The 62982-nt window shown below is 39.4% G+C and overlaps 1 protein-coding gene across 1 annotated transcript; it reads left to right on the forward strand.

Annotated features, from left to right (window-relative positions):
* The first annotated feature begins 25270 nt into the window (after positions 1-25270).
* On the forward strand, positions 25271-60551 carry LOC137273612 (uncharacterized). The gene is made up of 10 exons (XM_067806371.1): positions 25271-25439; positions 42967-43242; positions 43576-43730; positions 44260-45950; positions 46556-46684; positions 46908-47059; positions 48023-48140; positions 48299-48770; positions 51866-59963; positions 60256-60551. Exons 2-10 carry the CDS (start codon positions 43007-43009, stop codon positions 60467-60469), a joined length of 11265 nt encoding a protein of 3754 aa, XP_067662472.1. The 5' UTR covers positions 25271-25439; positions 42967-43006; the 3' UTR covers positions 60470-60551.
* The last annotated feature ends 2431 nt before the right edge of the window (positions 60552-62982 follow it).

Consider the following 62982-nt stretch of genomic DNA (forward strand, 5'->3'; position numbering starts at 1 on the left):
TTTTCATGTGTAAATGTGTATCTCTCCGTCTCAGTTCAACTTCATTCTCCCCATCCTGCACCATTAGTTGGCCATGACAGCTACAACAACGTAATAAGCTTTGTGCATATATCAGAATGAAGGATTATACCATACACATTTTTCACTGACATACCGAGGATCCGAATATCTTCACACAGTCACTCCATCACTATCACTATCACTATCATTAAACCTGTATCATTGGTGAACCTTTTTCCTGTTATCTACCTATCGATCATTGTCCTAACTAATGCAGGTTACATAGTGCACAACCCTCATCAACTGTATTCGGATCAGCAATCCTGACCAAGTGATACTGACATACTTATCTCCCTTGTACCACAGGTTTTAAAGGCGACTGATGTGTTCGATAAGGAGATTACAAGGGAGGACACAGCAGATGAAATGCCCGATCGTTGTGTAAGTTGAGTGTAGAACACACCACAGAATGTACCTGCCCTTGTACAGTTATAATTTTAGTTATTTCTAAATTGGGTTAAATATGTACTTATGTGTCATGGTGATGGTCATACGTGGGATGAAAATCGACATCTTTGAAAGGAAAGCGACAACATACCTCTAACAAGCAGCAAAAGGAAGGTAAAGGTCTTAAGGGTTGTAAATGAGTTAAACTTGATAGGTTCATATACACATGCAGTTATCATAGTTACACAGTTGCGATAGGTTCTTGGTATTTGTTTCAAAACTGTAGTATAGGATCTTCTTGTATACTGTACTATTTCATTGCTCAAAGTGCATCAAAATGAACATATCGTTGTTTCAGCACAAGTGTACAAAGGAGGACTGGGTCAGTCATCTGACAGAAGAACAACGGATGGCTCCTGTGACAGAGAGAGTTGTGTTGCTGGTGTCGGAATGCCTGGCTGAAGGTTGGGAGACGGTCGGACTCCGACTGGGTTTGTCCTATGCTTGTGTACAGAGGTGTAAGCTGCCTCGCTGTATGCTGGACAAGTGGAGGATGAAGGAAGGTGGGAAGGCGACAGTGGACGTGCTAGTGAATGTGCTGCAGGAGAGTGTGTATGCCTGTACGGTGGACATGTTTGCTGTCATCAAGTGTCTTCAATACACTACTTAAACATTTACACACAAATCTCACTTATGGATGCTGCAATGATGAGGAGTACATTTCTTCAAAAACATTGACTGTGTTACATTTGAACCCATAAATAACATAGAATGACCTTTACGCCTGACATTACAGTTACTGAACATCTTCTTTTGTTTATATTCCGACAGATGATAAATTCGGTTTCGTGGCAAAATCATATTTGACCACTTTACTGATTACTCTTGGTGATGTTTTGTTTCTACGATTTGATACAATTAGGAGCAAAAGTCTACAGTTAATTGTACGTTGAATGGAATAAAAAAAAAGTCATTTCGGAAATAACATTGATTATTTTAGAGTAAATACAGTGTTAACATGTACAGTGTGTGCACTTACTTTGGTTCATCACATTAACATTGTTCTGTATCACTGTCAACAAAATACATATAAAGTTTATACATATATGCATTCCCCTTTTGAGCTTTGTGCCCTGAAATAAATTTGTTGAGAAAACACATTTTATCTTTCTTTTGTGTCCAAATATCCTGGAAATGTGAGTACTGTATTGATATGAGTAATTTAAACAGTAGCATCAAACCAGTTTGTAATTGGCTTCACTGTCTGGCATAGAATGTATTACTTACACACCACTTTCATTTAACTGGCACAGTTTTCAGAGCAGAGTAAATTTTAAACAACGAAGCAAAAAGTAGCATCTGTCTTCAGTCTGATGTTTGTAGCGGATCCGACAAAATCAATGAAATATATGTGCCCGCATATATGCACGATACGTCAATTATCTTCGTAAAAGCTATGTCCTGGTTAGTGAAATGATTTATACACTAAATGGCACATGAATCATCGGAACGTTCCTGAAGAAAATGTATTTCCAAACATTTATTTTCAAGCTGAGTCAAAGCGTTTAACGTATGAATATATCCACCCAACAAAATATGAGGTCAGGTGTGTCAAAATACCTCAAACCCGGACGTAGTTTCCTTTTATTTCAGTAGATAAGAAACAGCCCACGTGAGTGCTTTTAAGGAAAGTAACATGTTTTGAACATTAACCTATTCTCTCATCACCATGAAACATTCCTGGTCGATGTGTTCAATGTCAACAAACTGACAATAAAGTGCAAAGATTCCATCAGCAGTAATGCAACATGTATACATACATGGAGATGCAAACCATATTCATGATCAGGTTAGATACAGACAGGGTTAGGAGATCGTATCCATAGATAGTAACACGTCGCAACTATTTCAAGTAAATCCGAAATTTGTGATCCGTTACGTAACCAAAACACTCATTGGCTGCACGGGGCATGTATAATGTAACGAACTGCCATTGAGTCCACATGTTCTATTTCTTGAGGGGAGGACTGACTGAACATGTTCCGTTGGAGATTTGTTAAACAAAATGTTTTTAAGAGGCGGTTTCCTTTTTTACAGCAGGGGATTTTCTGTTGCTGTAGACAGTTTTAATATCAGGTAGGACCTTTAGGACAAACATATACCTTTATGTATTTATTGTATTAAGTTATAATTGTTCTTGTGATGTTGCACGATTTATTACATAGAATCATTAAATGTCACAAACACCTTTACTACCACAGCATTTTCTACTATTATATCTGTTTGCAGTCGTTACACAGCGATGGTGGGTCGACAGTGCCTCTGCCTGCTGTTGTTCAGAGCTCCCGTGTGTCCGAGCCGCTTCTACTGCGTGTAGTCGAGGCAGATAGCTGGGACACAAGCTACGGTCAATGTTCTGTTGGATGTTCTAGTAGACTGTGTACATGTGTGTGATGTTGACGTTGGTGCTTTTGTTCGGCTCTTGAAAACGATGGAGTAACTGACATTGATTTGATTATGATATGATCCGAGCTATAACTAAAAGCTGCAGCAAACGTGTACTTGTAGACTTTCCAGGTTGGAAAGGTGAACTTAGAGTCAGAATGTGTTTTGGTAACCGATACAAGACTCGTTTGCTCTCTACATAGAGAAATAAAACATATTTCTCTTCACAGTTATATGGACCGGTCTCTGCCTATCCTGCGTTATTTCCTTGTGGGAAGTATATGAGCGTTCTGTGCTCGTACACACACGAGGAAGGATGGTTTCACACCACGTTCATTGATATTCAGAATTTATTATATATCAATGTACAGTTTGCAACTATTTTGGGATATCTTCTGTGACGAATAAAAACGTCTGTGTTGGAAATCATTGGAGAACGGTGCTAGGTCAACATGTTACGGTGAGACTCATAAGAGACAGGCAAACACTCTTCGGCTCTATAAACGTTGCTGTTCTTCGCTTAAAAGATTCCACCCAGTCGTGTTTCTGTCTAAATCTAACTCGTGAAGCAGTGCCGTGGGACTCTCCCTTCTACTGATACTGAAATGTTTCAAAATGAAGACACGCCTGAAAACTGTTGAGCTCTCGTTATTTATGACAGTTACATGAGTAGAAGCTGCAGCAAACATGTACTTGTAGACTCTCCAGGTTGGAAAGGTTTACCTACAGTCGGAATGTGTTTTGGTAACCGATACAAGACACGTTTGCTCTCTACTTAGAGAAATAAAATATATTTCTCTTCACAGTTATATGGACCGACCTCAGTCTATCCTGCGTTATTTCCTTGTGAGAAGTAGATGAGCACGGTGTGCCCGTACGCAGACGAGGAGGGATGGTTTCACACCAAGTTCATTGATATTCAGAATGTGTTATATATCAATATACAGCTTGCAACTATGGTGGGATATCTTTAGTGACGAATGAAAATCATCTGTGTGAGATATCATTGGAGAATTCTGCTAGGTCAACAGGTTACGGTGAGGGTCATAAGAAGAGACTAGTGAACAATCTTCGGCGCTCAGTCGTGTTTCTGTCTAAATCGAACTCGTGAAGCAGTGCCATGGACATCACCCTTCTACTCATACTGAAATATTACAAAATGAAGACACGCCTGAAAACTGTTGAGCTCTCGTTGTGTATGACAGTTACATAAGCACCACTGCAATGACAATCCGTACATTCTGACGAGGTTTGACTCTCGTCATCAGTCACGACTGGGGACAACAAGAATCACCTTCAGAGTGTCCGTAGTTCAAGTCATAACTGCAAAACCTTCATCACATTAGTATGTGCATAGTCTGTATGTAAGTGTTATAGTGATATATTCTGACACATATAACTATATTTCATGTCATAGGATATAAAGAAAACATCGTGTACAATGGTTGTTTTGTTCTTGAAAATAAGCAGAAGGGTATTTATGAAAAATATATTTAAGGTGTTCAAGAGTTAACATGTCGTGATTGTTATCCTATGGGTGGCATTTATCAGTTCCTTAAGTCCCTGGTGTTAAGGATTCGAGAATTTACACACGTGTCCTTCTCGAGTGATCAATGATAAAATCACACATGAACCTGATCCGAGAATTACTCCCACAAGCATTAGTGCTTCCATTTCACATACACGCATGTGGAGAAGCCCCATAACTCGAAGTCAGTTTATTGACAAAAGAAATATAAGTTTGGGGTACCGACAGATTCTGAATGAGCCATGTGGTCCCATATCAGTACACTGCTTCATATGAACCTTCAGATATGCTTCACTTCCTTTATCGGAAACACTTGCTTAATCAAACAATTATTGTAATGTGGGATATACTACGTGTCAGTAACACGTAATTAGTGGGTTAAAGGCATAAAGGAATAGAATCTGTTAATGTATGAGTTACGTAAACTATTTCTTTTTCTCAAGGATTTTATGTAAACTGACAGGGTAGATGGTATTGTAGACTTATTTGTTTAACATATAATATATATCAGAAAATGTCTTGCTTATATGCTATGGTGCCTCTAGAGAACGCTTCCATATAGCAACATTCGTAAAGGGGTGGTCATGAAGCCATAGAGATAAACTCGAGACTCCCGATACCTTGATGAATGCAAGATGATATTTTTCGGATTCATACACAAACCTCGGATTTCAGTTAAGAATCGGAGTCAGTTGGTTTGTAAACGTTTGCAGACGGCAAAGTATGGAGCAGCTTCTTGAACGGGGAAAGTCATTTTCATGAACTGATGGCTGTCTTGTCAAACAACTAATTCAGGACAAAGAATGACACGATCCGAAACTACAACAGAATAAAGTACACTTGAGTAAGTCTTAGATCCGAAGTTTGCGAATCCGAGTTTTCCACATCTCAAACTGACAGTTGTTGTAAGTCCGCCAAAGACAAGTTGCAACCAGCACATGAGCCGCCAGTTATCTGTTCCTCAGAAGAATTGGATTGGAACAAGCAATGTAGTTCCTGAAATATCTTGAGCGGATAACGATCTATGGTGATCTCGCGGCCATCTTTTACTAGTTCGGACTGATTCAACTTTTGTAGTACCGGCCTTTGTAGACACCATGCCACAATGTGACTTGGTCACACCAGTCACACACAGTTATCCAACAGGTGTTCATTAACTAAATGCCCAACGTCAGTGCAGTAGCAAGCGTGGTCATATAGCGTATTTCTACGTGTACCAGATGAGGATCGAACCACTGACCATCGACCCCCCGAGAAAATGGTTTCTCCATTACACCATGAAGGTTGACATTTATAACAAAAACATAGTTTATTGGGAATTATACTTGATATGTAGTATCATATGAACCGCAAAGTTATGAAGTGATTGTTAAATAGTGCCTAAAATCCACAAAACACATACTACAGTAACTAAACACAAAGAGATCGAGTCAATTATAAGCACGATCCGACAAAAAAGGTGGCAGAAAATTACACTATCATAAGGGACATATGCTTACAGCTGTCACCAGTAAAAACTGTGTCTATTCCCGTGGATAGATATTATCTAATTCACATGCAGTTATTGGCCGGAGCGTATGCAAATACATGAAATGCCTTTCAATGTTCCAGAAGTGTTTATAAATATACACGGAATGTATACCCGCATTTCGAAAAGCCCATTTCAAAGATATTCTTATGTATGCACCTTGACTGGTGGATCCGAAGAATGTTTCAACCAAAGAGAGCAGTCGAGTTATTCATACACATTTCAGACACTTCTCAGCGCATGCCTGCTGGGACACCAACATGGGACAGCTCCGTCGCTGTCTCAGTTGATTCATTAGTCTTACACAGGGAGCATGAACGGACGGAACAACTCTTGGTCGTTTGGTCAGCGATGTCGGATCGCTTTTCAGTGGTTAATATGCTGCAGCCAAGGAGATCACCAGGTACGTTATGCATTGTTGACATCTCTATTCATCCAATGTGTTCTTTATTTATTCAATGTGTGAAGTGTATTTTTCATGTGTAAATGAGTATCTCTCCGTCTCAGTTCAACTTCATTCTCCCCATCCTGCACCATTAGTTGGCCATGACAGCTACAACAACGTAATAAGCTTTGTGCATATATCAGAATGAAGGATTATACCATACACATTTTTCACTGACATACCGAGGATCCGAATATCTTCACACAGTCACTCCATCACTATCACTATCACTATCATTAAACCTGTATCATTGGTGAACCTTTTTCCTGTTATCTACCTATCGATCATTGTCCTAACTAATGCAGGTTACATAGTGCACAACCCTCATCAACTGTATTCGGATCAGCAATCCTGACCAAGTGATACTGACATACTTATCTCCCTTGTACCACAGGTTTTAAAGGCGACTGATGTGTTCGATGAGGAGATTACAAGGGAGGACACAGCAGATGAAATGCCCGATCGTTGTGTAAGTTGAGTGTAGAACACACCACAGAATGTACCTGCCCTTGTACAGTTATAATTTTAGTTATTTCTAAATTGGGTTAAATATGTACTTATGTGTCATGGTAATGGTCATACGTGGGATGAAAATCGACATCTTTGAAAGGAAAGCGACAACATACCTCTAACAAGCAGCAAAAGGAAGGTAAAGGTCTTAAGGGTTGTAAATGAGTTAAACTTGATAGGTTCATATACACATGCAGTTATCATAGTTACACAGTTGCGATAGGTTCTTGGTATTTGTTTCAAAACTGTAGTATAGGATCTTCTTGTATACTGTACTATTTCATTGCTCAAAGTGCATCAAAATGAACATATCGTTGTTTCAGCACAAGTGTACAAAGGAGGACTGGGTCAGTCATCTGACAGAAGAACAACGGATGGCTCCTGTGACAGAGAGAGTTGTGTTGCTGGTGTCGGAATGCCTGGCTGAAGGTTGGGAGACGGTCGGACTCCGACTGGGTTTGTCCTATGCTTGTGTACAGAGGTGTAAGCTGCCTCGCTGTATGCTGGACAAGTGGAGGATGAAGGAAGGTGGGAAGGCGACAGTGGACGTGCTAGTGAATGTGCTGCAGGAGAGTGTGTATGCCTGTACGGTGGACATGTTTGCTGTCATCAAGTGTCTTCAATACACTACTTAAACATTTACACACAAATCTCACTTATGGATGCTGCAATGATGAGGAGTACATTTCTTCAAAAGCATTGACTGTGTTACATTTGAACCCATAAATAACATAGAATGACCTTTACGCCTGACATTACAGTTACTGAACATCTTCTTTTGTTTATATTCCGACAGATGATAAATTCGGTTTCGTGGCAAAATCATATTTGACCACTTTACTGATTACTCTTGGTGATGTTTTGTTTCTACGATTTGATACAATTAGGAGCAAAAGTCTAGAGTTAATTGTACGTTGAATGGAATAAAAAAAAGTCATTTCGGAAATAACATTGATTATTTTAGAGTAAATACAGTGTTAACATGTACAGTGTGTGCACTTACTTTGGTTCATCACATTAACATTGTTCTGTATCACTGTCAACAAAATACATATAAAGTTTATACATATATGCATTCCCCTTTTGAGCTTTGTGCCCTGAAATAAATTTGTTGAGAAAACACATTTTATCTTTCTTTTGTGTCCAAATATCCTGGAAATGTGAGTACTGTATTGATGTGAGTAATTTAAACAGTAGCATCAAACCAGTTTGTAATTGGCTTCACTGTCTGGCATAGAATGTATTACTTACACACCACTTTCATTTAACTGGCACAGTTTTCAGAGCAGAGTAAATTTTAAACAACGAAGCAAAAAGTAGCATCTGTCTTCAGTCTGATGTTTGTAGCGGATCCGACAAAATCAATGAAATATATGTGCCCACATATATGCACGATACGTCAATTATCTTCGTAAAAGCTATGTCCTGGTTAGTGAAATGATTTATACACTAAATGGCACATGAATCATCGGAACGTTCCTGAAGAAAATGTATTTCCAAACATTTATTTTCAAGCTGAGTCAAAGCGTTTAACGTATGAATATATCCACCCAACAAAATATGAGGTCAGGTGTGTCAAAATACCTCAAACCCGGACGTAGTTTCCTTTTATTTCAGTAGATAAGAAACAGCCCACGTGAGTGCTTTTAAGGAAAGTAACATGTTTTGAACATTAACCTATTCTCTCATCACCATGAAACATTCCTGGTCGATGTGTTCAATGTCAACAAACTGACAATAAAGTGCAAAGATTCCATCAGCAGTAATGCAACACGTATACATACATGGAGATGCAAACCATATTCATGATCAGGTTAGATACAGACAGGGTTAGGAGATCGTATCCATAGATAGTAACACGTCGCAACTATTTCAAGTAAATCCGAAATTTGTGATCCGTTACGTAACCAAAACACTCATTGGCTGCACGGGGCATGTATAATGTAACGAACTGCCATTGAGTCCACATGTTCTATTTCTTGAGGGGAGGACTGACTGAACATGTTCCGTTGGAGATTTGTTAAACAAAATGTTTTTAAGAGGCGGTTTCCTTTTTTACAGCAGGGGATTTTCTGTTGCTGTAGACAGTTTTAATATCAGGTAGGACCTTTAGGACAAACATATACCTTTATGTATTTATTGTATTAAGTTATAATTGTTCTTGTGATATTGCACGATTTATTACATAGAATCATTAAATGTCACAAACACCTTTACTACCACAGCATTTTCTACTATTATATCTGTTTGCAGCCGTTACACAGCGATGGTGGGTCGACAGTGCCTCTGCCTGCTGTTGTTCAGAGCTCCCGTGTGTCCGAGCCGCTTCTACTGCGTGTAGTCGAGGCAGATAGCTGGGACACAAGCTACGGTCAATGTTCTGTTGGATGTTCTAGTAGACTGTGTACATGTGTGTGATGTTGACGTTGGTGCTTTTGTTCGGCTCTTGAAAACGATGGAGTAACTGACATTGATTTGATTATGATATGATCCGAGCTATAACTAAAAGCTGCAGCAAACGTGTACTTGTAGACTTTCCAGGTTGGAAAGGTGAACTTAGAGTCAGAATGTGTTTTGGTAACCGATACAAGACTCGTTTGCTCTCTACTTAGAGAAATAAAACATATTTCTCTTCACAGTTATATGGACCGGTCTCTGCCTGTCCTGCGTTATTTCCTTGTGGGAAGTATATGAGCGTTCTGTGCTCGTACACACACGAGGAAGGATGGTTTCACACCACGTTCATTGATATTCAGAATTTATTATATATCAATGTACAGTTTGCAACTATTTTGGGATATCTTCTGTGACGAATAAAAACGTCTGTGTTGGAAATCATTGGAGAACGGTGCTAGGTCAACATGTTACGGTGAGACTCATAAGAAGAGACAGGCAAACACTCTTCGGCTCTATAGACGTTGCTGTTCTTCGCTTAAAAGATTCCACCCAGTCGTGTTTCTGTCTAAATCTAACTCGTGAAGCAGTGCCGTGGGACTCTCCCTTCTACTGATACTGAAATGTTTCAAAATGAAGACACGCCTGAAAACTGTTGAGCTCTCGTTATTTATGACAGTTACATGAGTAGAAGCTGCAGCAAACATGTACTTGTAGACTCTCCAGGTTGGAAAGGTTTACCTACAGTCAGAATGTGTTTTGGTAACCGATACAAGACACGTTTGCTCTCTACTTAGAGAAATAAAATATATTTCTCTTCACAGTTATATGGACCGACCTCAGTCTATCCTGCGTTATTTCCTTGTGAGAAGTAGATGAGCACGGTGTGCCCGTACGCAGACGAGGAAGGATGGTTTCACACCAAGTTCATTGATATTCAGAATGTGTTATATATCAATATACAGCTTGCAACTATGGTGGGATATCTTTAGTGACGAATGAAAATCATCTGTGTGAGATATCATTGGAGAATTCTGCTAGGTCAACAGGTTACGGTGAGGGTCATAAGAAGAGACTAGTGAACAATCTTCGGCGCTCAGTCGTGTTTCTGTCTAAATCGAACTCGTGAAGCAGTGCCATGGACATCACCCTTCTACTCATACTGAAATATTACAAAATGAAGACACGCCTGAAAACTGTTGAGCTCTCGTTGTGTATGACAGTTACATAAGCACCACTGCAATGACAATCCGTACATTCTGACGAGGTTTGACTCTCGTCATCAGTCACGACTGGGGACAACAAGAATCACCTTCAGAGTGTCCGTAGTTCAAGTCATAACTGCAAAACCTTCATCACATTAGTATGTGCATAGTCTGTATGTAAGTGTTATAGTGATATATTCTGACACATATAACTATATTTCATGTCATAGGATATAAAGAAAACATCGTGTACAATGGTTGTTTTGTTCTTGAAAATAAGCAGAAGGGTATTTATGAAAAATATATTTAAGGTGTTCAAGAGTTAACATGTCGTGATTGTTATCCTATGGGTGGCATTTATCAGTTCCTTAAGTCCCTGGTGTTAAGGATTCGAGAATTTACACACGTGTCCTTCTCGAGTGATCAATGATAAAATCACACATGAACCTGATCCGAGAATTACTCCCACAAGCATTAGTGCTTCCATTTCACATACACGCATGTGGAGAAGCCCCATAACTCGAAGTCAGTTTATTGACAAAAGAAATATAAGTTTGGGGTACCGACAGATTCTGAATGAGCCATGAACTGATGGCTGTCTTGTCAAACAACTAATTCAGGACAAAGAATGACACGATCCGAAACTACAACAGAATAAAGTACACTTGAGTAAGTCTTAGATCCGAAGTTTGCGAATCCGAGTTTTCCACATCTCAAACTGACAGTTGTTGTAAGTCCGCCAAAGACAAGTTGCAACCAGCACATGAGCCGCCAGTTATCTGTTCCTCAGAAGAATTGGATTGGAACAAGCAATGTAGTTCCTGAAATATCTTGAGCGGATAACGATCTATGGTGATCTCGCGGCCATCTTTTACTAGTTCGGACTGATTCAACTTTTGTAGTACCGGCCTTTGTAGACACCATGCCACAATGTGACTTGGTCACACCAGTCACACACAGTTATCCAACAGGTGTTCATTAACTAAATGCCCAACGTCAGTGCAGTAGCAAGCGTGGTCATATAGCGTATTTCTACGTGTACCAGATGAGGATCGAACCACTGACCATCGACCCCCCGAGAAAATGGTTTCTCCATTACACCATGAAGGTTGACATTTATAACAAAAACATAGTTTATTGGGAATTATACTTGATATGTAGTATCATATGAACCGCAAAGTTATGAAGTGATTGTTAAATAGTGCCTAAAATCCACAAAACACATACTACAGTAACTAAACACAAAGAGATCGAGTCAATTATAAGCACGATCCGACAAAAAAGGTGGCAGAAAATTACACTATCATAAGGGACATATGCTTACAGCTGTCACCAGTAAAAACTGTGTCTATTCCCGTGGATAGATATTATCTAATTCACATGCAGTTATTGGCCGGAGCGTATGCAAATACATGAAATGCCTTTCAATGTTCCAGAAGTGTTTATAAATATACACGGAATGTATACCCGCATTTCGAAAAGCCCATTTCAAAGATATTCTTATGTATGCACCTTGACTGGTGGATCCGAAGAATGTTTCAACCAAAGAGAGCAGTCGAGTTATTCATACACATTTCAGACACTTCTCAGCGCATGCCTGCTGGGACACCAACATGGGACAGCTCCGTCGCTGTCTCAGTTGATTCATTGGTCTTACACAGGGAGCATGAACGGACGGAACAACTCTTGGTCGTTTGGTCAGCGATGTCGGATCGCTTTTCAGTGGTTAATATGCTGCAGCCAAGGAGATCACCAGGTACGTTATGCATTGTTGACATCTCTATTCATCCAATGTGTTCTTTATTTATTCAATGTGTGAAGTGTATTTTTCATGTGTAAATGTGTATCTCTCCGTCTCAGTTCAACTTCATTCTCCCCATCCTGCACCATTAGTTGGCCATGACAGCTACAACAACGTAATAAGCTTTGTGCATATATCAGAATGAAGGATTATACCATACACATTTTTCACTGACATACCGAGGATCCGAATATCTTCACACAGTCACTCCATCACTATCACTATCACTATCATTAAACCTGTATCATTGGTGAACATTTTTCCTGTTATCTACCTATCGATCATTGTCCTAACTAATGCAGGTTACATAGTGCACAACCCTCATCAACTGTATTCGGATCAGCAATCCTGACCAAGTGATACTGACATACTTATCTCCCTTGTACCACAGGTTTTAAAGGCGACTGATGTGTTCGATGAGGAGATTACAAGGGAGGACACAGCAGATGAAATGCCCGATCGTTGTGTAAGTTGAGTGTAGAACACACCACAGAATGTACCTGCCCTTGTACAGTTATAATTTTAGTTATTTCTAAATTGGGTTAAATATGTACTTATGTGTCATGGTAATGGTCATACGTGGGATGAAAATCGACATCTTTGAAAGGAAAGCGACAACATACCTCTAACAAGCAGCAAAAGGAAGGTAAAGGTCTTAAGGGTTGTAAATGAGTTAAACTTGATAGGTTCATATACACATGCAGTTATCATAGTTACACAGTTGCGATAGGTTCTTGGTATTTGTTTCAAAACTGTAGTATAGGATCTTCTTGTATACTGTACTATTTCATTGCTCAAAGTGCATCAAAATGAACATATCGTTGTTTCAGCACAAGTGTACAAAGGAGGACTGGGCCAGTCATCTGACAGAAGAACAACGGATGGCTCCTGTGACAGAGAGAGTTGTGTTGCTGGTGTCGGAATGCCTGGCTGAAGGTTGGGAGACGGTCGGACTCCGACTGGGTTTGTCCTATGCTTGTGTACAGAGGTGTAAGCTGCCTCGCTGTATGCTGGACAAGTGGAGGATGAAGGAAGGTGGGAAGGCGACAGTGGACGTGCTAGTGAATGTGCTGCAGGAGAGTGTGTATGCCTGTACGGTGGACATGTTTGCTGTCATCAAGTGTCTTCAATACACTACTTAAACATTTACACACAAATCTCACTTATGGATGCTGCAATGATGAGGAGTACATTTCTTCAAAAACATTGACTGTGTTACATTTGAACCCATAAATAACATAGAATGACCTTTACGCCTGACATTACAGTTACTGAACATCTTCTTTTGTTTATATTCCGATAGATGATAAATTCGGTTTCGTGGCAAAATCATATTTGACCACTTTACTGATTACTCTTGGTGATGTTTTGTTTCTACGATTTGATACAATTAGGAGCAAAAGTCTAGAGTTAATTGTACGTTGAATGGAATTAAAACAAAGTCATTTCGGAAATAACATTGATTATTTTAGAGTAAATACAGTGTTAACATGTACAGTGTGTACACTTACTTTGGTTCATCACATTAACATTGTTCTGCATCACTGTCAACAAAATACATATAAAGTTTATACATATATGCATTCCCCTTTTGAGCTTTGTGCCCTGAAATAGATTTGTTAAGAAAACACATTTTATCTTTCTTTTGTGTCCAAATATCCTGGAAATGTGAGTACTGTATTGATATGAGTACTTTAAACAGTAGCATCAAACCAGTTTATAATTGGCTTCACTGTCTGGCATAGAATGTATTCCTTACAGACCACTTTCACTTAACTGGCACAGTTTTCAGAGCAGAGTAAATTTTAAACAACGAAGCAAAAAGTAGCATCTGTCTTGAGTCAGATGTTTGTAGCGGATCCGACAAAATCAATGAAATATATGTGCCCGCATATATGCAATATACGTCAATTATCTTCGTAGAAGGCATGTCCTGGTTAGTGAAATGATTCATACAGTAAATGGCACATGAATCATTGGAACGTTCCTGAAGAAAATGTATTTCCAGACATTTATTTTCAAGCTGAGTCAAAGCGTTTAACGTATGAATATATCCACACAACAAAATATGAGGTCAGGTGTGTCAAAATACCTCAAACCCAGAAGTATTTTTCTTTTTATTTCAGTAGATAAGAAACAGCCCTCGTGAGTGCTTGTAAGGTTGGAACATGTTTTGAGCATTAACCTATTCTCTCATCACCATGAAACATTCCTGGCCGATGTGTTTAATGTTAACAGAATGACAATAAAGTGCAAAGATTCTATCAGCAGTAATGCAACACGTATACATACATGGAGGTGCAAACCATATTCATGATCAGGTTGGATACAGACAGGGTTAGGATATCGTATCCATAGATAGTAACACGTCGCAACTATTTCAAGTAAATCCGAAATTTGTGATCCGTTACGTAACCAAAACACTCATTGGCTGCATGGGGCATGTATAATGTAACGAACTGCCATTGAGTCCAGATGTTCTATTTCTTGAGGGGAGGACTGACTGAACATGTTCCGTTGGAGATTTTTTAAACAGAGGGCTTTTAAGAGGCGGTTTCCATTTTTACAGCAGGGGATTTTCTGTTGCTGTGGACAATTTCAATATCAGGTAGGCCCTTTAGGACAAACATATACCTTTATGTATTTATTGTATTAAGTTATAATTGTTCTTGTGATATCGCTCGATTTATTATATAGAATCATTAAATGTCACAAACACCTTTACTACCACAGCATTTTCTACTATTATATCTGTTTGCAGTCGTTACACAGCGATGGTGGGTCGACAGTGCCTCTGCCTGCTGTTGTTCAGAGCTCCCGTGTCTCCGAGCCGCTTCTACTGCGTGTAGCCGAACATATTGGGGAGGGATTTGAATCAGTGGGCCTCCGACTGGGCCTCCCCAAGGTGTTCATAGACAGATGTAAGATATCTCAATCCTCACACCACATACAGGTGTTCCACATGATGTACACCTGGAGGCAGATAGCTGGGACACAAGCTACGGTCAATGTTCTGTTGGATGTTCTAATAGATTCTGTGCATGTATGTGATGTTGACGTTGGTGCTATTGTTCGGCTGTTGAAGACAATGGAGTAACTGACATTGATTTGATTATGATGTGATTCACAGAAAACGTTATAACCCAAGGCTGCAGCAAACATATTCTTGTAGACAATAAGGTTTGGAACAAGGTGTAGTTGGAGACAGAATGTGTTTTGGTCACTGATATAAGACGGTTTTTTTTGTCTAAAAATAGAAATAATACATATTTCTCCTCACAGTTACATGAGCCGATGTCTGCCCAATGGCCTCTCTTCTTTGTTGGAAGTTTTCTGAGCTCGTACACAGACAATGAAGGATGGCTTCACATCACGTTCTTTGATATTCGGCACTATCATACTGAGAAACATCATGCATCAATTTACACTTTATAACCATGGTGCGATTTCCGTTGTGACGAATACAAACATTTGTGTCAGATATTATTAGAGAATGGTGCTAGGTCAACATGTTACGATAAGGGTCACAAGAAGAGACCAGTAGACAGTCAATATGAATAATAGGAATACTGTTGTTCCTTCATCAAGAGATTCCTTTGTGATTCTATCATAATCTAACTAGCAGTGTCATGGACATCTCCCTACTGCCGATACTGAAACATTACACAATGAAGATACACCTCCTAAGTATTGAGTTCTTGTTGTGTATAACAGTGATATAAACGTTCTGACAATATGTCAGTGACAGATTTAAATAAGTGTCATGATCACGACTGGGAACAACAAAAATTGCCTTCATATAATGACCCTAGTTGAAATTGCTGCAAAAACTTCTTCATGTAAATGTGCACATAACCTGTATATAAGTGTTAGGTTGATGTGTTACTTACATATATAATTATACATTTTTATAAGATATAAATAAAACATCATGTCCAGTGAACAAAAATGTCGTAATTGTTATCTGATCGTTAGCTTTTATCATTTGGGGACAAAAAGAATTATCCCTAGTTGAGGTCATAGCTGGAAAAGCTTAATATTTATATAAATGTGTACATAGCCTGTAAATACGTGTTATACTTATATATGCTTTGTATATATATTGATAACAAAGTTGCTATCTTACTTAGACCTTTTACCACTTCGTCCTTAGTATGGGATCCGACATTTTACACACATGCCTTCCCAAATGATCGATAATATGAAAAAAAAACATACATGAACCTGATCCGAAAATTAATTTCAAAAACATTAGTGGTTCCATTACATGTACACGTACAAGCATGTGGAGAAGCCTCATTTACTGACAAAGGAAATATAACTTTGGAGTACTGACAGATTCAGTGTGAGCTCGATCGTCTCATATATATTGGTACACGGCTTCACATGAACCTTCAGATAGACTGGACAGTTTCTTCTTTTTTCTGAAAATCTTACTTAATCAAACAATTGTAATGTGGGAATTACTGTGCATCAGTGAAACGTAATTAGAGTAGGTAAAGCCATAATAGAAGCGAATCTGTTAATGCATGGCAGCCAGTTACGTAAACTATTTCTTTTTCTGATGGATATTATGTAAACTGACGAGGCGGAGGGTATTAGAACCATGTCTGTTTACCATACAGTAGATATAAGCAAATGTTTTATTCCAGATATGCTCCAAATGGTTTCCATACTGCATTATTTGTAATGGGGTGGTCACGAGGCCAATGATATGAACCCATGATTCTCGATGCCTTGATGAATTTCGGATTAATTCACAAATCTCGGATTACTTTTAAGAATTGCAGTCGTCGTTTGTTTTGTAAACGTTTGCAATCTGTGAAGTATAGAGTAGCTTCGAGAACGGCGAAGGAAGCATTTTCATGAACTGTTGTCTGGCTTGCCAAACAACTCATCGATTTACCACGATCCGATCATACAACAGAGCAAATGACACGTTGATTCAGTCTTAGATCCGAGGTTTGCGAATCCGTGTTTTCCACATCTCAAACTGACAGTTGTTACAAGTCCGGCAAATGCAACCTGCAACCAGCCCATGAGCCGCCAGTTATCTGTACCTCAGAAGAATTTGACTGGATCAAGCAAAGTAGTTGCTAAAATATCTCGAGCTCTCCTTTACTAGTTTGCACTGATTCTACTGGCCCACTCACTACACCATGCCACAGTGTAATAAGGTCACACCATACAGTCACACACACTAAACCAGCAGGTTCTCATTAACTAAATGTTGAGCGTCAGCGGAGTAAGACGTCTCGTCCTTTAACGTATTTCTATGTGTAACAGATGAGGATGACATTACCATAAACCATACGTGTTAAAACAACAGATATTTACAGACGCACTTCCGATCTCACATTCTCGCATGAAGGCAGACATGTACGTGAGAGAAAATATAGGTTATAGGGAACTATAGTGAGTGAGTGAGATTAGCTTACGCCGCCCTCAGCGATATTCCAGCCATATGGCGGCGGTCTGTAAATAATCGAGTTTGGTCCAGACAATCCACTGATCAACAGCATGAAATACCAACATATGCATTTGAAACACAATGACTTGTCTCAACGAAGTCAGCGAGTCCGACCACCAATCTCAATAGTCTTCCCTTACGACAAGCATGGGCTACTGAAGACAAATTGTAATCCAGATCTTCACGGGTATAGAGAAATATACTTCATGTGTTTGGTCATATGGTATGACATAGCTAAATATGTAATAGTGCATTCAAAACACTGAACAAATGCCACAAGATACAGACGCAAAGCAGACAACTCATTTATAAGCACGATCCGACAAATAGCTGACAGGAAATTACATTATCACAAGGGACATGGAACTCTCCAGCTTATAGCTGTCAGTAACAGGTATTGTTGATCTTTCGTTTTCGTTGTCTTTTTTCATTTTGTTCTTTTTATTATCTATTTGTGTGGGGTTTTTTGTTTCTTTGTGTGTGTGTGTGTGTGTGTGTGTGTGTGTGTGTGCGTGTGTCTTGCTGTTGTTTTGGGGTTTTCTTGTTGTTTGTCATGACACTATATGTTATATGTAAGTATATGTAAGTACTTTTTATAGGAAAGTAAAAAATCAACTGTAACAACAAGTCCATGTACTTCACGGCCTAAATATGATGCTGGGATGACATAACATCCTGCTGATCCTAGTTCACATCACTACCATGAACCAAATGTGTTAAAACAACAGATATTTACAAATTAGTTATGATTAGCTGGCGGATCCCAAAGAATATTTCAGTTATATGCGGTTATATATATGCAGGTCAAAGACCCGTCGAAGTACAATCAGTCACTTGGGAAATCCGATAAATGTGGTGTTTGGTTTTACATGCAGTTATTGACCTGAGCGTATATCAGTGTCAAACATCTTTCCAATACATTATTACCTGAAAAGTCTTTATGAATGTTTATGAATGTTTATGAATGTACATCGAATTTACATCCGTATAGTTAAAACACTTGAATTTTCAAAGATATTGTTTATTCACCTTGACTGTTGGATGCGAAGAATGTTTCAACCAATGAGAGCAGTCAAGTTATTCATACGCATTTCAGACACTTGTCAGAGCATGCCTACGAGGACACCAACACGGGACAGCTACGTCGCTGTCTCAGTTGATTCATACAGGAAGCATGAAGGGACGATACAACTCTTGGTCATTTGGTCGGCGATGGAGGACGGGTTTTAAGTGGTTAATATGCTGTAGCCAGGAATATCACCAGGTACGTTATGTATTGTTGACATCTTTATTTAGTCAATAACTGCATGAAGTATAATTTGTATCTAGGTAAATGTTTGAAAACGTCCCACTGCCTCTGTTGAGTTTATCTTTCTATCCAACATAAACTATAAATAGATCGTTACACTTAACAACAATAATATAGTAAGCTTTATGAATACATCAGAATGTAGGATTATCTCAAAGAGCCATCATTGTTTTTCCTCGGATCCGAATATCTTCACACCGTCACGTCACCGGAACGCATATACACAAAGAACTTAATTAATTTTATAAGCATCCCATGTATTTTTGCAATGATAAATTTTCAACTCGTACATAAAACTTCCCGTGCTGAAAGAGATTGAGAAACGTCAGACGTTTAACGTTGAATTCACTAGTGAATGTGAACATTCAAAATGACACTTTGTGTGTCTTACACAATACAAGGTCACTACCGAGTGTAACCTTCATATGACTGTATGAAAACGAGCACTCACTGAAGTCTTGGTGTATAATTTAGCCCCGTTCTACAAAAACAAATACTGTATTTTGCTTAAGTGCAAATATGTCTCTACCCGAAAACCTAAATATGTCTGAACACACCACTTTCTCTGTCTCAGTTCAACTTGTCCGTCTGTCCACACTGAACTATTAACTGACAGTTACATTTAAATGCGTTAACATGAAAAGCTTTATGTATACGCAGAACATTGTCCTAACTAATGCTGGTCTGCTGCACATCTCGCATTATTTGAATTTTGATCCGCAATCATGACCAAGTTACATGGACATACTTGCCTCCCTTGTGCCACAGGTTTTAGTGGAGGCTGAGGGGTTCGAAGAGGAGAATACAAGGAAGGACCTTACAGATACAATACAGTTGTGTAAGTTGAATATAAACACAAAATGTTCCTGCAACAATCTTTTAAAGGAATAATACAGCTTTACTCGAACAAACAGCAAAGGCAGCCCTGAGAGTTGTGAATGGGTTAAACATAACATGTTCATATCTGCATGCATATATCATAATTACACAGTATCCTTGATTGACTGCTCGTATTTGTTTCAAGACTGCATCCTAAGAACTTCCTGTGTTCTGTAGTGAATTTTCCATTAACCTTACTTTTACTTCAATGTACATTTACTTGCATTATCAAAATGAAAATATCTCTGTTTCGTGAAGTGAGTGACCGAGTTTAGCTGCGTGCCGCTTTTAGCAATATTCCAGCAATATCACACAGGGGACAACAGAAATGGGCTTCACATATGGTACCCATCTGTGGAGTCGAACCAGACTGTTCAGTTTGATGAGCAAACGCTTTCACCACTAGGTCCTTTTGTTTCAGAACAAATGTTCAAGAGAGGACTGGGCCAGTCATCGGACAGAAGAACAACGGATGGCTCCTGTGACAGAGAGAGTTGTTTTGCTGGTGTCAGAGTGCATGGGTGAAGATAGGGAGACGGTCGGACTCCGACTGGGACTGTCCTATCCTTGTGTACAGAGGTGTAAGTTGCCTCGCTGTATGCTGGACAAGTGGAGGATGAAGAAAGGTGGGAAGGCTACAGTGGACGTGCTGGTGAATAAGCTACAGGAAAATATGTATGCCTGTACAATGGACATGTTTGCTGTCGTCAAGTGTTTTTAACACACTGTTTGATGTTCATAACATAGATCACCGGTTGGCGTGGCAAAGATTATGAACAGAATTGATCACCACCATTAACTGTGTCGCATGTGGATGTGTGAAAAAAATAAATGGGTAGAGATTATTATTATTGATCATCCTCTGTGTTAAGTTGTGTTTTAAGTTCTGGAGTTACTAACGTGGTACAAAATACCAGCTAAATGGATATTCGCTTTGGTTGTTTCCTTTCCATGAAGTAATTCATTCCATTTTGGGTTTAGGGCAAAATCATATTTCATCAGTTAATGATCATGGATGTGAACGTTTATTAATAAAATTTGATATGTTTACGGAAACCTTCACTCGAATCAAAGACGTCTCTGAATTGTAAAACACGAAAGTGACAAGAGTTCAAAATGAGTCAATTTACAGACATTTCGAGAAATGAATGCATTTCAGACAAAGATATTGAGTATATTGAGTATATTGAGTATATTGAGTATAAAGTATGCAGTTGTAAGTTTTGAGTTATTTCCTCAGTATCAGTGTCAATGGTTTTCAGAGTTGATGTAAGTGATTTAGATACGGGACAACAGCAACCAAAGCTTGTCGCAAGACGGCCAAGTTCTCTGACTTGTTTGACAAAAAGTCTGTGTATCCCAAAGTGTAGATGACTCGATTATTTACAAGCCCTTGTCATAGAACTCGGGCATATCTGAGCATGACGATAAACAACAGAGTGGCTTTGGCTTAGATCCGATTACTAAGCCTGATCCGAAAAATCAGTGTAATGTAGGTGCACTCATGCATATCATCTAACGCCGGCGAAGACACAACTTGAAACAATGCTTTAATACGACAGCGTGATGATAAACACCCGGCCAAGATCTTCTACATTGTACAAGATCTTTTTCATTGTACAAGAGCTACATTGTACAATAAGTGCCTTCACTCAGATGACAGGCGGTACATGATGCCACCCAAACGGTAAATATACTTCATGGATGCATGCACGTCATTTAGAATACATCCATTATTCGTTGTTTTCTTTTTGTCAAAACTGATAAAAACTAAACATTCTAATAAGCATAATTCACAGTTTGTAATCAAATGTTAATCACGGCTGCTACAGACAAAAAAAGTAAATGTAGTCAAATACATTTAATCTGACAAATCCTGTATTGTCAGACAAAATTATTCATGCTCAAACAGATGTGAAACTATAGGGCCTGATCCATGTTAATAGGCAGTGTGAAAAACATCTGTTACAAGACATCAGACTATGCAACATGAACCGATAAAATGGTGCAGGAAATGGTGTCAGTCAACATATTTACACAGAAGCTGTTAACAAGATCAAACGCTGAGTAACCGATGAAGATCCGGGTTAGAATTGATCTTCAATAACCCATGCGTGTCGTAAGAGGAGACTAAAGAGATCGGGTGGTCAAACTCGCTGACTTCGTTGACACATCTCATGGTTCCTAATTGCGAATATCTATGCTCATGCTTTTGATCACTGGAGATTCTGGTCCAAACTCGATTATTTACAGACATCCGCCATATAGAACGAATATTGCAAACTGTTACGCAAAACTAAATTCCCTCACTCACTCACTCAATAGTTGGGTTTCTACAACATGTCGGAGTTATCATAAACAAACCATCATAAAATAGGAAACAAATGATGCCTAGACATTATTTTTATTTCTAAACAATGATTGACTGAATTTGATCAAGACATCATGTGCTGTATATGATCTTAGGTAATAGTTACAAAAGCAGTTCTGAATCCGACTCTTCTAGAAAACAGTACGCAAATATTACGAACTATCGTGATCATTACAGTATCTAAGAAAACATTCAAATTCTTTAGAGCAAATTATGAAGTTCAAATTTTCATATCCAGCAGCAACAAAACCCTTTCCCCATACATAAAAAAATCTCAGCTAAAAGCAAAGTTGAGTCTATAATTCTGATAAAATCATCTGTATGCAAAGTTTCAGAAGTATTCTACATGTACGAAGTTGACAATGAACTGATTGTCACTATGCTATACGATGACAAAGCTTGAGTTTATGAATCTCTACAGACTGGCGATGATACTGGTGCCCAGCTCCAGAGGTAGAATGTAGTCAAAATAGTTGCTTGCATCAGACCTCATTTTTGTCACTGTTGGGTTGAGCTGTGATGTGAGTTAGATCATCGGTGTTCCTTCAACACGTCAACGACACCCCACATGTCTATATTGCACACCTGTAGACTCTGTTGAAGAATCATCATCAGATTCCCCGCTGTAGCCTCGGGACCTTCCTTCCTCCTCCACGTGTTCAACATGGCGAAGATCTGCATCACACAGGTAGAGTGAGACATCTTGCACCTCTGTACGCCCACATAAGTCAGCCCTAGACGGACGCCCACCGCCTCCCAACCTTCACCTAGGTTCTCCGACACAAGCAGCAGTGTCTTCTCTGTAAGGTGTACGTTCTTCTCTTGCTCTGACAGCTGATTTTCCCAGTTTGTATTTGAAGGGACGGGCTAGAACATACGGTAAAGGCTCTGATAAAGTATGAACAACTCATTATTTCATGTAATTCAGCAGTAATACAGACGAATTGTTTATACCGGGTTAGATCCAGGACCCCCTTTCACAAAACTCTCGTAAGCCTAAGGTCTCGTAACTTTTGTCGTAGCATTCGTACCTCCTATGTTACAATATAGGCGGTACGAATGCTACAAGAAAAGTTACGAGATTTTAGGCTTACGAGAGCTTAATGACAAGCTCTACCATGGCAAGTACTACCATTATCAAACAGTAGTGAAAAAAATCCATATACACAGTGACACTATTAATGTGTCTCATTCCATTTACGTTTGAATTTCTTTCCACACGTCTTCTTATCTTATAACCCGTGAAGGTCTGGGGTAGAATAGGCATTCAGCAGCCCATGCTTGCAATAAACGGCGACTATGTTTGTCGTAAGAGGCGACTAACGGGATCGGGTGGTCAGGCTCACTGACTTGGTTGACATATGTCATCGGTTCCCAATTGTGCAGATCGATGTTCATGTTGTTGATCACTGGAATGTCTGGTACAGACTCGATCATTTACACACCGCCGCCATATAGCTGGAATATTGCTGAGTGTGGCGTAAAACTAAACTCACACACTCTTATCTTAAATAAGAATACATAAGAAAGCCAGTTATCCCACCTTGTAATTTCTTCTGAAACAACAGCAAATAACCTCCATCGTTTGCATGTCAGAGAACCGTCCTGTCCTTGAGATGAAATGTATTGTACGATGTCTAGCTACTGACCACCTTTTAGCGCCTGCACGTTTTCAGACACTGACCGCTAGTCAATGCAACAGAAGGAAGCACACTTTTGTATTAATAGATCCAGGTCATTGCGTCACTGTCAAATTCAAGCTTTTCAGTTAATCCGATATATGCTGTTTGACGTATGCTTGTTTGACCATTGTATCAACAACGTAATTTATGTCGGTCTATGTCAATACATTCCCATCCAACGTATAGAGAAAGTTACTAGCAGCACGACGAAACTGTCACGATCCGAAAACTCAGACACACAGATAAGCTATCTTGTGTTAACGAGGGTTAACTTGCACGGATCCGATCTTTAACCAAACGCTGTACACAACTCGCGACTTATAAATATTCGGACCTTTCATTATTGTCATATGATTTAGATACACGTTAGTGATTGGTTTGTTAAAAATCCATACAACATCATGTCACCACTCACTAGTGATATGTAAGACTTTCATCTCATTGAGATATTTTGGTCTATTCGTTCAAAGTTACGTTTCCGATGTTATAGATAACGGATCGATATTTTGTTAAATTTCATCAATCTCTATGATCTATATCGGTAGCCAGTTCTTCGCTTTAATATATACGCTTTCACTACTACAGTAAAAGCCAGATTGGATATATGCCGGTGTTCACAGCTTCCACTCTAACTTGTGGAACCTGCTAATCAGGAGCATTGATTCTCTGATTTTATGTTTATCGTCATATTAAGACCTCAATGATGTACTGATATATCACCTTTTTAACATGGCACCGTCGCCATGTCATAGTGATTCATAAACACATGCAGATGATGTAGTGGAAATTATACAACTGACTCTGCACTTGACAGAGGTTTCTGGTGGACATGGGAAGTATTTTGTCGGACAAGAAGCCGACTGGGAACATTAGTTATGAAAACTGGAGGTATCATATTTTGTCTCGCTGACAATTGTCCTGTTCACCATGGTGTAGATGACTGCTCATAATGTCAATCACTGGTTGTTGCTCGTCTGATTCAACTGTTCAAAGAACGTCATATATATACTAGAATACTGATATGTGGAATTGAATAACAAACACACCATAAAACTTCCTCCTTGTGACTCATAGATAGTTTCCCTCATCATTATTTCCAAGAATTATTCAATTCCCTTCAAAATGTAAAATTCATAAAGCTCGGATTCATATGTAACACGTGCCCGCCACAAACCAGGACACTGCTTGACTGTGATTCGATGAACATGTCACATGACCACATTCAGTTGTACATTAACTTAGCTGAGCCCCGTCTCATATCACGAGTGGTCGACGCGTAGAGGAAGGACACATTTCAGGCGGACAGTCAAAGTTCGTTACCAGGAGTTTGTTACTGAGTTCAAAACAGACAGTGAGGAGCAATTCGACTCGTGAATTCATACAATGACTGGATTAACGGATTGAACACGTTCATAATCTTGAAAGGTGAGTTTTAATTTTTCACTTGAGTATTAGGTGCAGCAAACAGTGAGCTCTCACAGACACACGTTGCAGAATGATAACTTACTTGATTATCAAATAGGGTTATTCATATTAACAAAACTATACTGCATTTGCAGCAGTAGTTACGTCAAAATTGTGCAAGCTATTTTTTCCTTGTATGCGTTGTATCTATTTTTGACCTAGGTTTTCCAGACTTATAAATACCCGGGTGGGCATTTCTTCCTGGTACAAATGAGGTCAGTGTATAACTGAGATGTCTGCTTAAGATATCAAATCAGTCTGTCGTCGCCTCCTCGCTGGACATAAATGTGAAAAGCACAGAGTACTTAACCTTATCTGCCGAAAGTCTTTAATATCACCCATTGAACAGACTGTGACAAGCGTGTCAACAGCTACATTTTGCTTCCTCGTGACATACAGCGACTGCCTTCCCTTGTGCTGTCACTGTCAGTGTCACTGTGTGGTCTCAATGCCATTTTACTTTGTCTAATGGAGCTATGGTATACAACATGGTATCTCTGTGAGGTATCACTGTAACACTGTAATTTATACATACACACACAAACAAACGCGAAGACACCATCAACAAACACACATACACAGATGGGCAGTAGAGTAGACTAGTGGTTAAAGCGTTTTCTCGAAACGCCGAAGACCCTGATTCGGTTTCCCTCATCATGAATATGTGTGAAGACCATATCTGGTGTCTCACGCTATGAATTCGAGAATTCTTCATTATATTACTGGTTATTAAATCTAAAATAGGATACAGTATGAAAACGGGCTATAGACCGCCAACAACTAAAGGTAGATCACAACACCAGGGCCCATTAGGACATACTGTACCTCTGTAGCAAGTACGGTTATTTGCTAACTAACAGAACATGGTATACTGCTTCTGTGAACATCCATCTCTGGTAAGTCAAAGTCGATTGTCCAATACCGATTATACAATAAGCATCGTCAGGTAGCATACAAGGGTTAATTTCATAAAGCTCGGATATATGAGCTTATATGAAATAGTCTCACTTTGAAACATGTAGACCTGTCTTGTAGACAAGTTCAAACTTGTCTTGAAAGAAATATAACACATGTTGCTATCACACAGCGTGCGAATTTGGGTGTAAACCGGGTATATAGTATATTGTTTCATGCGACGAAAGGATATTGGTCTCCATATAGTTTCATAGCACAAGAATACACTCTTTTGATCGTAACCTCAGATCCCCAATTCGTGTGTAGTAAATCTGGCATGATGGGGTATTCCATACACTATTACCAATGTTTATATCGACCTCATTTTATACCCATGCCAAATCGTAATATTTCCACATACATTCTATGCGAATATGATTGTATGAAATGTTTGGATAGTCATGGTGCATGCAACATGAATTTATGGGATTTTCACAAAACGGTTCTATTTCACCATTTCAATCTCATCACAGACCCATTTTATAGAATATCATTTTCACTTATATGCATAAATTCAAAATCTGCATAAAATTACCCTAGTAATGGGCATAAAGCTTTCAGATTGACTAACAGCTTATAGGAAATGCACAGGTTCACTCCACTTTGACCAAATGTGATATGTGCTGATTGATGACAACTGTATGTGCTAATTACATTGTACGAATTGACGACATCATCCATCTGAGAGAATACTAAGATGTAAATTCCTGCAGACATTCGACTGTGATTGTACCCATGACTGGGACATTTAGTTCAGTACTGAAGTGGATTCCCTTGACAGAGAGAGTCACACGACACAAGACAGAACAGAATGTTTGATTGGAATTTGTTTAAGATAAACCGGGTCCTCCTTTCCATTATTCAAGTATACAGCAATAACAGATCATTTCTAACGTTTGAACCCAAGAATTTCTCTATTTGCTTCACTTCATGAATAGACATATATGAATAACTTTAAATGAATAAATATCTGAATAGCTGTCATACGCAATATAGAACACAACTTTCCCACGACAAGTATATGTTGACGAAAACTTCTGATCACAACATCTGTTATTGTAATACTTCGTCTTCTACACAAAGACATCTTATTTGTTTTATTTGACCGCTTTCTTAAGGCATGGTCTATTCACAAAGAGAGCATTCTACTTCAGGTGGGGAAATCAGCAGAAGGGAACATGGTAAATGTTAGTTATTCAACGATTATTGATTATTCCCAAACTTCAATTAAACATCTTGTCCACATTACCTAGTTTTTATTTTGACATTATGAAATTCTGATTTAGTCTGAGCAGATATTCTGATTCAGATATAAAAATAAGCAGGTGAGCAATATCATAAAAGTTTCGAATTAGGAAAAGTAATAGTGAATCATTACGGTAACCGTTCGCTTTAATATTCCTGAATTCTCAACAATATATCAATGATTATCATTATTTTTAAGCAGTGTATTCAAAACATCTGAACAGTAATGCGGAGAATGATGAAAAAGACATTGTTCCAAATCTTACTCAAATTTCCCCTCTAATAACATGTGGCTTCCCGTGGTTTCTAAAATCTCGGATCAGTAAAATTTGCTTTTTCAGTAGGATGTACCAACATATCAACATGTCTTTACATTTTCGAAACAATATGACGAATATACAATTAGCATTGTTAAATGGATGGAGGAAATACATTAATAGTAATCGATTCCTTTTAAGATCGAAATTCATAAAGCTCGGATACTGAAGGTAACAGGCCTACAATATGACATAATGTTTGACTGTGATTGGATGGTGCAAGTCACATGTCCGCAATCGGGTAATTATAGAAGACCCACCTAGGTACCTTGACAGACAGTATTCATTATGTCACCTTCAAGAAGTTCCTTGCTGTGTACAGTATTGGTGCCTCTTTAGTAATTAGACTCTGTGAGTTCATTAAGTGAACGGATTAGTGGTTGGACCCTTTATCCGATCTTAAAATGTGAGTAGTTGAATATGAATGTGTAACAGATTTTCCTTGATGTGTAGTACTTGTAGCAGATATTCACTGATATCAAACAAACCTGTTTAATGCATGTGGACTTTATGAGAGAACGAGAGCAATTTTGAAGCTGAAATCACTATTATTTCTACTTGAAAAAAGCTCATAGCATGATACTTTTTTCGTGGTGTAGTCTCAAAACACTCATATTATTGCCTCCTTGTATGAGTTGTGTCTATTCATAGCTTGGGGTTTCCAGGTCTATTCATGGCACTGTGCGCATTCCTCCCTTCTTAGTTGGAAACTGTCGGACCGATGGTATTATATAGTTCAGATACATGTAACTCCACGTTGGGCTCAATCCAGTCCCCTGCACACATTGTATGTTTCATTCCTTCTGTGACAATTTATCTCGCTGAATGACCTATGTAATCAATGGTCGATGTTAAAACATGAACTGCATTCAATATATCAACCGTGCATTTATGAATGGCGGTGTTTCATCTGGTCCCGCGTAAAAGTGTAAGGCCAACTAGATTATGCTTGAATACTGTATGTCAGCTGTTCGCGTCACAAGACATGGTCTAATCAAGCGATTATATACAAGATACATGTAGGTTTCAAACTGTTCACCCTTTTATGTGTTGAAGAGTTTCCCTGTTTGGCAAGATAAGATTTGAAAGATAACAAATGTATACATTCCTTCCACCGTTTCAATGTTGAGACCTCATTCATAACAAAATTCGGGCGGGTTAATAGACGCCCAATGACACCATGAGCATGCTACTGGAGATCTGTTGACTTGATCAAATCTGTACAGAGTTTCACAACTTGTTTGTGTGTACTTTAACATTTCTCGCTTTGTCGGATCTGTTAAATGGATACAGGAATATATTCATGGCAATCGATTCCTTTCAAAATAGAAATTCATAAAGATCGGATACTGAGTGTTACACGCCTTCCTTGTACACTATGACATCATGCTTGACTGTGATTGGATGATACAAGTCACATGTCCCAAGTCGTGTACACATGGGGACATTCTTCGCTTTGCTCTAAAGACAGTGTTCATAACGATATGAATAAGAAGTTCCTTACTGTGTTCAGCCTGAGTATTTGGGAGTAATTAGGTTCAGTGAGTTCCTAACGTGAATTAACGGACGTATGGGTTTTGTAACCGACCTGGTGATGTGAGTACTTCAAACTAAATGTTTAGGATTTGCAGGGAATATTCACGTCTATTATGCGACGAATCTCATTACATTTCATCTTGAAATCACTATTGTTTCCGTTCATGTGCTTCTAACATACTTGTTTGTTTTCATATCAGGGCTGTATACTGCATATCAGCTGATCTCGTTTGTTTTAAACCTTACCCTGAATAAGGTATAAATTCATCTGATTTCTAACTCAATTGGATCAGTAAAGTAGATAGAGATAGAGTATTTAATCCGAGGTCCAAATCTAAAGTTGAAGTTAAAATCATGTTGCTTTCATTTATAAACTGATTACCTTTTCCTTCTTGTGATAGTCATAAAACAACATGCATTCTATTACTTCATTTTAGCTTTGTCTGTCCACATCTACACATATCGTTGTGCGTACTCTTTTCTTCCACAATGGAAAATTATCGGACCGATGATATCGACACACCTTCAGATAATTCCCCATTCGTTCAAACTGCACACGCACGCACGCACGCACGCACGCACGCACACACACACACACACACACACATCAAGTCCGGACTTTGGCCAAAGACACCACACGCACGTAGGCCTATCCTCAAGTATATACAAAGAATAGAGGAAATATATATTTTGATTGTATTCACTTCCTTTCAAAACAAACTTCAGAAATCTCGGATACTGAAGGTAGCACGCCTTCCTTGTACACTATGACATAATGCTTGACTGTGTTTGGATGATACAAGTCACATATCCTCAACTGGGTATATATGGAGGAATTGCTTAGGTACGCTGACAGACAGTGTTCATTATGACACTTTCAAGTAGCTTCTTACTGCTCTGTGAGTTCATAAAGCGAATGAATTAACGGATGGGTCTTGTAGCAGATCTTGAAATGTGTCTAGTTTAACATGGATGTAGCTTGATGACTTGTAGCAGATATTCACCTATATCAGAAAAATCCGTTTTAATGCATTTTGACTTTATCACTGAACGAAAGCAAACTTAATGTTGAAATCATTTTGTTTCTCTTTACAAACCCATGTCACGCTCGTTTCTGTGACAATAGTCTTAAAACTATTTATGCTATAACATATTTTTATGAGTTGTATCTGATCATAACTGAAAAAATGATAATTGGTTTTTGGCTTGGTTTCCCAGGTCTATTCATACTTAAGTTTTATATTAAATCAGAAGCCAGTTATCCCACCTTGTAATTTCTTCTGAAACAACAGCAAATGACCTCCATCGTTTGCATGTCAGAGAACCGTATTGAGATGAAATGTATTGTACGATGTCTAGCTACTGACCACCGTTTAGTGCATGCACGTTTTCAGACACTAACTGCTTGGTGTGACAATGCAACAGAAGGAAGCGAATCCAGGTCATTGCGTCAGTGTCAACTTTCAATGGATCCGATAAATATTCGGACCTTTCATTATTGTCATATAATTTAGATACACGTTAGTGATTGTTATGAATGATCTTCAGAGAATAACAACACGAGTTAATAGGGTGGATAAATGATCAATAATGAGAAATATCGATAACAGGAAAAGTATTACTAATGTAGCCTAGTGGTTAAAGCGTTCGCTTGTCACGCCGAAGACCCGGGTTCGATTCCCCACATGGGTACAATGTATGAGGCCCATTTTCTGGTGTCTCCCGCCATGATATTGCTGGAATATTGCTAAAAGCGGCGAAAAACCAAACTCACTCACTCACCCAATGATATACTGATATATGTACCTTTTCACGTGGCACCATCGCCATGTCATAGAGATTCATATTTTCTCTCGCTGACCTTTTGACAATTGTCCTCTTCACCATGGTGTAGATAACTGCTCATAATGTCAATCACTGGTTGTTGCTCGCCTGATTCAACTGTTCAAAGAACGTCATATATATAGAATGCTGATATGTGGAATTGAATAACAAACACACCATAAAACTTCCTCCTTGTGACTCATAGATAGTTTGCCTCATTATTATTTCCAAGAATTATTCAATTCTTTTCAAAATGTAAAATTCATAGAGCTCGGATTCATATGTAACACGTGCCCGCCACAAACCAGGACACTGTGCTTGACTGTGATTCGATGAACATGTCACATGACCACATTCAGTTGTACATTAACTTAGCTGAGCCCCGTCTCATATCACGAGTGGGCGACGCGTAGAGGAAGGACACATTTCAGGCGGACAGTCAAAGTTCGTTACCAGGAGTTTGTTACTGAGTTCAAAACAGACGGTGAGGAGCAATTCGACTCTTGAATTCATACAATGACTGGATTAACGGATTGGACACGTTCATAATCTTGAAAGGTGACTATTACTCTTTAACTTGAGTATTAGGTGCAGCAAACAGTGAGCTCTCACAGACACCTTTTAAGAATACACATTGCAGAATGATAACTTACTTGATTATGAAATAGGGTTATTCATATTAACAAAACCAAATATACTGCATTTGCAGCAGTAGTTACGTCAAAAATGTGCAAGCTATTTTTTCCTTGTATAGGTTGTAACTGTTTTTAACCTGAGCTTTCCAGCTTTTTAGATACCCGGGTGGGCATTTCTTCCTGGTACGAACGAGTACATTCGGATCAGTGTATAACCGTGGTATGTGCTTAAAATATCAAGGCAGATTCCCTTCGCCTAGTAGCTTTCTCCCCGCTGCTACTTAATGTTAAAAGCATAGGGTACATAACATTATCTACCCAAACTATTTAATGTCATTTTGAGATGAGCTTTTCAGCGAGCTATCACTGTATCATAAAAGGGTTATTTTCATAAAGCTCGGACCGCGTGAGATAGTCTTACTTTGCAACACGTAGACAAGTTCGAACATGTCTTGAAAGAAATATAACACATGTCGTTATGACATGGCGTGCCGAATGAGGTGTAAACAGGGTAGACAGGATATTGTCTACCATGCGACAAAATGATACTGATATCGATACAGTAAGGTTCATACCACAATTAAACACTGTAAAACTGGGATTCCTAATTCATGTGTAGGAAACTTGCCATGATGGTGTATTCAATATTTCAACATATCTGCATGCATTCTATACGAATAAGAGAATATTTTGACATATTTGCATAAATTCAAAATCATCGGCTTTAGCCTAATGTTGGACACGGTCGGGAGCTTTCAGAAAAGTTTAAAGGACATGCACAGGTTCATTCCACATTGACCAGATATGATATGTGGTTATTGATGACAGTACATTCTAATTTCATCTGAGAGAATGCACAAAGAGAGCATTCACCTTTACTGGGTAAATCAATTCATGGCAACCTGTTATTTGTTGGTGATAAAACGAGTGTTCATTTTGCTCAAACCTAAACCAAACATCTTGGCTACACAACCTTGTTTTGATTTCGACATTCTGAAATGCTGATTCAATCCGAGCAGATATTTTGATTCAAATATGAAAACAAGCAGATCCGCAAGATCACAACAGGGACGAATGAACTAAAGTATTTTGAACTCAAGTAATTGTTGTGGTAACAGTTCACATTAGTCTTCCTAAATTCTCAACCACATGTCAATGCTTATCATTTATACAAGGTATTCAAGACGTTTGAGTGAGTGAGTCTAGTTTTGCGCCGCACTCAGCAATATTCCAGCTATATGGCGGCGGTCTGTAAATAATCGAGCCTGGACCAGACAATGCAGTGATCAACAGCATGAGCATCGATCTACCTGCGCAAATGACAGGGAACCGATGACATGTGTCAACCAAGTCAGCGAGCCTGACCACCCGATCCCGTTAGTCGCACCTTACAAGTATAGTCGCTTTTTATAGCAAGCATGGGCTACTGAAGGTCTATTCTACCCCGGACCTTCACGGGTCCAGAACATCGGAACAGTAACGCAGAAAATGATAAATAGACATACACACTGATCCAAATCTTACCTAAATCTCTCCCATGGTTTTCCGTGGTGTCTAAAAACTCGGATCAGTTACGTCTCCTTATTCGATAGGTACCAAATACCCATGAGAATTGTCAGGTGAGAGTCACTTCAACTTATCCACCAAACGAATGGGCACAGTATGTTGTGATATAAAAACTCAGATCGGTTGTCATACAGATCGGTTAGCCCACGCTTTTTAGTTTGAGGCGAACAGAATGGGTGCGACTGGATATTGCAAAATCACGTGATGTCACGACTATACTGTTGCCTTCTATTTCACAGCTTGTTTCTCTGTCAACAGTTCTTCACATTTTAGAAACAGTATCGCGAATATAGTTCTCGCCATGTCAGACAAGTTAATTGGATAGAGACAATATATGAATGGTAAAAAATAACAAATTCATAAAGCTCAGATACTGATGGTTGCACGTTTTCCTTGTACACTATGACATATTGCTCGACTGTGATTGGATGATACAAGTCACGTGTCCCCAATCGGGTATATAGGGAGAACCCATTTAGGTAGCTTGACAGACATGATGACACCTTCAAGAAGTTCCTTACTGTATACCACGTTGGTGCCTTAGAGAAATTAGGCTTTGAGTGTTCATAATTTAAGAGAATGGATTAACGCATGTGTCTTTTAACCGTTCTGGAAATGTGAGTAGTTTAGCATGAATGTGTAGTACTTGTAGCAGATATTCACTGAAATCAAACGAATCTGTTTAATGCATGTTGACTTTATTCTCTGAATGAAAACAAACTTGATGTTGAAATCACATTGGTTCCACTTTCAAACCCATACCATATTCCTTTTAAGGCGATAGTGTTAAAATTATTACTTAGCGCGAGTTGCACCAAAGTATAGGTTGGTTGTCCAGGTCTATGCGCGTCATTGTGCGCATTGCTTCCTTAAGCTAGGATATTGGAAGAAACTATAACTCAATATTAATGACATATTTTTCCTAAAAATTGGAACTTGTTAGGTATGACTAGTTTGAAAGTTAAAGACAAACAAGATTATGCTTGAATATTGTATGACAGCTGTTCATGAAATAGTCCAATCAAGCCACTATACAAGAGACATATGGGTTTCTAACAGATAAATCTTTTATCTGTTGAAGAATTTGCATGGTTGGCAAGGTAAGATTTGAAAGATAACATGAATGTATAAATTTTGTCCACCGTTTCAATGTTTAGAAGTCATTCATAACATTGGGATCATGAGCATGTTACTAGGTATCTGTTGAGGTTATCAAATCTATACAGAGTTCATTTATATTTCACAACTTCTTTGAGTACATACATTACTTGTACATTACTCGCTTTGTCAGATTTGTTAAATAGATACGGGAATGAATATATGGCAATCGATTCCTTTTTCAAAACAAAATCATAAAGATCGGACACTGACTGTAGCACGTAGTCCTTGTACACTATGATATCATGTTTGACTGTGATTGGATGACACAAGTCACGTGTCCCCAGCCGGGCACGTGTAGAGTACATGGTTCACTTTGCTGTCATGGCGGTGTCCATTACATGACATGAACAAGGCGATCTATACTGTATACTTCCCTGATGCCTCAGAATTAGACTCTGTGACTTCATAAAGTGATTGGTTTTTTGGATGCAACCGTTCTTGAAATGTGAGTAGTTGAACATAAATTTGTAGCAGATTTTCACTGATATCAAACAAATGTACTTTAATGCATGTTCACTTTATAACAGGACGGGGGAAAACGTCAAGTTGAAATCACTCTTGTTTCCACTTAAAAAAATCTCACAGCATACCCTTTTTTCGTGGCGATTGTACCAAAAGCACTCATGCTATTACTTCCTTGTATGTGTTGTATCTAATCATAGCTTGGGTTGTCGAGGTCTAGTCATAGCGCATTCCTTCCTCCTCATGGAAACTATCGGACCCATGGCATTACACAGTTCAGATAACTCCTCGTTGGCGTGACCAGTTTTGATGTTTAAGGCAAACTAGAAACACAGAGGTTTCAAACTGATAATTCTTTTATGTGTTAATATTTTGCTTGGTTGGCAAGATAAGATTTGAAAGATAACACAAATATATAAAAATTTTCCACTGGTTCAATGTTTCGAATCAATTCATAACATTCGGATCGGTTAAGACAAGTCCATTTGGATCATTAGAATGTGACTGGATATCTGTTGAGTTTATCACATCTATATAGAGATCCCTTCTATTTCACAACTTGTTTGTGTGTACACATTTCTTGCAATTTCCTACTTTGTCAGATTTGTTATTATTGATACGGGAATGAAGATATGGTAATCGATTCCTTTTCCAAACACAAAACATAAAGATCGGACACTGAAAGTAGCACGTAGTCCTTGTACACTATGACATCATGATTGACTGTGATTGGATGACACAAGTCACATGTCCCCAATCGGGTATATATGGAGGACACACTTCACTTTGCTGTAATGACAGTGTTCATAATGATATGAACAAGAAGTTAGTTACTGTGTTCAGCCGGGGTACTTGAGAGTAATTAGGGTCAGTGAGGTCCTAATAAGAATGGACTAGCGGATGGGTTTTGTAACCGACCTGGAGATGTGAGTACTTGAACCTAAATGTTAGCATATGCAGGGAATATTCACTGTTATCGGACGGATCTCATTACATTGCATCTTGACCTTATGAGAGAGAAAACGAGAGGAAACTCCATGTTGAAATCGCTACTCCTATTTGTGAGTATACATGGTTGGACTTTTCTTTCATGATGTGTATCCTTTCATAACTTAGCTTTTATTTCATATCTAGGTTGTATATTGCATGTCAGGTGATCTCAGTTTTAAACCTTACCCTGAATAAAGTAAAGTTCGTCTGATTTCTACAGCAATTGGATCAGAGCTGATAGAGATAGATTAATTCCTCTGAAGTTGAAATCACATTGTTTTCATTTACAAACTGATTACTCACTCTTCTCGTGATAGTCATAAAACAACATGCACGACATTGTTCTTGATCTTGCACAGAGACAGTGTTCATTATGACACCTTCACGCGTTGGTGCCTCGGAGTAAATAGGCTCTCTGAGTTCATAAAGTGAATGGATTATTAATGGATAGGCCCTTTAATCGATCTTGAAATGTGAGCAGTAGCAAAGAAATTTGTTTTAAATCATGTTGACTGTGTGACAGGACGAGAGTTAACTTGAAGTAGATATCATATTGCTCCTATTTACAAACCCATGCCATGCTCCTTAGTGATGATGGTCTAAACAGTATTCATGCTGTTACTTATTAGTGTTAGTTGGGACTAATTATAGCATGATTTTCCAGGTCTATTCATATCACAGTGCGCGTTGCTTCCTTAACCCATGTTTGTTGGAAAGTGTCGGATCGATGATATTACACAGCTCCCCTTTGGGGTCAATCGAGTCCCCTACACACCTTGTATATTTAATCTTTTAGCGACAGTTTTTCAGGCTGCACGCCCTATGTATTCAATAATCAATTTTAGGTGTTTGTTTAATGTAACTACACATCCTGTAAACGACCTACCAAACCTTAAAGGAGAATAATAGAGAATTTCTGTAATATTCTGGGTGAAAGATAAATTCACATTTAGCTCAGGAGAAACAAGGTGGTGAAATGGATTTGCACGTGATCATATTATCATTCTGTTGTGGTCGAGCATATGTCTACAAGGTTCGCTTCCATTTTCCGAACTTATGCAGGAGTGAACATTTCCTGTACATTTCATGTTCAAATGAACTTTGTTATGAAATGCTATTAAGGCTATATTTAAGAAATGTAATACATAGCAAGGTATATAGTTGATGGGTGCTTTGACGCAAATGTCCGTTTATGGTACTTTCAAGATATGTGATACAGTTTTGGAATCGATAAAGATTACTTTAAGCCCGTATTATCAGGAGCGTTCAGCCATTCTATATGCCTGTGGCCTGTGACTTTCCTGTGGCCAGGTCCAAACTATAATCTCTATTATGTTTATACTTCTTCCCTTTAACACCCTCAAGCAAACTAACACATGTATACAGATGTATTGTCCCCTCATCTAACACCGTTCCTTTAGATATGTTTGTAACAATTTATTCCTTTCAAAATAAGGGAATTCATAAAGCCTCGATACCAAGGTCACTACGACTTTGTTGTAAACCATGGCTTAGGGCCAGAAAATGGTTCCCAAACCTCGGATCTGTTAAGCCAGTATGACGTACCAGCCACATAGCCGTACTTTGATGTAATATTTAGTTTCCTGAATACATCTTTCGAATAGATACACGATGGTCCCTAGTATGGCGATCTAACTTCAATTGTTGGCCAGGAATAGCCCGTTTTTATGCTGTTTTGTCCTCTATAGTTGAACTGTTTCAGATTTAATTGCTAGTTTTAAAATCGATATCTGTCATACACTATTGGTTTTACTGTTCTTCGTCAACAAGGTTTTCGTTATTAATTCTCTTGATATACAATGTAATTATTAATTGTTCTCGTCACGATATTGCTGCAATATTGCCGATAAATATTTACTCACTCACTCGCTGAAACAAATGCAACTTGCATGCTAGCCGATGAAAATAAATAACGCCAGATTTGTGGAGAAAGTGAGTATGACAGCAAACTGCATATCTCGTGATAATACCTTATCAGTTATTGAACTCGGATCAGTAAAGTGGACAGAGATTATTTTATAGCATGAACCAGCATATATTGTAAATATAAATTTCCTCGACATACATATCAAACAAATAAGGAGCGTGTGTTATCAAAAGAAAAACGCATAACATTAGGACCTGTTAAAATAAGCGTATTGTCCTACAATACCGGGTGTGTGTGGTTGAACATTGCATATCACGTGATCTCATAATTCTGTCAGGGTAAATCAAATTAATATAGGGGTCTCTTCTGTTTCACAAATTGTTTGTGTGTCCACGTGTCTTTTACATTTTCGAAATGATGTCACGAATATATTTTCCATATTGCCAGATATGGTAATCGACTCCTTTCGAATTCAAAATATCAATTCATAAAACACGGATACTGAACACGCCTATGACATAATGCTTGACGGTGATTGGATGATCACATGACCCAAGTTAGACATATATGGATATCCTTATGACATTGGGCACCTGCACAGACAGTGTTCCTTATGATAGCACCATGAAGTTCCTTACTGCCAACGCTTCGAAATAACAGAGGTTATATGAGTTCATAAATGAATGGATTAACCGATGGGAGTCGCGCTCGATATGTGAGTAAATGCACAGAACTTGTCGCGAACATTCTTTATTATCATACGGATCATTTTTCTTTGTATGTTGACTTTTAAGACATAATAGCATCAAACGTGAAGTTGAAATTACCGGTGATTCTATTAACAAACTTGTACCATACTGCTTGATTCTCCAGATAGTTTTACAGTTATGCTTGCTATTGTTTCAAAGTGTAGGTTTTCCACATCAGTGCATGTACATGTGTAGTCCTTTAGACAACTCCCAGCTGGTTTCAATCCAGTCTTCATTCATAGCTGTTTTTTGCATGTTGTGTCAATGATACCTAGGTCAACTACACACTAAAATGAGCTGAGTACTCAAAATATCACATTCACATATATAAATGACGATATTCCGTCAGCTCCATTTTGCAGATGCACGTTCAGTTTTGATATCCATCGCATAAAGAGTTTAACAAAAATGCATATTTGGCAAATCATATCAACAAATTAAATAATAAATCAAATATGCAGTCAGATCATGTTGGATATGATATCAGTGATTTCTATACGACACGGTTATAGATGTTATTGCTACAGATATTCTCACATCTCTATAACAAAATCTATTTCAGCAAAACCAGTGATCATTTTTAAAGTATAAACTTCAATACAGCTTGTTAACTAAATGTACCACAACATTGCCATAAACAATGCTTTACAGGAATGGATTGTCACATTAAGGTGTAACTGAGGACACACCACAATTAATAGGGAAATCCAAGAACAATTATTACTTTCAGTGTTCAAAACAAACAAAAACCATACTGTACCAAAATCAGTCCTTGCCTGATTCCCAGTACAAAGAGGAACAAATCAACTGTACCTTGGCAGTCGAGTCAAATTTGATTGGGAATGCGTATTGCGAAGTGTCTTGTAGTGTGGATTGCAATCCGCCCCTTCAAACAAGATCTCAGTCGGAACCTACTTTGGTGAGTGACCTGGATAATAATGACAATCTTACCTACAAATACCTTCTCACATATATGAGAATTTTCTGCAGAAAACAGAGTGGAATGTTCAGTTAGGAGCAGGTATCTGTCAAAATGTGATGATTCCAGGGATTCACGAAAAGGCAAGCGTACCCTGCCTCACTGATCTCACTCGTTATAAACACATGCCAAGGCTGGTCAGTTTTTCACATGTAGAAAAATGTAGAACACCTGACACAGGTCTAAATAAGCAAATGAATTGCCTTTTCTTCACTTATGATTCAACTATTCATTTCTTGTCCACAATAAACGTTTTGAAAACCTTACTGAGTCCTTGAATGCTATAACTTTGACCACACAAGCAACAGTGTAAATCTCAAAGACTTGAGCTGTTGGAATATTCCTCGACATGAAAGGAAAATCTCCTTTTTATGCAGCCTTTTGATCTGAGTGCATTCAGCACTCGATATACAGTAAAGTTTAACATGTGTTTGTAATTCACATGTTGCAACTGAATAGTCATAGATCAGCAATGTCAAACACGTGTTGTTGGTGTTACAGACAAAACTGAATTGCTAAACACATATTGCCAGTAAACCAGTTCATCCGCCCTGGATACTACCTGTAACATATGGCATGCTAGGATCGGGTCAGCCTGCCCCGGTTTTATATGAATTTGCAAATTACGCCGTCTCCGTCAAGTGTTACAAACACTTAGAGGGTAGGGGGCACGAGAAGAAGTTTATTTCAGTTTGTAGGCCACTGACCCATGTACAAAAACAATGTGTATGATACTTTGCATAATGACAATAGGCAGACATTTGTGTTGTCATTATAAAGCAGATCAACATTTAAGTGCTGATTTGATAAATTTAGCACAATTCAATAAAAGTGACTTGTCATTAGAAACTATTATCTTTATGAGTTTACAAGAATTATCCCATTGAAGTAAATATGATTTTTGTAGCGTTGCTTACGTATCACATTCAAATAGGAAGTGGAACCCATCTTCGTTTCTATTACTATTACACATCCTACAAATGACATCAGAGTTCATAGTTTCCTCCCACTTAATATTACATCGCAATGGTAATGCATTGAATCTTAACAAACATAAACATTTTCTTAAGTCTCTTACAGTAATTCTTAAAATATGATTGTTAAACGTCAATGATGATAGAGTGAGTGAGTGAGTGAGTGAGTTTAGCTTTACCCCGCACTCAGCAATATTCCAGCTATATGGCGGCGGTCTGTAAATAATCGAGTCTGGACCAGACTATCCAGTGACCAACAACATGAGCATCGATCTTCCCAATTCGGAACCGATGACATGTGTCACCCAAGTCAGCAAGCCTGACCACTCTATCCCGTCACTCGCCTCTTACGACAAGCACAGTCGCCTTTTTATGGCAAGTATTGTAATTCAACAAACAAATGGGTTCATTTTTTATTTCGTGTACTCGACAATTACTTCCATCTCATCATCATTACATACACCACAGTGTTCATCAATCCTTGTGTTCCTCCTCCTCCTCCTCCTCCTCATCATCATCATCATCATCGCCGTCGTCATCGCGGCAGTCGGTTCAAGCTAAAACATGAGGTTTTATGCTTTATAGTACATAATACCTACTGACAAATGTTCCCCCCAATTACATAATCATGGTAAACAATGTATCCTCGGATGATGTTTTGTAGATGAAATACACTTACTCTAGTAGCCAGAAACAAACATTACAAACACTGGCTGGTGTAATGCAACGCATTAAACATGGAACATTATGATTCACAAATTCATGACAGAGTGTGAAATTATTTCTGCAAGAACAACTGTAATTCCTACATGGCCAAAGACCCTAAAAATGAGGATACTATTCACGTGTAGCAGTCAAAAAAAACATAAACTCGTGAAAAACATGACGCTAAGTTTGGCTCACCCACGTGTTCCTAAAATGAAATAACTGCACATTTGTGACTAAATGAAGCAGGTTTATGCATATAACTGTAATAGATACAAACTGCGTATTACATTGCTTGTAATTAAAAAATTATTCTTACAAAATTTGTAAACACACAAAGTTTCATCTTCGCCGCAGCGAAGCACATGGTCTACTATCATTCAAGTTACCTCCCTTGCCCCTTGGGCATACAAAATATGGATCTCAATCCGAAACGATCAAATTTTTCAGTTACAAAATATGTATCACAATCCGAAACGATTAAATGTTTCAGCTACAGCAAGCATGGGTTGCTGTAGGCCTATTCTACCCCGGGACCTTCACGGGTCCAATGATGATAGAATATATTTAAAATATACAAGACTGGATGATTCCAAGACATAGCTACTGATATGTTCCTTTGAACAATCAATTAATCTCTGTTTAAATAATGTTAAAAATAATGGCACATTTCCGATATCTTAGGAAAGCCAAACATTACCAAATCCATACTCATTTAAGAGCTTTCGTTTTTGAGAAACCCACGTAATCCTACCAACAGAATCCAGTCTAAGTGTATAACTATAGCATTGTTTGGGATAATGATCATTAGACATTCGTAATAGTTTACACCAACATGTAACACATCTAAGACGATAATCTACATTCATACTACATCTTCCATATTCAGCTAATGCAGCATTATTTGATATATGTTTACCTACCCCTAAAATAAATTTACAACCGTTGTTATGAAATTTTGAACAACACTTCTCTCCTAAAATCCCCCACACCTCTGCCCCGTACAGCAGTATCGGTTGTATTTTACAGTCACACAATTTAAATAACACATGGATGGGAATACACAGTAGTTCTAAAATTATGTTGTAATTGTTTTATAAGTAATAAGGCTTTACTGGCTTTTACCCCAAGCGTCTTAGTGCAAACAATCCAACACAGCCTAGTAGAAAACATGATACCGAGATAACTATAATATGTAGCCGTTTTCAGTTGTATGCCATCAAAAACATTTTTCATAATTACGAAGGTATCCCCTATTTCGAAACGCTGTATATGTAAAGTAGCTTGGACCAGTATTTTTGCATTATGGCAGCCTACATCCGAAGTTTAAAGTTCATATTAAAATTCTTCATATTTTCAATTATGTATGGTAAAGACAAGAAAAGAGACAACTGGCTTCTTTACCACTGCAGTAAAAGGAGTAAAATATGCAGCTTGAAATGTGGATACTACCGTACGCTCTAAATTTCTGAATAAAACAGACTCCATCACACTTATATACAGATCGTCACCTCTCTGAAAAAGCGTACCCCATCGGACAAGGATGGGCGTAACCATAGAAACTTGGAGAGCCCGGATTGGACTATACAGCCAACCCAACAAGAGCCATAAGACAGACACCACTCAGGTCATGGCAGCAGGAGGGGGAAGCTTCTCGTGTCGACCGCGGCACGTTCTCCTAGTCATCGCGCTTCTGTTGCTTCTCAGTGGAAACATAGAAATGAACCCAGGACCATCATCAAGACGACAGCAGGATCCGCAGCATATCATTCCCTCGAAGTATGCATGATCAATCAAATACATCAAAGCGACAGAACGCATGTCACATCCATAATAAATATCTGCAGATTCAGTTATGACAACTTTGTGAGGAACTTCATTCGGGAATAATCCACATCCCTGTTTATCAGAAATAGATGGGTTTATCGAAGAGTCACATGACCTGAATAAATGGGCAAGGTGTCGAAACATCTAGATGATCAGTTTATGTAGTATTTAGAAAATTGTAACTACAGACACATGAAACCATTTCTGATTATGTATTTAGGTTCATGATAATGATGTGTTAGGAAGATGCAATGCTTGTTTGCTTGAAACTGAGATACATTACAGCCGACCGTATACCAACAAAGACGAACCATTCACCACCACGGAAGTGCTTGGCATCCTCCAAAGTCCTGACTTCAGCAGAGTCACCACCCAACCTCCCGTAAAACCCAGGGCAGGACAGGTCTTTCTCTATCACTTCACTGATGTCAACAAACGAGGTATGATCTTTATAACCGTGTCATTTGTTTTTTCACACTGTCAATTTGAAAATGCCACACTGATTTTTAACATATGAGGGGCGGTTGGGTAGGCCAGCCACGGGTGAAAGAGAAGACCACCACACATGGGTGCAATGTGTGACGTCCATGTCTGATGTCCTTCGCCTTGATAATGCTAGACTATTGCTGAAACTGACGACGTAAACCTAAACTCACCAACTCATTTAACGTGTGATTCATTGTCTAGTTTAAAAATGGGTTTAAACACTAAATCCTCTTTTACAGATGTGATCTCTGTGACGTGGGTTTCTTGTAATACTGTGGTCATTATTTATAAACACGTTCAATTTCTAAAGGATAATTTGTTTCTAATCAAAATATGTTTACCTTCTGGAAACAATGTCCACTATTCCATTACATTCTGCAGTTTTGCATTTCTTACCTGTCCTTGTGAAAAGAAAATTAATGTAATTCTCCCTCTCACATAAATAAGAAAATTACTTAAGCTGTAAGATTAATGTTCACGCAGATGACTGGAGATGTGACCAATACCACTTCCACCACGATGCCACACGAGAACAACCCAAGGCAGATCCAAAGTTCAAGAAGTTGTTCTTTGTTATAAAGACCAGGGCAGGCAAGGACAAGAGGTTTAAGAAGCAAGCCTACATCCTTTTAGGAGAAGACAATCATCTTGTGCTATTTCAGTACATTGGAGATGAGAGAGTTGCTGAAGATCTTCCTCATGGCAACTCCAAGAATGCATCCGTTCCATACATTCGACTTTGCCCATCTGTAATCAGAGCCATCAAAGATGTTTCCAGTAATTTCACAGACACTTTAACTTCTTTGAATCGACAAGCTGCTAGTTCGGATATTCCAGAAGTATGTAAACCACGATCACGTCTTCAAGCCATGAATACCAGATACAGAGGGCAAAAAGACTGCATAAAGGAAGGTCACCCCAACAGGTTGGACAAAACTGGAGAGCCCACCCTATGCAATCTTGTAGTTGCTTCAAAGAACGACACTGAAGTGGACCACAAAATAGGCCCCGAGAAAGGGAAAAGGAAAACACCGAAAAGGCTAAAGAATCTACAACGCGTAGGCTGTAAGCCAACAGTTCGAGCATCATCTCATTCTCCTGACAATGAAGACAATCTGGGCTCAGCAGAAGACAGTCATGTTCTTCCAGTAAGAAAGATACAGACACCTTTAGACTTTGGTTTAGAATACAACACAGCATTATCTGCTGTAGGTGCTGATAAGAAACTAACTTTACAATCAGAGACGGGACAAACAGATCATCTTCATCCTTTGACGGGTGATGGAGCAAACGTACTACAGACTATACGCAGAGAAGACACAGACCAAGAAGCATCAGAGGCTGTTGATTTCCTTAAAACCATTCTCCAAGATCAACGTATTACGTCCAGCAGTTCTATCACACATGATGATCTCTTGCAGACGGTTAGGGAAAACGGTTCGGTGTGTTCCCCTTCCAGGGATGGTACCTGTCAAATCACTTGTCAAGACAAACAGCCAAATTCAGACACCGCAGTACAGACACCAGGAGATGTCAAATTGGCTGAAACTGCACCAGGTCCTCCCGCGCTTGCGAATGTCAGTTATGAAAACACACAACCTGTGTCACTCGAAGAATTCATTCACGCCACTGTCAAAGATGGCAGGCTTGTGAAGATTATTCAACTACTCCTCCAAATTCAGAGTACATGGAATGTACATCAGCAGCAATCCTATGAGCAACACAAAGCCGATGAACATCGATCATCAGCATCTACTCATGGGTCATCTGGGAACTCCTGTATCAAAGATAGTTGCTCACAGTGGTTTTCATCGTCTCTGCCTATTACAGCTTCCACACTTATCACACAAGTGAGGAATCTATGGATGGCTGATTTCAATATGACCACTGACCTCCTTCTCAAAACTGAAAATGTTTCCTCAATTTTTCAACAAAACACAAACTCATGTCACCTACTTCCTTTACTTGCATCATTAGTGTTAGGAGCATTTAAAATGCAAGCAGACGTTGTTCAAATTATGGAAACTCTCAAGGAACGACCAGGTCATTTAAATCCTAAGGGCAACGATAGCAGTGTTGAGGTATCAAAACATGTACGCCTCAAAATTGGCAGATATACAGTGACTGGACAGGACTTTATAAAGCTGAACGAATCATCATGGCTTGACGATAGCGTAAGTTCTTTCTTGACTTGAAACCATTTTCCATCAAATTCATAAAACGTTCAGATTGTGCTTAATATTAGCCAGACAGAAATAGTTTTGCCTACATTAATCTTGGGTGAAAAATGTGATGGTTAATGTAAGATTTCATGTGGATGTATTTGATATCACTGTGTGCAGAGTTAAACAACAGTACGCATTATGTTTATAATCATCACATTCGTTACCAGCTTATGCAGGTATTTCAGAATAACCTTTCCAAGGATTGCAGTCCTCGATCTATCTAATACTGGACCAACTTAATTTCATGCAAAACTACAAAACTGTCATCTTTACTATTCTTAACACCTTTCCTCTTTCTCAGTAGTGATTTCAACTGTAAATGCTATCTGATTAAACTGTTTAATATGTATATTTTGCTGCTCAGTTCTAATATCACCGTAACTGGAGTTTAATGTCACTAAGTCTTACATTACGTACGTTGCAGATTGATATCGACTCGTTGCTTCAAGAACCCCAATCAAGCAGGATTCTTCAAGGCCCTACGCTTTCGCTACCCTTAATTCACATTAATGAACAATACAAAATCCTTATACATGAAATTTAACATTTTTCAGGTGATCCATGCCTTCCTGCATGTGTTGGAAGAACGATTCTCTAAGGAGGGCACGAAAGTATTTATCTTCGAATGTTTCCTTGCTAAATTATGGGAAAAGAAGAATTATGGAGAGTGGTTGTATAAAGAGGTAGGCACAGAGCAATCACTGTTTATTGTACAGTAAGTTGCTCGCATATGGCTAACATAACCATGTCTTGAAACTGTTTTAATGTCAATTATCCGATGTACCATGGCTGCTTACACTCGTCCACTAGTCTAATGACTATGTTGTATGATAGTATATGCTGTCTGTATATTTCCTGGCTGTAGCCACCGTGACTATATATAACACATTTTGTTAATAATTTCAGGTGCCTCTGATGGAGTATACGTGGATTCTGATGCCGATATGTCGACACAGTCACTGGATACTGCTTGCTGCGAACATAAGGAATGGGAATGTGTGCGTGATTAACTCAAAACCCTCAGACAGTACACAGAGAGAAATTCTTCAACACTGGAAGTAAGAACCGCCAGATGTTTAGAACAATACTGTGTGTGCGTATATCATTAGGACATGGGTCGATATAACTTCAGCGCTTGAAACTGACATACTTTAAGAGCATGCTTGAAAAACTAATTATTTTGATATCATTTAGAGGATGGGTGGACTGAGGATGGAATGTTCTTATATTTCCAATAATTTCGGAGGGTAAGACACGTGTCTTATCATGTCATCGCAGCATATCCACATAAGCACCATGCGAGCAAATGAGTGTCAAAATGCAACTTTATTAAATTATACATCATTGATCGAAAGGTTCCGTAGGTTACTCCTCTTAATACAGATGTTGTCCTTTCTGCTTAGCATTCAAGGTTCATTTCCACTATTGAACCTTGAAGGTCCCGGAGTAGAATAGGCCTTCAGCAACCCATGCTTGACATAAAAGGCGACTCTTCTTATCGTGAGAGGCGACTAACGGGATCGGATGGTCAGTCTCGCTGACTTGGTTGACACATGTCATCGGTTCCCACTTGCGCAGATCGATGTTCACGTTGTTGGTCACTGGATTCTCTGGTTCAGACCCGATTATTTACAGACCACCACCATATAGCTGGAACATTGCCGAGTGCGGCGTAAAACTAAACTCACTCACTCATTCACTCATTTCCGCTACAGTGGGCATTACAACGTAGAGTGAATGTTACATTTTAGCCTCGTCATGTGCATAGTGACCTGGTTCAACATTAGCCAAAAGAGCAAATTCAAAAAAAGAAAGGGTCTCAGATATCAAGAAGACTGAACCTTAAGAGCTCCTTGAAGTACGAATTAAGATGAGGTTGTGATACCTTTCAGTTGTATTACAATCGTTCTTCTTGTTAACCTCATTTTCATGATCATTTCAGATTAGACTTCAGTATCAATGTATTGATCAATGTTTTCAGACAGACTTTATGCAGAAAACCTTTACGGATTTGGTTACAGGGCGTACATGGAATGTAGAACTCGAGAAACGAAAGAGAATCTTTCTGTCTGGAGGGAAGCCCATGGTCCTGTCTTCCCACAAACTGACGGCAGCAGCTGTGGTGTGTTTATTCTTATGGTAAGTGAGTGAAGCACGTATTTTTTATGAAGTAACCCCTCACATAAATGTAAAAGAATTTATTCTACTCATTTTAGTTAACTATGAGGAAGAAGCAAGAGATTCTCAGCAACATGATATGAATAAAGATGTTTCAAGGGTATTAATGTTCCTTGCAGGCTGCGGAGGCGCTGCTGTCAGGTGTCTGTCCTGCTATTATGAGGAACTGTCACGTATCTGGATATCGGGAGTATGTTAAACAACAACTTCTAGATGCAGCAGACGTAGAGACGAACGACATTGAAGAAAACAGCATCCCCTCTTCCGAGGAGGTTAAAATCGTAGAGATCCCCAGTCCCAGCAAACAAGACGTTGAAGCGCAGGATGTTCTGGAGAGGACATCGACACAAACATCTGCCATCGACTTCCACAAGCAAAGTGTCAACTGTGAAGAACTATTGAGAGATATGTCTAACGTGGAAGTGGAACCGTCGACTGATATTGCAGAAGAACGTTTAGATAAACGCGGAGGTTTGGTTGACAACACCAACATTATTGTAACAGATGGTAGTCACAACAATGAAGACAGGAGATCAGTGGAGATTATAGCAACAGGTCACATGGTGTCCTCTTATCCGGATGATACATCAGGTAAGGGAGATAAGTCCTTTCACGTTATTACAGAGTCTGTGATTGTTGATTTCGCGTCTAATTTTGTCCGCTATACAACTTAAATTAATTCCTTATGAGAATTAACAATAAGGTCATATTTAAAACTTACCGACAAATGAACATAAATACAAGTAGTTTTCACAGTTGGTTAAAGTGAAACATGAGGTCTTTCAAAGGGAACTGTGATAAATTCTTCTTAGTACGGCAACAATATCAATATATGGTCTCATTGAGAGATTTTATTATACGTCGTAAGTAGAGAAGCCAGTGGACAGCATGAATACTATCACTCAATAAACTTCGGTGTTAAGCAAATGTATTTAGTCGAGATGTCAACATTTAATACAATTATTCAATTAGACTGAATACTCTGTCATCTGACGGATGATGCTGAACCGCTGCGTTTCCTTTAGAACAAAAACTTAAGTACAGTTCTAGATTGTTTGGTAACGTCGAACCACACCCACACGCACACGCATACTCACACACACCTCACACTCACACACACACACACACACACACACACACACACACACATCTCTCTGTTTCACACACACTATACCTCATTTTCTCTCACGCTCTCTCAAACACACACCCATTCTCTCTCACACACACTAACCTCTCTCACACACACACTCACTCTCAAACGCTCCCTCGCTCTCTCTCACACACACACACTCACCCTCTCTCACACACACACACTCTCACACACTCACTCGCTCTCTCACACGCTCACTCTCCCTCATTTTCTCTCTCACACACACACACTCTCTCTCACACACACTCACTTACTCTCACCAACCCGCTCTCGCTCACACACACACACACACACTCTAACTCACACTAACTCACTACTTTCCCGCGCACGCGCACGCGCACGCTCACATACACACACACTCACTCTCTCACCCCTCCCTCTCTCTCTCTCACTCTCTCTCTCTCTCTCTCACCCACTCACAAGATAGATTAATACTCAAACTCCGTCTTCAGACCAGCAGTTAACAGCATTAAAATTAAAGATAAATTATTGCACAAACCAGAATCTCACTGCCCTCTCACTTTGTACTATGGAGTTAATACCTTCTACTCCCAGCAGCAGTAACGTTCACACCAGCATCAGCAGCCACCTTTTTTGTTTTGACAACGTTCACAGATTATTCCTACTGTCTTCTATTCACATCAGCAGATTGACTCTTCTGTTTTGACAACTCACAAGTTGTTCCAGACTGACCCTCACGTTCACACATTCTTAACGAATTGTGGTCCCTGAATGTGGTTCTTACGTAATAGACAGAGGGGATACTCTGGGAATACACCCACCCACTCAAAATCACTCACTCACTCTCTCTCTCTCACACACACACAAACACACACTCACTCACTCTCACCTTCACACACATCCTCTCTCTCTCTCTCTCTCACACACACACACACACACGCACACACACTATCACACACAAACTATCACACACACTATCACACATACAGAATCACTGACTCAAACTCACACTTAAGTGGAGTTAAACGGCGACAGTATTTATTATCTATTTTGAACCGAACGCCATCATTCTCTGTATCACACATCCATCAGGTGATCACTTATTTCATACAAATATCAGTATATGTATTTCTCACCTGCCTTTCATTCTGAGACGTGTATGGCACTTTTTATTACAGCATTTTGTTTCAAAACAAATAACGTTCACTTAGCTTACATTATCTCATTGATCTATTTCAGCTTCATAATATACGTTTATGTTTACACTCAATGTTTCAGCGTTTGCACAGACCTGCCATAATGGTCCTATATTTTCAGGATTGTGTACCTTTCATTTTAGACCTGTCTTGGCACTTTTCGTTATATCAGCATTCTTTTCAAAACATTTAACATTAATTTAGTTTCAGATATGAAGTATTTTATTGATGTATACTCTCCAAAAAAACGCATATACGAACTTCAGCTTTATTTTCATGTTTATTTTGAAATATCATGTAGGCTTTATGCGTCAATGGAATATAGCGAAATTGCACACTGAGAATGTAGATTTGTCTGTCTTTGGCACCAACTCGAGGTTAGTCAGTTTAAGTGACACATGGAGACTTGTGGTGGTATGAAGTATATACCAAGTGTGACCACGGGGGCATCCAGAACTGGACGGCATGGCCTCGGCATCAAACGAATAAGTCTGAGAATCTCATGTTGCTGAATCGCAGCCCACTCTGCCTGTAGTGCCTGAGCGAGCTGCTGAATTGTCTGGGGCTGAGGGTTACGTCGTCACACCCGTCTGTCCAGGACATCCCACATATGTTCGATCGGGGTTTAGTCCATGGGAGCACAGTGACGTTGGGCCTGGCATCGTCCTTTTGAAACAACTCCCTCTGACGATCAAGGATTTTGTCACAGTACCGTTGAGCTGTTAGGTTGCCCTGGATCATCACGAAATCACTTGTCATACGGCAGATGATTGCGTCGTTCCAATAGAAATCTTGATTCATCACTGAACCAGATTCTACGCCAATTCGGCAGGTTCCGGGCCTGAAAGTTGGTGCACCATTGAACTCGATGTCGACGATGTTGGTGTCGAAGTACAGGACCAAAATATGGTCTCCTGACACGTAAACCAGCCTCTCTCAACCTGTTCCTGGTGGTTCGCGCAGAACGTCATCAATAATATTCCAAATACAGTGAATAATGGACAGACAGCATCAAACTTTTATACCCATCATTGAGACTATCTGATCCTTACCTTTCACGTGCATTACATGTGAATTGTGTATTCTATGGCACTACACTCCGGAATTGAAAATCATGCTGTTAAATACGGGTACTTTATTGATGGTGCGTTTTGTTGTGATGTTTCAAGACATAAACACCACAGTACTCATAAACAGAGCAAACCCATCTGTAAACTGAATCACGTTTTAATGCATTGCTACATGAAATTGCAATTTTCATTATGCGTTTATTTATGAGGAGAGTATAGTCAAGCTTCATATATGTTGGTTTTTTCCGATATGTGAACCAAATGTACTCATGATTCAATATTCGTCATAATACCTTTATTTTATTTCAGGATTCTGTCCCGAGGACTTACATTCATATTGTGAAGAACTATTCCGAAATCAAAAGTCTTCCTTTGTAGCCTTGACACTTGTTTGCATCATGAACGGACGGCTATCCTTAACGGCTCTTGATGACCAAGGAAATACTTCCCCACTGAAAGAATATCTCAGTTGGGGCCGTCAGCTATGTAACTGTGAGGCAACTACAAACACTGAAATAAGGAATGCGTTCCTTGGATTAGAAAAGTTTGTCTCGATATCAGAACAGAACACACTTGTCATACTTAGGAATACAGGCATACAACGAACACTAACTACAGTGATTGCAGATCACCTTCAAGAATACATTGACATTATCGATCTGAAATTCATCTACCTTCATATCAGGGTACATGAACAAGATGGGGGGTTCTATGTGTGTCTAAAGAGGAAAATGGTTGAGGGTTTGGCAAGACGATTTGCAAAAGAAGTTTTGCAAAGTAATCTAGCGTTAGTGTTGTCTCACGATTCTTTTGGCTATTTTCACTTCAATTTGTTGTTCTTGACAGCAGTTAAAAATCAGTTAAAATCTAATGATATCCAAAACATTTTGGAAAATACAGACAGAACGTTTGGGGGAACATTCATCCATTGGATGTGCTTTGGGAGGAATGCTGAACTGTGCAAGTCACTGTCGTTCTGCTTAACAGCTAACCAAAAGGCGGCTTGTCTCACACCATGTTGTATTTCTGGTAATTCCAGCATTGTGCAGTTACTCTGCATAGAGACTGACTTAACTCACCGTCTGAAGAATCCTAAAAGTGAAATGACCCTACCGGGCATTGCACACAATATGGAAAGCTCCCTGACAATTATTGAGTCATATGACACCCATGCCTTACCTCCCCTCCACCTCTCCAGTCTTTACGGACATGCTGGCGTTGTGTCTTATCTCCTGGAGAGTGGATTTGATGTCAATGCACAGTTAGTCGAAAACTCCGGAACCAACAAACCGTTCCTACCAGGGAGTACTGCTGTTTTAGCTGCTGCATCTAAAGGGAATATAGATGTTGTGGAATGTCTGATACAGCATGGTGCAGACCTAAATCTCCCCGATGTCATGTTCAACGCACCAATACACTCTGCTTGTAGATCAGGTAACCGCGATCTCATGGCACTGATTGCAAGACAATGCTGCATCTCAGAAGGGGATGCAGAAGGAAATACGCCCCTGCATATTGCTTGTGAGCGAGGGGAATCAGATAATGTATCCATGCTGTTGGCGAGAGGAGCTGACTGCACAATGCTGAATTACAAGAATGAAATGCCACTGGATATAGTTTGTAAGGAGGGATTTCTTGAAGTCGCTAAGGTGATATTGAGTCAAAGAGGTTATCCTCTCCCTTACGATGGGTCTGATACACCCTTACATAAAGCGTGTAAAGCGGGGTTTACCGATATCATTGAGTTACTGTTACAGTATGATGCTGATAGGTCTGTGACTGTGGATGGCCATCACCCCCTTTTGATTGCTGCATATTCAAACAATGTTGATGTGGTTAGGATACTGCTAAATATAAGCTCGGCAAAAGTTGTCATGTGCGATTCCAATATTGTATCGGAATGTATAAGACATGGACATATTGGAACGGTTAAACGTCTGCTGGAGAAAGGGGCTAGTGTGACTGGTACCGATATGGATGGATATTCACCACTAGATAGAGCTTGTGAAAAAGGACATCTAGAGATAGTTAAGCTGTTGCTGGAGAAAGGGGCTAGTGTCACTGGTACCGACATGGATGGGTATTCACCACTAGATAGAGCTTGTGAAAAGGGACATCTAGAGATAGTTAAGCTGTTGCTGGAGAAAGGGGCTAGTGTCACTGGTACCGACATGGATGGGTATTCACCACTAGATAGAGCTTGTGAAAAGGGACATCTAGAGATAGTTCAGCTGTTGCTGGAGAAAGGGGCTAGTGTGACTGGTACCGACATGGATGGGGATTCACCACTGTCTAGAGCTTGTGAAAAGGGACATCCAGAGATAGTTAAGCTGTTGCTGGAGAAAGGGGCTAGTATGACTTGTACTGACATGGATGGGTATTCACCACTAGCTAGAGCTTGTGAAAAGGGACTTCTAGAGACAGTTAAACTGCTGCTGGAGAAAGGGGCTAGTGTGACTAGTACCGACATGGATGGGGATTCCCCACTAGCTTGCGCTTGTGAAAAGGGACATATAGAGATAGTTCAGCTGTTGCTGGAGAAAGGGGCTAGTGTGACTGGTACTGACATGAATGGGGATTCCCCACTAGCTTGCGCTTGTGAACAGGGACATCTAGAGATAGTTAAGCTGTTGCTGGATAAAGGGGCTAGTGTGACTGGAACCGACATGGATGGGGATTCACCACTATATAGAGCTTGTAAATATGGACATCTAGAGATAGTTAAGCTGTTGCTGGAGAAAGGGGCTAGTGTGACTGGAACCGACATGGAAGGGGAATCACCACTAGATAGAGCTTGTGAAAAGGGACATCTAGAGATAGTTAAGCTGTTGCTGGAGAAAGGGACTAGTATGACTGGTACCGACATGGATTGGGATTCACCACTGTCTAGAGCTTGTGAAAAGGGACATATAGAGATAGTTAAGTTGCTGCTGGAGAAAGAGGCTAGTGTAACTGGTACCAACATGGATTGGGCTTCACTACTGTTTGCAGAATGTGCAAACGGAGATATAGAGATAGTTAAGCTGTTGCTGGAGAAAGGGGCTAGTGTGACTGGTACCGACATGTTTGGGTATTCACTAATAGCTATAGCTTATAAAATGGGACATATAGACATTGTTAAGCTGTTGCTGGAGAAAGGGGCTAGAGCGACTGGTACCGATATGAATGGGAATTCACTACTGTCTAGAGCTTGTGAAAATGGACATCCAGAGATAGTTAAACTGCTGCTGGAGAAAGGGGCTAGTGTGACTTGTAGCGGCATGTTTGGATATTCACCACTAGATAGAGCTTGTGGAAAGGGACATCTAGAGATAGTTAAGCTGTTGCTGGAGAAAGGGGCTAGTGCGACTTATAGGGGCATATTTGCGGCATATTCACCACTAGATAGAGCTTGTTTCAATGGACATATAGAGATAGTTAAGCTGTTGCTGGAGAAAGGGGCTAGTGTCACTGGTACCGACATGGATGGGTATTCACCACTAGGTAGAGCTTGTGAAAAGGGAAATCTAGAGATAGTTAAGCTGTTGCTGGAGAAAGGGGCTAGTGTGACTGGTACCAACATGGATGGGTATTCACCACTGTCTAGAGCTTGTAAAAGTGGATATCCAGAGATAGTTAAGCTGCTGCTGGAGAAAGGGGCTAGTGTGACTGGTACCGACATGGATGGGTATTCACCACTAGATACAGCTTGTGAAAAGGGACATCTGGAGATAGTTAAGCTGTTGCTGGAGAAAGGGGCTAGTGTGACTTGTACAGATGTGAATGAGAATTCATTACTGTCTAGAGCTTGTAAAAATGGACATCTAGAGATAGTTAAGCTGTTGCTGGAGAAAGGGGCTAGTGTGACTTGTAGCGACATGTTTGAATATTCACCACTAGCAATAGTTTATAAAATGGGACATATGGATATTGTTAAGCTGTTGCTGGAGAAAGGGGCTAGTGTGACTGGTACTGATACGACCAGATATTCCCCAGTAGCTAGAGAGACAATTAAGCTGCTGCTGGAAAAAACAGGTACTGTGTCAGATAAGAATATAGATAGGTATTTCCTTCTAGTTAGAGATTGTGGAAAGGGAGTTTTTGTCTCAGGCGTGTATCACTTTATCCGACTGTCCATTAAACAATGGCAACACGTGGGTAGCAACAACGAGATATCGTCATTTCTCAAGTGGGCTCTTCAAAATAAACATTTCGTTGTATTTAGGATGCTGCTACCGATACTTCCTCCAGATTTAAGTCTAGAATTCATCCTTAAAGAATTAAGCTGCCTTGACTCACCACAAGCTCTCTTATTGCTAACGAAAATGTGTAATGGAATTTGTTTTCAAAATACCCTCACAGCAGCGAAAGGTTTAAAAAATATGAAATGCATTGAAATATGTAATTTACTCAATACTGATGATGTAAATGATACCCTCCTCCACAAGGTTGTTGCATGTGGCAGCACAGATTTGGTAAAACGCTATTTTGAGAAATATCCATCCGGCCACCATTCAGACTCGTGTCTAATAATTGCATCAAGATATGGACACACGGCTATAGTCGACTACTTATTGCACAAATTCTGTAATAGCGTAACTTACAAAAAACATATAATCAGATGCAATGTTCTAAATATTCGAACTCTGTTTCCAGACTTCTATTATACCGGTGTAAGTAGGAAATATACGACACCTCTTTATGAAGCATGTTACCAAGAACATACTGACATTGTCAGATTATTGTTACAATTTGAAATGTGCAGGTCGGATAAGGCTGTATCTGCATCCCTTCATTTGGTATGTGAAAGAGGAAACACTGACATACTACACTTACTGTTAGACTCTGGGACACATGTAGATCATGTGGATCAATCTGGGAGCACTGGCCTCTATATATGTTGCAGACATGCAAGAGATTCAGCTGTGCAAGTGTTATTAGAGAATGGTGCAAATCCATACCATATAAACAATGAAGGTAAAACGCCTATTCATGCAGCCATGGAAAGTAATAATTTCACTGTCATAAAATCAATCCTCGGGTATACAACTTCATTGTTACATGTGCCAATTTCAAAGTTAAATAATGCTTATATGTTCAAACTTGTATCTGAAAATATTCACAAAAAGTTGTTGGCAAGTGTAGATTCTGATGGCAACTCACTTCTTCATCATGCTGTGAGATTTGGCTTTCCTGACAGTGTTGCGACCTTACTAGAACGTGGTGTTGATGGCTCTCTGACGAACTGCAAGAAAGAAACTGCGATGCATATTGCTGCTGAGAGAGGGTGTCAGAAAAGCGTGAGGCTTCTCATTCGATATCACCACGTTGGTAATGTTGAAAATATGGAAAAACAGACACCACTTCAGTGTGCTGCCTCCGAAGGATATTTGAATATAGTTGAAGATTTAATTAATTGCGATTCAAAAGTGTGTTTGAAAGGTTGTCTGCACCTTGCAGCAAAATCGGGTCATACAGAAACTGTGCAACACTTGATAAACAAAGGGGCTGCAACAAATGAAACTGACTGTCAAGGTGATACTCCGCTTCATCATGCATGTGAATCAGGAAACATCCAAACTGTTAATGCGTTACTTTCATCAAATCCAGATGTAAATGCAAATGGGCATAAAGGACGCACACCTCTCCATATAGCATGTGCAAGAGGATATGACGGAATAGCTGACTGTTTATTGGAACATAATGCAGATCCAAACCTCAGGAACAAATTCAACAACACACCTCTTCTATCAGCTGTAGTAGAGGGCCACCTTGATGTTATCAAAGTAATGGTGTTAAAGGGGGCTAAGACCGAAATCTCGGGAGCAAATGGCAGTAACTATTTGATTGCATGTTGTACGCGAGGTCATCTCCATGTGGCGAAATACTTGATAGAAAATGGAGCTAGCATTTCCTCAGTTGGCCTTCAGTGTTTTTCCCCATTTTCCGTGTCTTTGAGTGACATATTTGAAGAGGAAAGAGAATCCATAGAAGACATTCAAAAGACAGTTAAAAGTGGAATTGAGGGTATGACGTCATTGCATGCCGCAATGGATGGTGGCCACTTTGTCCTGGCAGAGTATCTTATAAATCAAGGTGCTGATGTGCTTGAAAATGACCAGTATGGTAAAAGCATTCTTATGAAAGTATGTGAGAAAGGTAATTCGCAGATCACAAGAGCATTTCTTTCTTCTGGGTCAGTGTTTCCTTCGACGTTGAGAAAACATATTATTGAAGGAAGCTCCATACAAAACACTCCAGCTTCACATCAAACTGAGAAAAAGTTGAATGACACGGAAACTATGGGAGAAACAGGAACTGTGATTGAAGTGATTGATGAACCAGACAGAGATTCTGTTTCTGTACCTCCAGTCAAAGTAGCTTGTGACTGTGGTCATGATCATGTAGCTAGTATACTTATAGCATACAGTACTGGATGGCTGTCAGACATGGATGACAGTCACCTCTATGCCAGTAAATCTCCCTTACATCTTGCATATGATGCTGGAATCATGGATGTAGTTGCCTGTTTGTTGTCGTCAGCTACCGACTCATTTGCTGTCGATTCAAGTGGTTACACAATCTCCCACAAAGCATGTGAACATGGGGACGTGGAAACATTACAAAACATACTGAAACTCAGTGAAGAAAACAAACATCAACTTTGTATAAAATCTAACGATGGGGAAATGCTATGTCATATAGCATCGCGAAGGGGGCATATGAATATTCTTCAGATGTTACACGAAGGAGGAATGGACCTCGATCACTTAACAGATGAAGGTGACAATTCCCTCCACCTAGCGTGTTCCTATGACAAACACGCAGTATCTACGTTCCTTCTCGATACCAGTCCTAATCTGGCATGGATAAGAAACCACAAAGGTTTAACACCGCTCGATATTGCAATGAGGAGAGGCAATCACAAAAGTGTTCGGATCGTCTGCGCCCATGCAAAGTTAACCCAATATGGTAGAATGCAAAACACCATCTGGATGTACCTCTGTGGGTCAATGGACAACATAAGCAGGTTGAATGTTTTAGTCAGGTGCAGCAACGTTATGGAAATGACAGATGATCACGGCAACACACCATTTCATATTGCCGCAAAGACAGGCAGTACTCGTGCTATTGAGTATCTTCTAAAACACGATAAGAAAGATTGTGTAAAGCTTAAAAATAGTGACGGAGATACGCCACTTCATGTTGCGTCATATCATGGGCACTCCGCTGTGGTCCGTTTATTGTCTCCGAACTTTGAAAAAGATGTGGCAAATAACCTGGGTGACACGCCCCTACATTTATCTTGCATCAGTGCCCAGAGAGAAAGTGTACTGACCCTTCTGTCGGCTAATCCAAACGTCAACACTGAGAACAACTATGGTGATACCCCTCTACATATGGCTGTACATTCATGTTGGATCACGCCCAATGCTAAACTGTCAGATACCATCAGAATTATTCAGCACTTACTACCATATGCAGCCGACCCATGTTGTCAAAATATCAATGGAAACACACCCTTGCATGTCGCCTGTTCCTTGGGCAAAATTGAAATTGTTGCAAGTTTACTTTCATATTATAAAGATCTCAGCATAATGAATAGATGTGGTAAAACCCCACTCCATGTAGCTTGTGAATGTAACCATACCTCCATTGTGGACCTCCTACTTGAGGTGATCAGGTTAAGGACGTTACAGAATGGAGACGGTGGTGTTTACCTTGATTATCAAGACATTGAAAATGGTGCAACATGCCTTCATATTGCATGCCACAGGAATAGTGTCCAATCAGTCTCACTTCTCCTCGAACATGGTGCAAGCACAACAATCAAAGACAATAATGGTAACATGCCAATATTTGTTGCTTGTGAAGCTGGTTGTGTCCAAGTTGTCAGGCAGCTGTTACCTTACTCATCATATCAAGATGTGAACAGATTTGGCGAAACTCTTCTATTACTTGCGTGTAGAACTGGACACGAGGACATGTTTCAAATCATTGTTGACTGGGTTTACTATTGTGCTGACCAGAACATTGCAAGGTGGCTCCTGAATGTTCCTGTTCCAAATCACAGGAACATGACAGCATTACACATTTCCTGTCAGATGAAAAATGTGTACTTTGTGGAACAGCTGCTTCTTCGTGGATCGGCACCCAATACCCGTGATGTACATGGTCAAACAGCACTACACTATAGCTGCATCAACGGTTGTCGGGTGATAGTAAGTTTGTTACTTAGGTATATGGCTGATGTCAGTGTGTGTGATGAAGATCTACGGACACCGCTTCATTACGCCTGTGAACATAAGTCCCTGGACATAGCTGAGATGTTGGTGATGGCAGGAGGGAGTCTTTACGTACGTGATCGAAAGGGACGAACTCCCCTTGACATGTGCAGCTCTGAACACCGAGGTCTACTCAAGCAAAGGTAAGACTTGTTTCAAAGTGTGTTGAGGCTTAGTGTATAAGTGAAGGACAGGACATGTGCCAACATGTGGTGTCGACACTGATTTTCAGGGGTTGTTCATAGAATTTACACAGCTATTTTGCCTTTTGATTCCATTCGTCTTCTTGGAATCTAATAACTATATATAATTTTTGTTAAAGCATTATTTTCTGCTTAAAACCTGTCTCCGTGAGATTAAACATTTCAATGTAAACAATTAGATATCTTTGAATTTTACAACCTCAACAAGTGAAATCATGTTTACATTTTTCAGCTTGCGACATTTGAGGAAACACCATTCGACCAGTTCGGAAGATTCGTCGTGTTCTTCCAAACGCATAAGACATGATTCCACAAAACGAGGGTACACCTTTGAAGATGCTCAGACCTGTCCACGTCCCGGAAGTGCACCACAGTTAAGGCGCAGTCAGTCAATGAGTGAGACACGATGTGTGTCATCAGATGAACAGTGCCTTCAGAAGGAGTAAGACAGTTTGAGAATATAATTAACTAACTCATTCAAACAACTATTGAATGTTTCTCTCCTCAAAACTCCAGCTGGATCAGACAACTCAGTGACTGCATGAACAAATCCCAGTCTGATCACTCGATCCCGTTTGTCACCACTTAGACCACAGGCAAACTGTAGCGCAAATGGAGTTGCGCAGCGTAGAGAAATTGACCAGTCTTCATAAATATGCGAGCGAAGACTGGTCGAATTCTCTACGCTGCGCAACCCCACTTGCGCTACAGTTTGCCTGTGCTTAGACCAGAGACCATATAATAGACTATTATATGGTCTCTGCTTAGACGAAGCGTGGATTTGCTGTAGATCAGTTGTAACCCGGATTTCCACGGGTCCAAGCAAATATTGAAATTATTTTCATTTATATAGATATATATATATAAGAAATGTTTAGTTCAAGATGTAGATGTACAAAATGCTTTTAGTGTAACATAAGTTTCGTGCCACTGGGCTTAAATAATATACGTGTTAGTATTGGGTGTGTCTAGTGCCGTTGTGCAGACAGTAAATGTGTTAAGAGCAAAGTGCACCAGGAATTAAACGGCTACGCATAAAATGTCTGCATTATTGTGCTGAGTATAATTTGTATTTATTGAAGATCTACTAGGTGTTCAATTTTCTACGTATAAACATTTAAAGATATGCAGTAAAACGGTGGTAAGTGGATGACATTCATGGGGGAGGGGTGGGGTCATTCACATTCTACTCCACAAAAATCGTCACTCTAGCCATAAATTGTGAACGGTCTGGTGAAAATGTCTGCTTATATAAGTGTCCTGGGATATAAGCATCCATAATAATATGATAATATTATACTGACAGTAAACGTGTTTAGTACGGCATGCGTTACTTACAAACTATTATATATTGACTTCATCAACGTCTGTATAGGTGTTCAATGAGCATTCTGTTCAGCGATAGAGCATAGATGACGGTACTTATGACGTAAAAGTAAGGCATAGGGATGAGAACTATTACCCTCACAACTATTCCAGCAGAACTCAATAAAATTGCCGCCGCGAGTCTTCTGTCTTACTAATATCACAACCGAATGTTGAGATTCCACAAAGTGAGCGTTAACGCATATTGTGAATAGTTAGTACAAACTGCATAGATATGATATAAAAAATATATGTATAGTAAAATTAGTTTCACGTGTACTTAGTTTAGAAGTGTCAAGCAAAACTGGTATAACTGGGCTGAATACATACTCTTTAAAAAGTAGGGGAACCTGAACTTTCAATTTGGATATGAAAATATAAGTGTTAAGAAACTTTTCAAGGCAGACATCTTATCACATCAGCCGTGATTTACTATGCTATAAACTACCACTTTTTCAGTCGTAAATTGAAAATAGAGTTCCCCTACCTTTTAGAAGCATATGTGTGGGCACAGTAAAAAGTGGTAAGCATAGTGTATGTGCGTGTGCGTGCGTGTGCGTGCGAGCGTGCATGTGTAGCTGTGATGCATCATGTTTCGATTCAGTATTGCACTATTTGGTACGATTATTGGTAACAATGATATTGATAACATATGAGGCACATGTTTGGTGAGGTAGGGGTAGAGGTATGGGGGTAGGGAACAGGACATGTCATTAAATGAAATTTGGTGTTTAAGTAACAAGGCTGTGTACAACAATGTGTGTTTGGGACAATTCGTGTCAAAATATGTTTTAAGATCACTATCTGGCACCACTGATTGATTGAATAAATGTCCAGGGGAGAGGAAATGGGTATATTGTGTTAGAAGCAAACAAAGTATTTCAATAAAGATTTACCTACAGTTTGTATATTTTTTTTATATCTGTAAGCCAACGAGAGAATGGGTGACAGTGGGTGTATTAAAAAAAGCACGATTGAGCGAGTGAATTCGACAGCCAACAGCCAACAGCCAACACGCTTTCAGTGAGTAAGTGCGAGCTAGAGCGAATGTGTGGGCGTGTGGGTGCTTTCAGTGGGCGAGTGATTGAGTGATTGAGTGAGTGAGTGCGAGAGGGAGCAAATGAGACCATTTCGTTTGGCAGGTGTATGCTTTCTCTGTCTTTCACTGTCTGTTGAGAATCAAACCACAGACCAGGACTGGTGTCGACCAACACGCACGCACACATTGTGTTAAACATAAAACGGAACTACTAGTCAGTCAACAACCGTAGAAGACATCAAATCTCAACCCACACCTAATTAGAATATTTCCACGGGGTCCACGTACATATACATATGAAAGGTACACCTACAGCAAAATAGAGCCTTGAAAGTAACAAGGTGTCAACCCAAATCAATATTGTAGAGTTGGTTCTCTAAACTCATTCAGCTGTATAAGGTGATGGCAACACCATCCACTCAATTAAAAAAATAATGTCCGCCCAATCCACCAAGTCACTGACCCTGTCCACCCAGCCCACCAAGTCATTAACCCTTCACCAAGTCACCAAGTCACTGACCCTGTCTAACCAGTCCACCAATTCACTGATACTGT

The sequence above is a fragment of the Haliotis asinina genome, chromosome 2 (assembly GCF_037392515.1).
Source record: "Haliotis asinina isolate JCU_RB_2024 chromosome 2, JCU_Hal_asi_v2, whole genome shotgun sequence".
NCBI lineage: Eukaryota > Metazoa > Mollusca > Gastropoda > Lepetellida > Haliotidae > Haliotis > Haliotis asinina.

What these genes read in the sequence shown, in the direction of transcription:
- LOC137273612 (XM_067806371.1), top strand. Translation starts at nt 43,007, where the DNA reads ATGGGCGTAACCATAGAAACTTGGAGAGCCCGGATTGGACTATACAGC. An exon ending in GAGAGTGGTTGTATAAAGAG is followed by an intron (nt 46,685 to 46,907) that starts GTAGGCACAGAG and finishes TAATAATTTCAG; the next exon opens with GTGCCTCTGATGGAGTATAC. An exon ending in CGAGGTCTACTCAAGCAAAG is followed by an intron (nt 59,964 to 60,255) that starts GTAAGACTTGTT and finishes TACATTTTTCAG; the next exon opens with CTTGCGACATTTGAGGAAAC.